Here is a 67,400-nt window from a genome sequence, read left to right on the forward strand (position 1 = left end):
TGGAGCCAACAAGGTATAAGGGTATTGTGTACACCCGGCGAGAGAAAGAGCCCTCATTCATTTCTTGCACGAGTACAGATCCATCTGGATCATCCGCTTCGCAAACGATGGATGTCAGAAGATCCTCACGGATTCGACATCCGCTTGACAGGTGGGTGAGTTATAAAAACTTTTCACTGGATTTTCAGTTGTTCTTGACATCCATAAGTAAAGAGGATGAGCCCCTCATGTTCTATCAAGCTGCGAGCTCTAGAAGATGGGTAGAAGCAATGAATGAATAAATGGAGGCCTTACATGAATGTGGGACATTGGAGATTGTACCTAGACCACTGAACAGAAATGTTGTTGGGTCAAAATGGGTGTACAAGATAAAGTATAAACCAGACGGGAGCATCAAAAGGTATAAGGCTAGACTTGTAGCCAAGGGATTCACCCAAGAGGAAGGCCAAGACTTTGATGAAACTTTCAGCCCTGTAGTTAAAATGGGGACCATTCGCATTGTGTTGAATCTAGCCATTAAACATGGATGGACATTGAGCCAGCTGGATGTAAAGAATGCGTTTCTGCACGGGGTTTTAAAAGAAGAGGTCTACATGGAACAACCCACTGGATATGCCGAACGAGACGCCAAAAAATATGTATGCAAGTTAAAGAGAGCCCTCTATGGTTTGAAACAAGCTTCTCGTTCCTGGTTCGACAGCTTTTCTTTAGAAATACAACGGCATGACTTCTCTCGGTCCCTTCTGGATCACTCATTATTTATTCACAATGAGCAAGGAGTCACTACTCTTCTATTAATATATATAGATGACATCATCATCACAGGAAACTGTAAAAGTTACATTGAGCAAGTAAATAAGTTATTAAATCAAAGATTTAAGATGAAAGATTTGGGAGAGCTGCGATATTTTCTTGGGGTAGAAGTTGATAAAAGAAATGATACACTCACCCTTACTCAACACAAATACACGTTGGACATTCTCAGCAGAGCAGGCATGACAGATTGCAAGCCGTTAACAACTCCAAGTGTCTTTCATCAGAAACTGAGTTCACAGGAAGGGGATATATATGGAGATCCCACTAAGTATCGCAGCTTAGTTGGCATGTTGCAATACCTGACTTTTACCAGACCTGACATAGTATATTCGGTTAATCAGGTATCCCAGTTTATGCATGAACCTCGTATGTCACATATGGAGGCAGTCAAACGTATACTTCGTTACCTGAAGGGCACAGTTGGTGATGGACTGGTATATAAGAAAAGTGACTTAGATCCAGGCAGGGACCGTGAGGGCCATGAGATCGTCACTTATGCTGATGCTGATTGGGCGAGTGATCCAGACGAACGACGATCAGTATTTGGTTATTGCAACTTCATTGGGCCAAACTTGGTATCTTGGAGCAGTAGAAAACAAAAGGCGGTTGCTAGATCAAGCACTGAGACTGAATACAGATCGATGGCCACTGCCACGACCGAAGCTACATGGATAAGACATCTCCTGACAGAAATGGGAGAACCGATTGCTCGATCACTGTTGCTGTGTGACAATCAAAGTGCCATCAACATGTCCTTCAATCCCATCCACCATAGTCGAGCAAAGCACATTGAAATAGATCAACATTTTATTAGAAAAAAGGTTGAAGACAAAGAGATTGAGCCCATGTATGTGCCAACTGAAGAACAAGTTGCTGACATCCTCACTAAAGGGTTGACAAAGGATAGATTTTGGTTTCTGAAAAACAAGTTGTTCATGGTTCAGCACCATGCACAACTTGAGGGAGGGTGAAAAGAAGTCGCTGTGTATATGGCTGACCCGATCCACTTATATAATGGATTGGGTCCAGATCCAATTAGTGTTTTAATGTAAATTAGCATATTGTTAAGGGGTATTTCTGTACCCTAGTTGTATTCACTTAACTTTAAATATAATGAAAGGTGCAGTCACGAGCGATGCACGACCTTTCTCTGAAACCCCTCTTTCCTCTCTCTCTCTCTCTCTCTCCCCTCTCTCTTTTTCGCTCGATGGCAGGAGAACGAGGGCTCCCCTTCTAACAGTATCTACATGGAGCCATTGATCTGCCATATGTTACATCAGAATATCAATTAGCGAACTTCTTCACGAAACCTCTCGCTGCTCCTAGATATCATTTCCTCTTAAACAAATTTTTGCTCATTGTACTGTAAGTTTGAGGGGGAGTGTTAAAAATATAAAAAGTGCAATATATATAATATATTAATAATATATTTATATTTATTCTTTTATTGCATTTTTGTTTAGTTCATTTTGAACTAGAATTTGTATCTAGTCAAGATCTAATTAGATCTTGACTAAAATTATAGTCGTTGGACCTAGTCCAACGGCTATAAATAGAGCCGTTAGACTAGGTCCTTCGACTCTTAAGAAGAGCTCTTCTCACTCTTCTCTTTTCTTGTATAAATAGGGAAAATCTCCTCTCCTTTGTAATTAAATGTTTTTTAAGTTTTTTTCATGAGAAATAAAAGTTTATTATTTTATCTTGTGTTCTTCCATTTATACCCTTTTGTGGGTTGTGCTTGTAGTGTCTCCAATAGACGCCTATAGTGAGCTTTTGTGCTTTTGCGGAAGATCACCATTTCATTACAAGAACTACCTCAAGAATACTTAGATCCAGAAGGTAGGGTTTGTCGACTTCACAAAGCATTATATGGATTAAAACAAGCTCTTTGGGCATGGTTTGAGAAATTTAGTTCAATGGTAAAATCATTTGGTTTTGAGCAACAATGCACTATGCCATATTCTCATCTTCTTCTGACACAAATCTATGGGCTTTTTGTGATGCTGATTTTGGAGGTTCTATCCGAGATAGGCTTTCCACTACAAGTTTTTGTGTTTTTCTAGAAAGTTCTTTAATCTCATGGAAAAGTAAGAAACAACAAAGGGTTGCTTTATCTACTGGAGAAACAGAATACAGAGCAATGTCTCAAGTCACAACTGAGATAGTTTGGATACGATGGCTATTGGTGCAAACAAAACTCAATTGTATTGTGACAACGTGTGCTATCCATATTGCAAGGAATCAATTATTTCATGAGCGGACCAAACACATTTAAATAGATTGTCATTTATATAAGAAGGGCTTATGGAGATGAAATCATTGCTTTGAATCATGTGAGCTCTAAGAGTCAGATTGTAGATGTATTCACGAAAAGCTTGGCTCCTGCGCATTCCAGTACTTTCCTTTCCAAACTTGGAATGATTTCATTACATCACTTCAAGTTTGAAGGAGAGTGTTGAAACATATATATAATTTAGTATTTACTTAGTCTTTATTTTTTTGTATATAGTCCCATAGGTAAGGGGTAAACTTATAAAATATCTCTTTATGTTACTTTTCCTTTGTAGCCCTTTAAAGAGGTCAACCCATAAAAGTGGGCATACTCTCATTCACGAAAATTAATGAAGTTTAGTTTTCTTCTCTCCCTTAGTGTGCTTTCTATTGAGAAAATACTATGGCAATGGCATGTATCTCTTCTAATAACTGCTAGGGAGTTTTTCTAGAGGGCATAGATATGGAAAGCGAGAGATATTAAAAGAAATGAAAAGGACAACAAACTAATATGCCATTATGCATTTCATTCTTGGGACAACCAACTTCTTTGGCTTCTCAGATGTTTGTTTATCCCAGTCTTGGATGAAGGTTGTTGATCAGTTTAGTCATGCTTGTTTGGTGACCGATACACTTGACAGAATCTAACATCTAAGCTATATGATTTTTGTTTATTCTCCAATCCCATTGATATATGTAAGTTTGTTGATTTTCTGTTTTTCTTCTCGTCATTGATCGACTCCAAAGTTTTGTTTCCAAGAGCTATTCTTTTCAAAAGGTGCAGGTTTTCTTGGATTTTGCTTGCTTGGTCAGAGGTTTGTCATTTTGAGATTGTGAAAATATTTACTACTACAATTTGATACGACCCACTGGTTCAGCAACCTCCATCTATGGATAATTAGAAGGGGCTACATAAGTCTAACCAAATGAATTTTTTGTAGTGAAGAAAACACAAATCATAGTGCATTCTTAGTGTATTTTAATGAGTAAAAAGGTTCTGTAATAATTTTATGATTCTGCAGTAACTTTATGAACAATCAGCTTAATGATTTAGCGCTTGTTTCAACAGTGTATCAGATAAAGGTTAGCAAAACACGATACACATGAAAGGCTGTTTGCTGGGTTTTGAAGTGCTAATTGCAACTTAAGTGGTACGTAAACAAAAACAGTCGAGAAATTGGGAAAGATTACTTGAGAATCATGAAAAGCTTGGAAAAAAAGTGGAATTGCCTTCTATGAAGCAAGTTGCATGTGGTTGTTTGAAATGTAAAAATGATTATAGATGTTTTAGTAGTTGTAAAAATCAATCTCTTGGCATTTACAGTAACAACATTAGCTTTTCCTTTCCCTCTTTGATAGGCAAGCTGTAGGATAGCCCACTGTGGGGCTTGAACCCAACACCCTTTGGTTGAGATGGTGTTACTTGCCAAACCAGATATCCAATTTGATTCATTGTCATATTCAGAGCTGTATGCACTCATGGTTTTTATCTTGGAAATACAACGTTATAGGTGAACTATGTAATGAAAAAAGGAAATGGAACCATTGTCGTTGGTTTTGGATTCTGCTGATCAAAGAGAACACTAATCCCCTTGTGAGATAACTTACAATTCTGCATGAAGAGATGCCAGCGGCATCGTGCATGGTATGCTGTACACCCAGTCTCGTTTATGCTGTCCTGTTCCATGAGCCATCAGATTCAGATGAACTGTTTTATCCATTCGTAAACATGAACATTTATTATTTGAATAGGTTCTAGAAAAGATTTAACCAAGAAATGACAAACATGAGTCTCTAATTGAAAATGGTGTGTTGTGTGTGCGTGTGCATCTGTATACAAGTATTCAAGAAGCCAAATAAATCTTTCGGGGGGCATGTTTGCAACACCTGTGATTTTGTAACTTTCACAGGTTTCTTGTGATTCTGAATCACATTTTAGAACATTCACAGGGCCATTGCAAACATGAAAAAATGCAACCCGTGAATGTGATTCCCATCTGTGAATGTTAAGCCTCAAAACTTGTGAAAGTTTTACACAAGTTTGACAGTGTATAAAACTTTCACAAGCATTAACGTTTAGCTGTGAATGTGTTAAGGTAATGACGTGACCTGACACATTCTTACATAGATTCACACAAGTCAAATTCACAACCTAAAAGCAAGCATGAGAAAGTTAATGCTTGAGAATGTAATCACATAAATCACTTTCACAGGGACAAAACTTTAACAAGCATGCCCAAAGATGCCCAAGCTAATCAACATTGCCACCGTTGTGATCAGATTATGCTTTTCTAGTACAATTTTGAAGTCATTTACTTTGAGACGTGCTGCTGAATCAAGAAACAGCAAAACAGGTATGGGATAAAAAGGCCATTGGACATTGTAGTAATTGAAGCCTAATCCTGAATGTGAAAAGTATAGTTCATGTTCTTGACTGGCATATGGTTTTTCATGAATAATCAATTGAAAGAAGTGTCGTCGAGATAATGAAAACTATTTAACTTTTAGACCATAGGAAAAAAGACACGTTAGTTTACCTGTGGTACTTGTAGAGACTGCAATGTGTTCATTCACTAATTACCTTTCATGCCTTCGCTGAAAGCATGACCTTGTACTTTTGGAATTGGAATTACAGGATTTTGACCCTCACATCCATTAATTGATCTTAATCTTTGATTTTGTTATATTTGGTGTGCCATAGCACACCAAATATAAAAAAAGAGGGGCTCAATGAAAGGCCAAACTGCAAGCACTTGGACATGCCTGTTACAGTCTTCAACTAGTTGACGAAAACTTGATGTGTAACTATGTCATAAATGTCGTGTATATTGCCAATATTTTGAGCTTATCGGAATGACATTGCCTTAACTTCATAGAACAATAAAATTCTGATAATTTGTAATTAGTTCAAGATATTGACTATTTTGAATGCGTCATGATTTTATCTCAAATTTAGAAGGTTTCTTTATTGTATTTATTTTATTCATTTTCCTTGCCTTTTATGGCTTTAACTATAATTTTTATATACTGAGATTTCTCCAATTTTCCCCAGAAAACAAATTTCTTAGTCGACCGCGAGAAGTAAAGCACACCATGTTACTTATGTCTCAACTTATATGATGAAATGAACTCTTGGCATTATGGACTTCACAACTGCAAGAACCATAAGGGAAGACCCCAAGGGTTTTCCTACATAGCCTCGGGCTCGTGGATAGGAAGATATCCCCCTACTCACCCCATTCCATAAGGTGAAGCAAGAGGCTCCCTAGAGGTCGTGGGGGTGCCACAGTTTTACATTGTCAGGACAACGACCATAGGTATGGCAGGCAAAGTCCAGCACTAACAGGTCTCAAATTCCGTTTCCCATGGGGAAAAGGTCAAGAACCATAGAGAAAAAAGCACCTCCATTAATGGCCATCTAATAAATAATATGCATTGATTTCATGATTTATTTGCAATTGTGGTTGGTAATTACAAAGTCAAGTGCTTATGAATAACTCGCTGCTTGTGACTTCTCTACGCTGTCTTGGGCATAATATTCTACACATGCTAGTGGTGTATGCTCTTTAATGATAATCTTGAGCATTTAACCCTTGAACAAATGGTCCACTCATGGTCAAGTATGGTGCCTATGCTTGCTTACACCAATTTTATTGGTTGATGGTAATAAACCCTTCTCTCTTTGAGCCCCATGACCCTTTTAGGATAAGTCTTGATGAAGCTATACTCAAGATGCCCTTCTGATTTTCCTCCCATGTTAATGATAGTTTGACCAACAAAAGCTGCCTTACTCACATGGTTTTCGGGTAACTTCTTTGGCCACTTCTATTTGCATGAAAAGAAGCTTAAGAGTGGAAAAGTACGTTGTTATGTATTTGCCTTTTTATGAAAGAATTGTCACATACACACACACACACACACACACATATATATATATATATATATATATATATATATATATATATATATATATATATATATATAGAGAGAGAGAGAGAGAGAGAGAGAGAGAGAGAGAGAGAGAGAGAGAGAGAGTAGCTGCCTACAACCTTAGGTGCTTATGACAGCCTACTGCGAGCTGGGGGGTGGTTTGAAAGTTGTTTTTTCCAAATTTAACCATGCAGATGGTTCAACATGGTCAATTTGCTAGTAAATGACACTTGGATAGTGTTTTTCGATAAAAACTATAATTTTTTAAGCTTTGAATACTTATGATATTTATAAAAATTGTACACCATCGATTTTCAAACTTTATAGAAATCTACCTGCGTGTAAGAATCAAATGATGCAAGATTCCATTCTTATAAAATCAAACGCGTGGAACACATTTGTACAGTCAAATTCGAGAAAACATAGAAAATAATCCTTCAAAATCCCTGTAGGCAGCATTAGACACTGATCGGTGCATCTCTCTCTCTCTCTCTCTCTCTCTCTCTATATATATATATATATATATATATATATATATATATATATATATATATGTGTGTGTGTGTGTGTGTGAGGGGGGGTGGGGGGGGGGGGGGGTGGGTCGGGGGCGGTGGGATGGACCATGCAACCATAAAAAAGGTTCAAAATCTACAACAACAATGATCAGGCCATGTTCCTTCTTCAACAATCAACTTTTTTGTTGATCGACTCTGCTTATTAGATTTTAGCATTTATATAATAAGCAACATGTTTTAGATTATGCTTCAATTACTACAATGTCCCGAACTCGTCTAGATGTAACATTTCATGTAAAACATATTTCTTACTAAATATATTATAATAAACAAATATATAAGGCACTAACAATGAAACATATTTGAGAAGGAGATCCATCCGATCATCATTAGTTATAGATTTTAAACTTTTCATAGAGAGAGAGAGATCCAACTACAAATTAGGTCCAAAATCTGTAGCCATGTTCGTTTTTTCCAAAATGCTGCAACCATCTTGCTTGACACCCTTTCTTTTCCATCTCCTTTGTTGTTAGTTGTAATAACCAACTGAAACCAGTTTTATATGGATACTTATCTAAACGGTCCATAGAAAGTTAAAGCTAGGGCACACCGATCATAACGGTAGATGTTGGTCCTTGTTTTGGTCGAATGGTCCCCCACGTCCCTTCCCTCTCTACCCTCCCCCAAAACAACTACAACCTTCTCTTTGTGATATATATTAGGGTGTAACCTCGAACGACAAATAGTTCGACGTTACACCAGACGTGCGCACAAGATTAGCAGTGCATACACGCTCTAAAGAAAAAAGGACCTTTAGTGGAGTGGCAGCGTAAAAGTTGTTTTACGCTATACTTGGTGTGCGCTGGGTGCATCTGAATTATGTCTGACTTTTGGGAGTTCGATGATACTTCCAACTATATATATATATATATATATATATATATAGTAATGGATAGGTGAGAAATGAAAGGTGCTATGCTAAATGAGTTTTTTAGGGTTTTTTCATCATATTTTTAAAATCTGACCGTACACGTGATCTATGTACTTGATTTTATAGGAATCAGCTCTTGAAGTGTTTGATTCACACACATGGGTGAGTTTTTATAAGGTTCAAAAAGTCAACTATCTAAAATCTTTGCAAATTTTTGAGGCTCCAAATATCATTTTTTTTCGTCCAAAACACATGATCCAGGTGTGGATTCCTTGTAAATAGACCATGCCCAACACATTTATGGGAGGCAAAAAAACCTATTTAGCACCAGTCAATTTTGCACCTACCTATTCTCTCTCTCTCTCTCTCTCTATCTATCTATATATATATATATATATATATATATATATATATATATATATATATATATGTGTGTGTGTTCCTTAAGCCCCCTTCAAAAATTGTAGTTTTAAGTATTTTTTTCTCATGTTTAACACTGTAGATGTGATTTATAGGTTTAGTTTAGTGAAAACCAGCTTTTGGATCGCCAGAATCTGACGGTTTTTCCAATGATACAAAATCAATGGCTATGAAGGCACCACTTTTTCTTGACTCATAAAATCTTGTTTTTTTGTCAAAAAAACATGACCCAAGAGTAGATTTTCACTAAATCAATCATGTTTAACACAGCTAACAGTTCAGATGTATCTTAAAACCTATGAGGCAGAACGAGAAATGGGGCTTAATATGTTCAGTTATAGCCCCATTTCTGGTTCTGCCCCATAGGTTTTAACTGTTTTATGCTGGACTGTTGGATGTGTTTAACATGCTTGAATCATGTATTTTTTTAACTATATATATATATATATATATATATATATATATGCGCCAAATATCATAATAATCCAATAAGGCTTAAGCTTGAATTGATCAAGAAGTTGGTACTTCAAATCTCACCTGACACAATTTGGTATCGTGTCATTTTCTGACAGCATAGGACCATTAGATCTGTGGTTGCTTTTTACAGATATGAGTGACTTTTTCCTTTCAAGCAACATAGGTGATTCTTTCAGTGAATGTAAATTATAACAAAGTCTTCAATAGGCACTTTCATAGGTAGGACTCGGGAGGATGGAACCAAAAGAAACACGGTTTGGGCTCATGAGTTGAGTAAAATGCCACTGAATTTGAATAAAAACTCAATACTCAAGCCATGAAGAGGTCGAGTACAAGATGTCTAGGAGTTAACCAAATATAGTCCTAATTACAACAACACGGTTCATTCATAGGGCATAGGTTACTTGAAACAAAAATGATATCTATGACTGGTAAATGAACTAGACATCCATTAACCCAACTTAGTTTGGTTTGGTAATGAACTCATTTGTGCTCATAAAAAAAGACTCATCAAGCTAAATATGAGCACAGCTCCAAGGGGTTTGATGCAGCGGAGGGGGCCTTGGCCATTAGGAGGGTGGTCAGAGTTTCATTCCCATGACCGTCGGCCGCTTGCATTAATGAGGACAAGGGATAAATCCCTGCTCAGCCAAAGTTTGACAACTCCTTGGGTGTAAGGGGTGCACCACGAGTTTACATTATTAGGACAGCGATCGTAAGTATGGCAGGCTTAGCTAATACGACTAGGTCTCCGATTCAAAGGATAGTTTCCCCATCCTTCATGAAAAGGAAAAGCTAAATATGAGCACATTTGGAGTTTTCTCATTGTTAATGAATCAAACTCCAACAAAGGCTGCTCTGCTCGATTTGAAATTGTGTTGTGCTGAATGTATAATGGGGCTTGTGTACAAAATGATCAAGTTTAATTACTGCTCGTTACTGGAATAAACACTTCCTAATTTAATTAAAACCTAATTGAGCTCCGTTTTACTCAACTTTTGTGGAGCTAGCATAAATTCAGCTGGCATTGAGCTAAAAATGAATAACAGCTTATTAATATCGTCTTGTTCACACCTCTTAAATTACATATCCAACATGCCTACATGGGCTCTACACAGTGATTTGGCTTATGGCATTAAGTCGAAGGATGTTAAGAGTTTGATACTGAGGGTTTTACTGAGTTACTGACAGCCAGAAAAGAACATGATAAACATGCACTTCAGAAGCCAGCAAACTCCCACAATGACCAAAAAAATCCGTGGATATATATATATATATATATATATATATATATATATATATATATATATATATATATATATATATATATATGTGTGTGTGTGTGTGTGTGATGGCTGCTGCCTACTACTTTTCTTCGCCTATTTTTGAATAGTTTTTTCATATTTTCCTTAATTAAATCTGTCCATACAAGTGTGTTCTATATGCTTCATTTTATAGGGATCATCTCTTGAATCATCAAACACACAAGTGGGTTTTTATAAGAATTAAAAATCAACAGTATAAAATTTTCATAGACATTCAAGTCCTAAAAAATCATATTTTTATTAAAAAACATGATCTAAGTATCGTTTCCTAGCAATTTGACCAGGCCAAACATACAAAAATGCCTATTTGCTAGTGGCAGGCGGGCGGTAGGCCAAAATTTCTCTCTCTCTCACTCTCTATGTATAATGGTTCCTAATTTATAGGTGATTTGCAAAAAAGATCCTAACCTTGTGTTTTTGCAAATTGGTCCCTACCATTTTTGTTTAGCTCAAAGCCTCAAACTAGTTCTTTTGTCAAGAGAGCGTGAGGTTAACCATGGTCAGACGTTGACCATGGTTAAGTGGTCATACAAAATGACTATTACACTCCTAACAAAAGCAACTGTGATTTTTGAGTTTTTTTTTCGCAAAATCATCCCTGCCTAATTAGTTTTTCTTAAAAGGTCCTTAAGTAAGGGCAGAACTATCATCTGTGACTCTTTCGCACAATAGTCCATGCTTTAATCATGTCTTGCAAGGGGTTCCTTCTGTAAGAGCAAAAACATTATTTTTCTACTCTTAAAGGTTTGGTCAAAGGCATCAAATGGATGGTACAGGGACTTTATTGCAAGAGTTAACCAAAAATGTAAGTACTAACCTGCAAAATCCCATAATGCAGGGAGGTTTCTGCAAATTTCCTGTAAAACATAGACCATTTTGCGAAAATCCAACATCTTGACCTGATTAGCCAAGCTTTTTCTTTCAAACAAAGAAATGCATCTGCCCCTACCAACTCTCCATTATTTTTTTCTCAAAAGAAGAGAAAAGAAAAGAAAATTCTCCGTTATTTTCATAATTCCTATTCCCGCTAAAGCTGAAATTTATGACGTGAGAAAAGGTCTGGTACTTGACTGTTTTTGTCAACCAGAAGGCCTAAGTTTTAATACAATAATTCAATTCAAGAGGGGAGACACAGAATAACACAAGATGCCACCTCAGTGATCATTGTGTTGGCTTTCACTAAAGCATGTTTTCGGTACTTTTAATGAAGCTAAGACACCAATGAGCGTACATCCTTGAAATGGATGGTGGAGATTGGGCTCTCTTTTGCATGCCCAACCCCACTTTGACCTATCATTGACAGTAAGCTCCACATGAAACCTTTCATGCAATGCAGAGGATATCATGAAATTCGACTCCATGCAAGTTAACCTAATTCCATTACCAAATAAGCCATTTCTGGTCACGATCTCGTTTGAAAGCTAAAAATGCGAAAAGTAAAAACAAAGCAAAGACCTAACTTCCTCTGGTAGTTGGTCGATTGAATCCTCCAATCCACTCAAACACCTATGAAAATATATATATAGAAATCACTTTCTTTTGAAAAAATTCTAATTTTTTGTATATCAAATGTTAGGGATGTGATTTACATGGTTTGTTTAGTAAGAAACTTGTTTTGAATCATGTGATTATGACAAGTAATTAGGTTTTTAAAAGGGTCAAAAAATCAGCGGCCCATAATATGCCAAAATTTCATAACTCAAAAGTTCACTTTTCTATATAAAAAGTTATGATCCAAGGAATGATCTTTAGCAAACAAACCATGCTGAATACTAGATTGAGTCTATACAACTTGCACAGCTCATTAGTTTTGTACCTTCATTAATAGCCAATATATATATATATATATATATATATATATATATATATATATATATATATATATATAGAGAGAGAGAGAGAGAGAGAGAGAGAGAGAGAGAGGACGAACTATAACCATCAACATTACGAAATAGGTTCAACCAACATTGAACCTGCCGAAAAGCCAAAAAAGGCTCAAGACATGCCAAGGAGCCCCTAAAAAAAAAGAAAAAAAAAACAAAATACAGATACAGTTAGACGACAAGCATCACCCTGGATCATAAGGGGGCCATGGAGGCAGATTGTGCTGAAGATCAGGGATGCTGATGCGCAGAATGGCATACACGTCCCCCAAAATAAGGTTCACTACTTTATTGAACACTACCAGAATATGTCGAAAAATAACGTTGTTGCGGGTCATCCATACGGCCCACCAGGATGAGAGAAGCCAAGTTTGCCAAATAATCTGCCATTTGTTGCAATGACGAACTGGCTGGGGACCCCACAACAAGTCACTGGCGAACGATTCCTGACACACGCTGACCCCCCGACTTATTCCAGGTCACCTTAAAGATGTTTTTAAAAATAGTGCATTCTAAAAAAAGGTGAAGCGCAGATTCTTCGGCCGCCTCACACAACACACATTTACTCGGTAGATGAAATCCGATTGATTTGAGAAAGTTGTCAGTATGCACCAGATCGTATAAGATTAGCCATGCCAGGAAATGTGATCGAGGAGTCAGTCTCTTGCCCCAGATGAGGCTCACCGGGAACCAGCCCACCCCCGAAGGAAGGAGAGCTAGGTAGCATTCTTTTGAGTGAAAAGATTCGTTCAGAGCAAAGTTGCATCCAAAGAACTGTGACTGCGAATCAACATTTATATTATTTGAAAGAACCGCGGACCATGCTTGGATCCATGATCGACGAAGCTTTGGCATTGTTCGCTGACGCACGCTTGTAGCCCCCACCAACAATTACACACCCCCGTATTTAGCTAGAAGAACGCTTGCATATGTGGACCCAGGTTGGTGTGCAAGCCAGCTCTGCTTCACGATGAGCATCATACTCCTCAGTCTGAGATCTTTGATTCCACCCCCCCCCCTATATAGAGAAAGTCAAAGGGTGTCCCACCCTATTAGGTGACACTTGTTGTTGGGGCCTCGCCCAGACCACAGGAAGTTCGTCACTACCCGAGCTAACTTCTTACTAACCCCCATAGGCATCAGGAACATAGACATAAAAAATTCTGGCATAGCATTTAGAATGTGCTTGATGAGAGTCAGTCTACCAGCGATGGAAAGGTAAGAAGCTTGTCAGCCCGATATTTTATTCTGAACCCTTTGAAGAGTAGTGCTCCAGGCTGTCATTATTATACGATTGATTTGAAGCGGCAGACCCAGATAAGAAAATGAGTTTTCTGATACCAAGCACCCGAATATCCGTTGGCCCATGGCCAACATTGACGGAGGGGCATTTACAATGAACAAACAACACTTATCATAGTTTATGGATAGACCTGACATTGATAGGAAAAAAAGGACAAGCTTGAATCTTAACATTTGTTGGATGATAGCCCTTCCAAAGATAATTATGTCATCGACGTAGGTCAGGATCTGAGTATGACATTCTTGTATACTGAGAGGCTCAATTAGACCATACTCCACTGCCCTCTTAACCAATGCCACAAGGCCTTCAGAGACGACGTTGAAGAGTAAAGAAGACAGGGGACATCCTTGTTAAGACCACGACCAAGTTTGAAATGTTTTCCCTTGACCCCATTGATCTGAATCTGTGACTGGGTATTGGTTACCAACTCATACACCCAGCTAGAGAAGCGCCTACCGAAGCCCAAGTTCACCAATATGTTGAAAAGGAATGACCAATGAACTAAGGCGTAGGCTTTATCAAAGTCAAGCTTAAGAGTGAAAAAAGGTCCTCCGCTGATCTTGAGAGAATGCAACACTTCAGTGGCCAAAATGAAGGAATGTTGAATCCTTCTATTAGGAATGAAGGTGAACTGAGCCTCCAAAAAAATCCTAGGAGCGACTGACCGCATCCTATTAGCCAAAACCTTGACGATAATGCGATATAAATCCCTTAACACTGATATATGGAAGAATTGCGAGATGTCCGATACGACTTCCTCCTTAGGAATAAGAGACATAATGGTTAGGTGAGAATGAACCGGCAATCGACCATTGTGATGAAACTGAGCGAAGACACTAATAATGTCATTCTTAACGCATTGCCAGAATATGCGAAAGAAATTCACCGGATACCTATCAAATCCTAGAGCCTTCCACCCTGATGAATCCCGCACCGCTGAGAAGATTTCTTCTTCTGTGAACAACACCTGAATCGACTTGGAGAGCGCCCAATCCATGGACAAAAATAATGGCGTACCCATATAGCCACCTGTAGCTTGACTGCAGGAATACAGGTTAGAGAAATAGTTGGTGACAACATGGAGTACCTGGTCGCCCAAGAAAGAGACATTGTTGATAGACGTAGAATGAATTGCATGTCTTCGATGCCTATGAGATGTAAAAGAATGAAAGAACCTTGTGTTTCTGTCACCCGCTTTAAGCTAAGTCACCATTGACCGCTGCTTCCAGTGAATCCCATTCTTTAGACGTCAAGATTGTAAAAGAAGAGTCAACTCCACCGATCTAGCATTTAGTCTTTCCTAGAGGTCATAGCCAAGAGAGACTGATTGATAGACGAGAGCTCACACTCCCAATCCTCCATATTTTGGAATTTGCTTATTTTATTGGAGATAAGCCAAGATTTGATGTCGCAGAATAAGCGAAAAAGCTTAACCATGTATCGTGTAGCTGTCTGGTCCACATAGCAAGGTCTACTCCAAGATTATTGGAATAACAACTCGAAACCTGCCTCCTTAAGCCACCATTGCTCAAATCTGAAGGATATGTTGCCGGTGAAGCCTTGGCCTCATCGAATAACAATCTGACTATGGTCTGAGATGGATGGTGGAAGTAGGCAGCCTGAAATGTCATTAATAGAGCTTAGCAGATCCGATGAAATGAGCACCATGTCTAGCAAACAGAAGCACGATCTAGATTGCCAATTGGTTCAAAAGAAAGCTTCACCTACATGGGGAACGGGGTATAACTAGTTCATCTGAATAAAGTTTTGGAAGCCCCTCATTGAAGCTGAGTAGAAAACCAAAATGCTGGAGTCGATAGGTGACAGAAGGCAGTTGTAATCTCCCATGATAATATATTGTTCCCCGAATGAAGTAATGACCCTATTCAAGTCTGACCAGAACTCTTCCCGACAACTTTGGCGGTGAGGACCATACACCATTGTAATCACAACTGATGTCGTCTTAGGCGGTAGGGGAAGAGCGATGGATATGGAAAACGCTCCTTCGTCCACCCATTGTAAGGCTAGAGGATGTTTTTCGAGGATGAAGAGGCCTCCCACATATTGAATCGCAGGTTTGAAGAAGAAATCTACACCACGCCAGATTTCGGAGATGACAAAACTCGAGATATCTGCCATCTTTGTTTCACAAAGTACAATCAGATTGGGCTTTTCTTGACGGATCCAACTCGTCAAGAAAAGACACTTGGAGGGGAAATTTAGTCTCTGAATATTCCAATACAAGATCTTCATAACTGAAAGTCCAAAAATCTCGAAGGAGTGCGGATCCTCACAGACTACCTAGGAGAGACCCCAGACTCGCCAGATGGAGAGAGCGAAGGCCGACGATGTCTCCTTATTGGGAGACCACCCCACCCAATTTGAGATAAACCCCCAACCGAAGGAGATTAGGGTCTGACATTAGTGATACGCCAATCATCCGTGGCCAAGGTCGGTAAAAGATCTTCGATCACGGCCAAGGACTCACGCATAACAGAATCAACGCTGAGTAACTGGGGTTGGGAAAGTGCCAGGTCGAGACACTGAGCAGCTTCATCCATAGACATACCTATAATTGATGAAAGATGACCACTCATAGAGGGCGAACCCGCACACGACGGATAGACTGAGTTTGGGGAACCCCCTGGCCATCGAAGTCGCCCTCCTTGATGAAAGAGGTGTTGTTCAATGCAGACGAAGCCCTGCAATACACGGCTAATAGCAGAGTGCTTACGAAACTGTTGGAGACCAAGTGAAGCGGACAGACGATGCTATTGTGTGTGATAGACGAAACCAAGGCTGAAAGGCCATCAACTAGCCTGCAAAAAAAATGTTGCCAGACTGAGACTCCAATAATAGGCGATATATTGGCCGGTGCAAGAAACGAAGCCTCTGAAAGATGAGACCTCTTTCGTGAGAAAGGCCAAATCTCAGACCCCCCCGATGATCATAGAAAATGAAATTGAAGATGTTGCAACTACAGAGAGGCCGAGAGAATCCTTTGGCACCATGGCGACCCCTGACAAACCTCGAAGCCCATCAACCTAGGTGTAGGGACCAACAAAATAGATCCGCGTCATCAAAACCCGAGATTTAGACTACCAGGATTCCCACGACTGCAAGCATCTTCCTGACCGAGGCAAAGATGCTGCGTCACACCCGCCAGTCCACCTGCTATCCCGCCCGACTTCTCGGGTAGAATATAGATTGAGAGAGAGGTTACCTAGAAATGCGCTTCCAAAGTCGCCACGTACAACAATCCCGATAATCAAAGAGGAAAAAGGCGGTCCCCCAAAAAGAAAAGTACCTCCGAACGACGAGCCCAAAAAGGATGAGACTGCAGATGATGATGACGGCAATCTCTCACTCCGAGACTGCCAAAACCCCCATGCCGACATAAAGGCACAGTCACCGCCAAGCTTCCGAGGTAGCTCGTACGCGAACGCCCCCATAGGAGAGCATAATGATGACTGCAGATGAAGAAAACCCCCGCTCGCCCACGTGGACCCCACATCATTGGTAAAGGGCCCCACCCTAGCCCTTGGATACCGTACGACTTGATAGCGAGTGGCCAACGTGGCCACCAAAACAATGAGAGGCGAGAACTCGTCATAGGAATCGAGGAAAGGCCACCTGCTTTACCTCTTGACTTAACATCTCATCGGCAATCAAAAAATGTGAAAGAAGAGAAATAGTACCTTCGTTGAATAGAAAAAGATGAATTAATCGCAGGCACCCCAGAGCACGCAGCCTGCAGCCCCGAGCTCCGCTGAATAAAAGAAGATGAATTAATCGCAGGTACCGCAGAGCACGCTGCCTGCACCCCCGAGCTGCAAATATCATCTGAAGAAGAGCCCTCATAGACGGCGACAAGACAAAAGATAGGTGGACCCGACAAAGCGGAGCAGAAACCGACTCGACCCATTAGGGAGAGCGAACCACCAAGATGGTCGCAACATAGATGGTTGAGTCTGAAACACTTCCCTGAGAACGACATCGGCGTGGCCGGTGACGGAAGCGTCAGCACCCAAAAGGACCCGATCTTAATCCCCATAAATGACAACGAAGGGTCTTTCAAATTGCCGATCTGGACCCAAGGCGCGAACGATGTTTTATGAGGCCGGTGCATAACTTGCAAATAGGCTCGTTCGAAGGAGGAAGTAAAGGCTATCGGCCATGAACACTTGAAAACTGGGTGCCACCATGACCTGAACAACGAGGCACAATGGAGGCAGGCACGACGTCTGCAAAAGTTGAGAGATAGGCAACCTGCGCACCACCAGTCACCCGACATTGCCCGTGGAAGACCAGAATGAGAAGGCTTTTTGGTGAAAGACCGTTGCCAGGTTGCTTTCACCTCCTGCCAACCCTAGTCGGCGACTGAACTGGGAGGCCTATAAAAGAAAAAAGGAGTCTGTAACATGGCGCCAACAGAGCAAGCTTGAAGGGATTCCACCCTGACGGCCCACAGGAATCGCTCGACGTCACAAGGTAGCAGTGATCCGACCGCGAGACAGGAGGCAAAGACATCCGACAAGAAGAAAAACACACAGAAAGATAGGCGGAAAGGGAGGGCATTAGAGGCACCCTGGTGACGTAGAGCGAAAGCGAGCCCCCAGTCGTTCAAAGCCTCTTGGATAGAAGATAGAGCAAACTGGTTGACACGAAGGGGGTTGGTGGCGCATAAGCCTCAAATGAAGAGGGATGAGGGAGGCATGGGTCACAGCCAAAGACAGAGAGAGATCTGGCGGTGTGGTGGTAGTGCTCTGACGATGTGGTGGTGGTGCTTGATGTCTTAGTAGAAGGACCTCCGAAGGCATGGTGGTGCTTGACATGGTTGGGATCCAGGGGACATCACAGAGTTGCTCATTGTCTCAAGCTCGAGAAGGAGAGGGAAGGAGAGAGAGAGTCACCGTTTCTGGGGTACCTGTGCTGAAGACGTCCCTAAATCGTAAGTCTGCCTCCCACCACAGAGCTGGAATGCGCTGGCCTACCCCAAACAGGAACTCACCAAAGACCATCGCCAGAGGGAGAGAGAGAGAGAGAGGCAGCAGGAGGCCATCCAGTGTTGGGGCAGGAGGATGTTCGGTAGGGCAGAGGAGCAATAGAAGGCTGTCCGGTGAGGCAGGGGAAGCATGAGGTTGTCCGATGAGGCAACGGGAGGTGGAGGGAGAAAAATGGGAGGTTGTTCAAACTAGCCAAGGGAGGGCAACAGGAGGCCGTTCAACAGCCAACAGGAGGTCATCCAGCAAGATGGCGGTTGGAGGCCAGAGATGGGCGAGTGGTGGACGATGAGAGGGGAAAAGAGGAAGGGAAAGAAGGAAAAAGATGGGTAGGTTAGGGTTACACACGAACCGATCAAATCAGTACATCAAGATGGCGGGTGGTGGCCAAAGATGGGCGATTGGTGGGAGAAGAGACCGGGGGGGGGGGGGGAGATGGGTAAGAGAGAGAGAGAGAAAGAGAGAGAGACTACCAATGGGCTTAATGGGGTTGGTAGGAACTGTCAGTGCACGTCTCCTTGTGTTGAGACGTTTCAGGTTCAAAACCCAATGGTACATTGAATAATAACTGGTGTGGGGTCTGACTAACCCCAAGCTTGCCTTTAGAAAAAAATGACATGATAAAACCTTTTAACATAGTACATAAACTATGCTAAACACATCTGTATGGTTTGATTCACCATTTCGTGGCCAGATCCATGCAAACAAGTGCCATGAGGTATTATGATATAGAACCTCCATATATTTTCCCGATATATATGGGTCACTAGAATATGCTAACTGGAAATATATGAACCGGACTGTGAACTAGGCAATTCTGACATTTTTTTTTTTGCAAATTCAACTCTGCAACTGTATTCGGGGTGGTCCATTTGCTAGGAATCAACTGTAGATAATGTATTTTTGATAAAAATGTGATTTTTTGGTGCTTAAATATTTACAAAAAATTCCAGTTGTTAATTTTTAAGCCTTAAAAAGATTCTTCTTATGCATCATAATTAGATGATCCAAGAGTCTCTTTCTATAAAACCAAGCAGATCACATCTCTGGGGAAATTTAAGAAAAAATAAAAAAAACTGTGAAAATCTTGATTTATATTCCAGTTCATATATATATATATAAGTGTGTTTGATAGATATTCAGGTATAAACGGATACAGGAATTTGAATTTCTTTTGAAAAATAGGATACGACATGAAACTTTTTTAACCTTTTAATAAATAATAAACTATAGTTGATATTTTAATATATATTTGTATTAAAAACATTAAAATAATGTTTGTTTTGTAATGTATCAGAATCGTCTCAATGTCTCATAATTAGCATGTCCAACTCGTGTGTGTGTGGAAATTTGAATCCTCTAGTTGAAATTCATAGAAGAAGGTGATTTTGATCACCATGGACGTGCTCAACATGGTTCAAATCAATGTCATCAAAATCGTACAGGCTATCAAATCGTTTGGACAACGATTCAGGTGAATTGAACAATACCAAATCTCAAGTGAACCGTTTTAAACAACAACAACAACAACTACGCCTTCATCCCAAAACAATTGGAGTGAACCGTTTTAAAAAATAATTAAAAAATATTTTGTATCAATCAAAACATGACACGTGTTCAAACCATTAAAATGATATCAAAATTTTAAATCTAAGCATTGTTTTACATTTATTAAAAAATAACCTATTCAGATTAGTACCCTATCCATTTTCTGCCGATACAAGGCCCATTTGCAACGATACTGACAACATTGGTTCAAATAGCAGTAATATTGATCCTTTGATTGTATTTTCTCGACATAAAGAAAAATGATTTTTTGAGGGTTGAAAATTTGGTACATTGTATGCCATTGAATTTTCAACCTGGATGTGCAACCAAAAAAACATGATCTAAGAGCGGGTTTCTCCTAAATCAACCATGTAGATTACATCTAGAGGGTTAGTCAGGCAAATCTTTAAAATAATAAAAGTGGTAACTGCCTACCATGACCTAACAGGCATTTTTGGGTTATTTTTAACAAATCTGGCCTTATATATATATATATATATATATATATATATATATATATATATATATATATATATATATATATATATATATATATATATATATATATAGAGAGAGAGAGAGAGAGAGAGAGAGAGAGAGAGAGAGAGAGAGAGAGAGATGCTGATGCGCCTTAGATTAGTTGAGATGTCAACCATCAACTTGGAAACTGAAACCGTGAATGTAATGCAGATTAGGGTAGGCCAACGGTCAGGCAGAGGCTGAAAACACCAAGTCGGGCGAGCCGGACCCCGGGTGCCACTGGCCGCACAGCCTAGTCCCCACCCCTAATGTCGCGGGCCCACTTTTGGTGATAAGACATGACTCCAAAATAAGTGTTAAAACCAAAACCATCCAATCTCTAAGACCAGGAGATCCACATTACATGCTGACTCAAAAGGTACATGGTCCTGCCCAATTCTTTGTATTCTTTTGAGAATAATCCATCCAATAGCTACAGTTAAAAAGAAGAGGTGCACTGCAAGGTAAACTTGAATTGAAAGCCACCATACGCCCAATAATTTCCCTGTTCACTGGCTTGAACATACCTCCCACAGTCATCATCAGCACCTATTTTCCGTTTCCATGTGAAAAATCACATCACCCTGCGGTCAAATACAAAAACAGGTATATCATGTGTCACCAAACCACCACCTTTAGCTCCTTTCTCAATTCTCCCCAACTTTCCAACCAAGCACTCCTGCAAAAGCCTCCCTCTTTCTATTATTCCGACGATTCCCTTCACAAAATTTCCTGTACAAATCACCTCCCAACATGCCCAGCCCAGGCTCTTTATTCCTCCCTTAGTTGCAGGCTGCATGGTACTCTCTCTCTCTCTCTCTCTCGTAAGATATAAAAACCAGGTAAGCTACTGAGCTTCTCTCTAGATTGACTGACTGCTTGTTTCGAGTTTTTTTTTTGTTTTCCCCAATTGGATGGCTTCTCCAGAGTACCAACAAATATGGATACCCCTTGAAAACACAACAGATTGCTCACAAGGCTTTTGTAGTATCTACTGCCCTCAATGGTGTTACATAATCCTCCCCCCACCTCCCCCTCTTGGTTTTAATGGCCAGGATTCAGGATCGAGTTTATCCCCTTTGGTGATTGCCATCATTGGGATCCTGGCTAGTGCTTTCCTTCTTGTCATCTATTACACTGTGGTAGCCAAGTACTGTGGCAATCGGGATTCGAGGAGGAGACCTTCCCAAGGGAACCCAAATGAGAATTTTGATGAAAATCACAATACTTCTCCAAGTGAACCGTGGCAAATCCCAACCTCTGGGTTGGATGAATCTTTGATCAAATCTATCACTGTTTGCAAGTATAAGAGAGGTGATGGGCTTATTGAGGTCCCTGATTGTTCTGTTTGCCTGAGTGAGTTCCAAGAAGATGAGAGCCTTAGACTCTTGCCCAAGTGTAGTCATGCTTTTCATCTCTCCTGTATTGATAGATGGTTGCAGGCACACTCAAATTGTCCTCTCTGTAGAGCAAGTGTACTATCTAGTCCTACTGCAACTCCACTTCAATTGCCGTCACCGGAGATTGCCATCGTGACCCCTCAAGAATCGGTTCCAGAACCAACAAACTTGCCAGAGAACGGGATTTATGTCGATATTCCGATAACCGAAGATGTGGGGAGCAGTACCATTGATGCAGAGGATTCAACTGCTTTAAGTGGGATTGATCGTGATGAAGAAAGATTAATGGGTATTGTTCCTAAGATTAGTATAAGAGCTCTAAGCGATTTGTGCAGGGAGGAAGATGGAATAATTGAGATAGGCGACGAAGAAATCCACGCGTTAAGGCGATCGATCTCAATGGATTCATCAAACAGGAATTGCATGTCTATTGCTATGTTGTCGACTGATCAGGATATGGAACAGGATGCTCGTGGTGAATCTGGGGCGCGGGATTGCCGGATTTCTGTGGATGTTGAATGCTCAAAGGTTGTTACAGGGGAGCAGAGCAAGTGCAGAAGTAGGTTGGATGCTTCAAGAAGTAGGATTTTGCACACAGTGAGAGCCCCATTGGTCATGAAAAGGTCGTTGTCAAGTGGGAAGTTCCTGTTCTCTAGACATGGCAGAGGAAGGAATTCAATTCTTCCACTGTGAAAAAGCAGTATGATTTAATTCATGTTGTAAAGATAATCTCCATTTGTTGGTTTAGTTCTCTTTCCTTTTCTCTAAGTTTATTGAGAACATTTTTATGATTCAACGATTCTAAACGTTTGTTAAATGGAATGATTTAGCGATTGTGAGCTCAAATCCAGGATAGACTTGACTGGTTGAAGCCTTGGTTTTTGTGATAATGAATTACTAGACATTGATTTGATATGTCTATGGAATCCAGTACGATATCTTTGTAGTCTGTAAATTCATATGCAAGAGTTCACCTGCTTGCTTGAATAATTGGTTTCTTTGCACTAGACATGGTTTGATGTTTTTCACCAGGATCTACACTACACTAAGATCTCTCTCTCTCTCTCTCTTATATATACTTGGAAACTGTGCAATTTTTGTTGGATTCTTTAGATTTATGCGAATGTGGTAAAAAAACATAATGCACGTTAGAAGCCCACTACAGCTTTTCTCACTTTACCATTCATGGGAATCCTTGCAACAGAATTTTGTCATCCTTCTCCACTTTCTAAAAAATTGAGGTAAAAATATCAAAGCAAAGTTAAAATTTTGAATAAATCGTTCACCACCAAATGAAAAAACATTTCTTTGTAACGGAGGCATAACTTTCACCAAGTTTGCCTTCTATGCGGCTTGCACCACTTACCCAAGTAGCACAGCAGCCTAACTCGCACACTAGGTAGCTCAGAGACGGTCCAAGGTAAATCCCAAGACTTAGAGGCACAAGGTACTCTTAAAACACACACCAACCCACAAAAACACTCAGAGTTCTCAAAGGGCTCTACTGGCCCGTTTTATTGTTGTACACTTAACTTTCCATACGCCCAACAGTTCATGGGAGCCCATATAAGAGCCCTCAGTATACATGTTCGTACTTCGTACAAGCAACACTATACACTTGCCACTTGGCCTTACATCAGGTGGTGAACCCAACCATCCACCAAGCTCATTCCCTTGCAGTAACCTATTACAACATACTAAAGGTCAGATCACCTTCCTTATAGCAACAAACCAGCTTCCTGCAAAGACTGCTCACCTCCAAGCAAGCTTGTGCATGCCCCTTCTTGCCTGTCTGCCTCTGACTTGGCCAGTGTGAACTCCTTCCGTGTGCCACACTCCAAGCTATGCTCAACCCAGCCTTTGAGTCGCTTCCCATTTAGCCTGTGCATGGTGCTTCCTTGTGTTGCACAAAAGAATGCCCCAAACCATCATAGCAATGCCTTAGTCTTGCTCTGTGCATTCACAAACCTTGTGCTGCATGTAAGCTTACCCTTCAAGGCACCTACAGTCTTCTCACTGCAGCCACCTCCAGCGGTCTCCAACACTGGCATTTACTGAACTGAGCCCACATCACCCCATGCTATGCAACTCAGCAACTGGAAGAGATTGCAGCTACTACCATCTGCCGCAACGCGTTGCCTGCTGTGGGTGCACGACTCCGCCAAACCGAAGGGACCACAACAGCAACTGCTGCACCACCGTGGACACGTGACACGCACTGCAACAGCTTCCTCACTGCTGCCCGGCCGCGTGCAGCTCGCCAATGTGTGCAGTTGTTACATAGCTGTAGTAATGACACCATATGAGTAATTTATTAGCTTCTGACTTTTATACCTATATCATGTTACTGTTTCACAATACAAGAGCTTGATGTCCAACCGAAATAATGTTGAGTTGTACCAATTTGGCTTCGCAAATGTTGGCTTAGTTGGTTACGTCAAGTCTCCTGAACGATAGTCAGGAACCCAAGCCATTAATTTTAAGCTTTTCTTATGTATCCTATTGTAAAGGATAATTAAATTAGAAGAATCTGGGTGGTTTATGATATATCAACTAACAAAGAACTTCAATTCAAGAGACACCACGCTTGAGAAGAATCTGTACTAACAACTTTTATTCAAGCATGTTCAAGGCAAGGACTATCCTGCCCGCAAGAGCTCTGCTCATTTGGTAGGGACTTGTATACATTATTATTATTATTAAGTTGACGGGATGTCATGAGTTCAAAACCCAAGGGAGCGTCCTTGCTGCAAGGTCGAAGTTGGTTGTATTCTCAGGTGGACAAGAGGGACCTCAAGGGTTGTTGATTGTAGAGGGGGTGTTCCCTTGGCCTAGCCGGAAAAAAAAAGAAAAAAAGGCCAACCACCCAGGGATGGTTTTACCAAATCTGTGATAATTCTCGTTTTTTCACAAAATAGTGTGCTTCAGATGTTAAAATATTCAGAGAGAAGGTACAAGCCTACTTAAAACTAAGAATAAATATTTTATTTTTTTCAAGAGTAAGTTGAAGTTAGGTGGCTATCCCACCAACCAAGCTTAGATTGCGATTGTTTACACCAAAAAAGAAAATTGCATGGATCTATTGGTAGACCGCTTTGACATTTGCATTACCATCCAATACTTGTAAGATTGCCTTTGTCAAAAAGTGTACTATATATCATGTGGATAACTCGTTAATGAATCTCACAGGATGCGGAACGCATGCCTGCATTATGAAATTACTTATAATTTTTAATTATTTTACCTAAACTTTTTGATGAGGTCGTGCGTGTTTAAAATTCTAGAATCGATATTGCAATATGACGTTCACCTATCATTGAAGATTTTTATAAACTTTAGATAGGTCAGTTCTAACTAATTGATTGAATATAACACCATCCTTCAAAAGCAACGCAGACCATTTAAAAGATCCACCTTATCAGTCTAAGGGACATCAAAATTTTTTTAAGACGAGGAACTCTTGCCAAATCAAAGAAAACCCTCGGTGGAGCCTCACAAGCACCTTGCTTTAGGTGGCCTCACCTTCCAAACAAGGATTAACTATAAGCACATGCAATAAAGTGATATGACTAACGTTTAGAGATCTCATAGTGTCAATATGGATCCAACTCTCCTGTATGATGAACAAATTTCATTCATGTTCAACCATATTCAATATAGTTTTACTGGATCCCATTAGGTCTATTAGAATTTAACCTATTTCAAGTATCATATCCAATAGTATCGAATCTAATCTAACTTGGTTCGGATCAATACAAGGCTATCTCAGATCTATATATTAATAAAATTTGAACATGAACAAAATATAAAGCATATAAAAAATAATATTCCATTATATAAAGCATTTCAAGATCTAATATAGATTTATGCATGTTTAAATTGCTTAAATAAAACTATAGGTTATATAGGATTTGATTATAGTCCAAATCCATTAGATCTGTGAATCTATTATATTCTATTATTTAGACTCATCAACTAAGAGTGGACATTAGATCCATAACATGAATCATCCACAAATCATATCCAACAAGATATTCTAGGATCTCATGATGTTGTTATTAATTAAAATAACAAAACCAAGATATTCAAAATAAACTCAATTGCAAACACAAAGTTTATGCAAATTTATTTTATGGGTCTATATCTTATTTGGATTTATGCATATTTTGGGGTTGAATTGATTATTTGTCAAGTTCATTCTCATGTTCAATTATGGGTTACTAGGATTTTACTATAGTCCAAAACCATGTTTTTAGGATCCAAAGTTAAATTCGATGTATAATTAAATCCAAATATATCAAGCATTATATTATCCGGATCCAGAATTAGACCAATACCAGGTCTATACCATAAAGGCATCAAATGAGAACTGACTTCAATACATATACATTGAAATGTTTATATTCTCATAATTTAAATAATCTTGGATTCACATAATGCTAGTTTGAACACTACAACAGAGCAGTAGATTAGCGACGACCACCTTTCGTCGCTAATCCGTCGCTAATCCGTCGCTAACCATGTTAGCGACGGATTAGCGACAACGCGGCGACAGTATGCTTACGTCGCGAATATTTCGACGCTAACTGGCGACGGAATAATTCCGTCGCCAAGTCCGTCGCTAATTGCGACGGAATAACGAGCGCTATATTCCGTCGCCAATCCGCCGGTACTAAACGGCGACCACGGCGTGGCGACGGATTTAATTCCGTCGCTAAGCCGTCGCTAGATTAATATGAATAGCGACGGAATCATCCGTCGCTAATCTGTCGCAAAAACGAAAAAAAATAAAAAAAAATTTATTTAAAAATTAATTACGGAGAACTGTACAATTTATATTTCCTGTACAATTTATATTTCCTGTAAATAAAAAACAAACCACACAAAAAAATTCATATAACAAGTATCTATAATAATTAATCGTTCCACCTTAAAACTAAAAAGTTTAATTATTTACAATTCAACAATTACAATTAGGAAAAATAAAAAAAATAGAACTTCTTCAACACAGTCCTCTAATCATCGCCAAGATTTTGTGCGTCTTCTTGTTCATTGTCTTTATCTGTCCCTTCAGCTCCACTACCCTGATTATCGCTAGCAGCCTACACAAGAAAAGAATAGTCAGTATTGATAAACAAAATATAATGAAATAAATTACACACTATATGTGATTCTATCATGTGCTCATGTGTGATCTAAGGCAATAAAAAAACTCTATATGTGATTCTATCATGCTCATATGTGTGCTAAGGCAGTCAAAAAATTGAATATGTGATTATAGCATGTTCATATGTGTTCTAAGGCATATAAAAAAACTCTATATGTGATTCTACCATGCTCAGATGTGCTTTAAGGCAAGCAAAAAACTATATATGTGATTCGATCATGCTCGTATGTGTGCTAAGGCAGTAAAAAAATTGAATATGTGAATATAGCATGCTCATATGTGCTCTAAGGCAGGCAAAGCCAAAAATTTTATATGTGATTCTATCATAAATGATATATAACATGTTCATATGTGTTCTAAGGCAGTTAAAAAACTCTATATGTTATTATAGCATGTTCATATGTGTGCTAAGGCAGTCAAAAAACAGAATATGTGATTATAATATGCTCATATGTGTTCTTAGGCAGTAAAAAAACTGAATATGTGATTATAGCATGCTTATGTGTTCTAATGCAATCAAAAAAACTTTATATGTGATTCTATCATGCTCATATGTGCTCTAAGACAGACAAAAAGTTAAATATATATATATGTGATTCTATCATGCTCATATGTGTGCTAAGGCAGTAAAAAAATTGAATATGTGATTATAGCATGTTCATATGTGTTCTAAGGCATCTAGAAAAACTCTATATGTGATTCTACCATGCTCAGATGTGCTTTAAGATAGTCAAAAAAACTATATATGTGATTATACCTGAGAGGGACCTGGAATCGAAGATCCCCTATCCTGAACAGCGGCCTTGATCTCATTTCGGAGAAAGGGGGCGACGGTGTATTGGAAGTAGTTATTCAGTGATTCATTAATGATCTCGCGTACATCATCACCGGAAAGAATAGTCGGCTGCTTGGAGCTTATGTCGGCGCAAGAAGTTGGTGAGCCGTAACTGGAAGAACCAATAACTGGTGAAGTGTTCATATTACTCCCAAACCCGAACACGCGACCTTTTTTGGGTTCACCTGCTGCAGTCACCCATGCTGTAGGATCAAATGATGGATGCTGAGTAGCGTCTTCACCATATCGCTCTACCATTTGTTGCTCATATGCCTCCTACAAAATAATGTTTAAAGTATTCATTAATAATTAATGATAACATTATGATGACTTGCATATATATTGCAATGATTATTAATAGAATTAATACATACCGTTGTCGTTCTCGCCTTCTCTGATACGAAGACTCCCGTGGTCTTCCGTTTATGTGTTTCTACAAACACATCCTTATATGGTACACTGCCTCCTTTTTCTGCTTCCTGCGAAGTTAAATGACAAAAGATTTAGTACACAAATTTGCAACTATACTTATAAAATTAATATTATATATTGATGAGTTACCATTTTCTTTAGGTGGCTCCCAAATGTCTTAGATCCACCTGTGTGTAGATGGGCTTCGGGCATCTTCGATCGATTTTGTGAAGCCTTCGCAGAGCGATTTTTAAATGCATCTCCCGCCCACATATCGCACATTTCATCCCAGTAATCTCTCCTGATAGTAATAGGACCATGGCCCTTCCACAGTAATGGATCATCTACTACGCCAGATGCTTTTTTTGCTGCAGTCTTCATAGTGTGCAGCATGTCTGCAAATCGATTGGCAGCCACCTTCTGCCACACCTTCCTTGCATCATTTTCTTCCACCGTAGTTGCAAAGCGATTCGAAGCCTACAAATATTTTCAGAAAGTTAGTAGACATTGCTTAAATAAATTAAATATGAAACACATTAACTATGAGGAACAACTGTATACCATGAATGAGGACCACAATCTGTCTAATACCTCCTTTGGGTACTCTTTCCATTGAGCAACTGGTCCTGGTAGATGTTGAAGAAGTGAATTCCTAATCTCCCGTACTACTTCTTGTGGCTCAAACCTCGTGCTGCACATGAATTGTTACACAGTAAATATCAATATAAAATATTTAAAAGATATGCAATAATTGAAAACAAAATACTTACGGTCGATTATCGATATACACTATTCGAATGAGTCTTCTTGTGCCAGCCTGTGAAGACCCTGTTTCCTGTGTTGGCTGTTGACTTGTGCGATCAACTGGTGTAGGTGGGTCGTATACAGGCGCAACATCATCTGTAAAAAAATACACACCAAGTTCTCAGAATGTGCATTTGAACTAATCAAGCATCTAATTAGTTATATGATATACCTATCACAGGAGCCCGTGAAGATGAAGGTTGAGCCTGGCTACTACTGGATGAGCGACCACTATAACCTCCACGAACCATATTCTAACAAATAACATATGTCATACAATACATTCAAATAATTCACATCAAGTATTACAATGCATTCAAGTCATTCACATCAAGCATTGCAATGCATTCAAATAATTCAAATCATTGACATCAAGTATTGCACTAATTCAAATCATTCGTTAATTGCATAAATTATAATACATTCAGATAAATTACAATGCATTCGAATCATTCGTATCAAGTATTACAATACATTGAAATAAAATTTTTAATCATTCACACCAAGTATTGCAATACAACTCACATCAAGTATTACAATGCATTTAAATAGAGGTTTGTAGTATAAGATTTTTTTCACTAGCTTGAGAATTCTTCCTCGTCACTAGTTTGACTTTCTTCTTCTTCTTCTTCTTCTTCTTCTTCTTCTTCTTCTTCTTCTTCTTCTTCTTCATTGTTTGCCCATCCACTTGGTACATCATTTGGATCACATTCCTCTATGAATGTTTCATCAGCCAATGGAGATATGACATGCATATCATGCGCAACATCGTGACCATAAGCGAAGTCACAGACATCATCTGATTGATAGTAATCACTGTCTTCAGCTAACTCATCTTCTTGTAACTGATCATACTCGGGGTATAGTTTGGATTTCACCTTGCAAACTGCCCACCATTCATTTCTATCTGACTTTTTTATACTCGGATATGAAGTATAATAAACTTGTTGAGCTTGCGAGGCTAATATGAATGGTTCATATGTTCCAAACCTGGATTTATGATTCACCTCCACAATGCTTGAAGCTTTGTCGAGTCTTGTTGCAGTTGGATCAAACCAATGACACTTGAATACCGTAACCCTGTTATTCATGCCTAAGTAAGTCAACTCCATTATTTCCTCTATAACACCGTAGTAATCATGTTCATTTTCACCGTAGCTGCTACCCTTGACACACACGCCACTATTTATCGTTGATTTGTTTATACCGTAGTCTTTTGTATGGAATCGATAACCATTTACGATATACCCGTTGTAGCATTGCACAACTTTGGTCGGACCATTTTCTAAATCACATATTCCTTGATCTTTAACATCACCATGGCGAACCTACGCACAGACATAAACAATTATTGTGATCACGATCAATTAAGTAACTTAGTGTTGTTTATAAGTACAAAATTTATGTTAGCTTCTTTACCAACTGTTTCAACCACTCCACAAACTTAGTTTCACGTTCTTTTTGTACTTCTGCATTAGTGAGATGTGAAACTTTGCTTTGCAACTCCAGATCAAATCGTCTGCAAACCACAAATACTTATATTACCGAGCCATGTATCCACATATAGAACATAAAAGGATTTATAATTGAGTTGCATATACATATACTTACTCGATGTATGGGTCGATCGCTGAACAATTAAAAAGAATATAGATGTGTGCTGCATCTTGCTCTCGATCTGTCAATAGCCTTGATCGGCAACTACCAAATGCATGCCCAAGTCGTTGAAATATCGACAGCTTGTCAGCTACAGTTACTTGTTCTCCATCATCGTTACGGGGCGGGCATGTGTAACGTGTTGAAATATGAGGTTCGAAGTACATAGATGAGAAATTTGAAATCTCTTCTAAAGTGTACGCCTCACAAATAGAGCCTTCTACTCTTGCTTTATTACGAACCTTTTTTTTTAGGTCGAACATGCATCTGACAAGAATATACATTTCAAATTTTAAATATCTGTCATTAAAGAGACAAATATAAAAAAACATATACCTTTCAAATGGGTACATCCATCGATATTGCACAGGGCCACCAACCCTTAGTTCATATGGCAGATGTATGATCAAATGTTCCATAACATCGAAAAATGCTGGCGTAAATATCTTTTCTAACAGACAAACAGTGGTGATGACAGAGTCCTCGAGATTCTTTACATCTGATACAATGACCTCCGATGCGCACAATGTTCTGAAAAATCCGCTCAACTCAGACAATACCCCCCATATAGGTTTGTCTAACATATCATGGAATGCTAGGGGTATCAATCGTTGCATAAAGATATGACAATCATGGCTCTTCAACCCATATAACTGTCCATCGTCAATCTTCACAGCCCGAGCAATGTTAGAGACATATCCATCTGGAAATCTCAGTTGTCTCAACCATTGACATACATGTTTTATTTGATCAGGTCCGAGCACGTACTTCGCCTTTGGTTTCAGTACTTTGCCATTATACTCTTTGAGTTCCAATTCTGGTCTTTTACATATTAATTTTAAATCCATACGGGCCTTCGGATTATCCTTCGTTTTTCCTTTAATATTCATTACTGTATTGAACACATTATCAAACACATTTTTCTCTACATGCATCACATCCAAATTATGTCGTATCAATAGGGTCGGCCAATACGGTAGTTCCCAAAAAATAGATTTTTTCGTCCAATTGTGTTCCTTCCCAAATCCACGGAAGGGTGTAGGACTGCGGGCATCTGTTAATACATCTGGAAAGTATCGCAATCTTCTTAAAATCTCTATGCCAGACAATCTTGCGGATGGACCTTCCATTTCAGTTGTGCCTGCTGTAAATGCATTCTTTTGACGTCGGAACGGATGATCGCTGGGTAGAAATCGACGATGGCAATCAAACCAGCAAGGCTTCCTTCCATGCCTCAATCTAAAAGCTTTGGAATCCTCCATGCAGTACGGACAAGCCAACCTCCCATGTGTGCTCCAACCAGATAACATACCATATGCAGGGAAGTCACTGATTGTCCATAGAACAACGGCCTTCATGTTGAAATTTTGTTTTTTGTGGGCATCATACGTGGTAACACCGTCATCCCACAGTACTTTTAATTCATCAATCAATGGCCTTAGATATACATCAAGATTTTGGCCAGGTGAGGTCGGACCAGGGATCAACAGAGACAAGAAAAGATTTGGACGTTTCATACACAAGCTTGGTGGAAGGTTGTATGGAGTTACAAATACTGGCCAGCATGAGTATGGAGTTGATCTACCCCCAAATGGATTAAATCCATCTGTACATAGACCGAGTCTAACATTTCGCACTTCCATTGCGAAGTTCTGATGAGTACGATCAAAGTGCTTCCAAGCTTCAGCGTCAACAGGATGCGTGATCTTGTTTTCATCGTGTCGAACTTTATTTGCATGCCATCTCATGTGTTTAGCTGTCTTTGAAGACATATACAATCGCTGCAATCTAGGAGTGATAGGAAAGTAGCGGAGCGACTTGTATGAAACTTCCTTTGATCTCGTGCTACCATTGCCTCTTGTCTTTGGCTTGAACCGAGGATGCCCACATGACGGGCATGATATGTCGTTTTCCTGCTCCTTGAAATACAACATGCAGTGATTTGGACAAGCATCAATCTTTTTGTAACCCATACCTAGAGCGTTGACCATAACTTTCGCACGATAGAAATTTTGTGGCAATTTCTCATCTTTAGGCAACATACTCTTCACAATCATGCACAAACGGTCAAAACATGATTGACTCAAATTATACTCGGACTTCAAATTCATTAGTTGAAGAACTGCAGACAAGATAGTGTGACTCTCACAACCGTTCCAAAGTGGCTCATCAGCATCTCTAAGTAAATCATAAAATCTACTAGCTGCATCGTTTGGTGATTCTTCATCTACGACAGTTCTTACATCACTAGAACTCATAGCAGAACCCAGTTCTGTTCCTGCAGCATCAAATATCAAATTCGTATATGGATTATCGTGCACCACATTCACCCGTGCATCAAAATCGTTTCTAAATTCTTCTCCATGAAACGTCCAGTTCTGATAATCACTCACAAAACCCTTCCTGTATAGGTGATGTCTAACGCCATGAGGTTCTACAAATCGATTATTCTTACAAATCTTGCAGGGACACCTAATCCGACCTGTGGGATCTACCGTACTGACACTTGCCGTTGCAAATTCAATAAAACTGTCGACACCATCCATATATTCATGCGATAACTCATTGTCTACTATCCTACGGTACATCCATTCACGGTTTGCAGTCATTCTGTCGTATGATGTTACGAATAGTATCCTAACCAGTTAAAAGAGAACCATCAGAATACTATGATGAAGAAAATATCAAATTTATCATGCAATATATGATGTCATACAATCACAAGAATTATGATGCATGCATTGATAACTTAATATTTTCATGTGCAAACTATTCATGACACGATACATTCATTTGAAGCATGCTTTCAGTATACAATTTCACATGGAAGACATAATCAAATTGAAAGTAACTACATGTAAGCATGGATACAATCACATCAAACATTGCAATACATCGAAATAATTCATATCAAACAAATATCAAACATGTACCTGCAGCAAACACACTTCAATATCCCACTAACTACTACCATGCATAGCATGGACTCCGTACTCCAAAAATAAGAACACTTCCATATTCATACATTAAAATCATGCTCAGCATGATCTCCGAACTCCAACAAAGTAGTCATAGATATCAACAACTAAGTGAGTGTGTGAACAATAAAGTGTTATATTCAATAAATTAAATAACATGTGATGCGCTTGCATCACTTACTCACCACGGGTATTTACCCGATTTGCATTGTTTTTGTCACTTACTTACCACGGGTGGCGGGGCACAAGCAAGTTCTGTTGAGAAATCTGCAAAAAAAAATGATGTTTTAAAATGAAGTCACCATGAAATTATTCGACCATATTAAATCATAAAACCTTAAAATACAAGAAAATAAATTATAAATAAACCAAAACATCATAAACTATAAGAAAAATAAACCATAAAATTAAATAAAAAAGCCACAATTTAAACCTTAATCAAACAAGGAAAAAACCTGCCAAAATCAAATACAAAAAAATCCTTCATCAAATTAACTAAAAAGTATTAATTAAAAAAATGTGATTTAAATCCCTAATTATAGAAAATAAAAATAAAAACTCTAAATAAATAAAAAAAACCTAATCAAATTAACTATAAAAGCCTTAATTAAAAAATTTTGATTTAAAGTCCTAACCAAATTAACTAAAAATCCTTAATTAAAAAAATTATGATTCAAATCCCTAATCATAGAAAATAAAAATAAAAGCTCTAATCAAATCCAAGAAAACCCTAATCAAATTAACTATAAAATGCCCTAATTTTTAAATTTTGATTCAAAGCCCTAATAAAACAAAATCAAATAAAAAACCCTAATTAAATTAACTACAAATAGCCTTAATTTAAGAAATTTGATTCAATTGCTTAATAAATGAAAATCAAAATAAAAAATCCTAATCAATGAAAATCAAAGAAAACTAAACAATAAAAATAAAATAAAAACCCTAATTTCTGAAAAAAGAAAAAAAAGAGCAAGAAACCAGGGGGTCGACCCCCGGCCGGACACGGCAGGGGGTCGACCCCCGGCCGGACATCAAAAGGGGTTGACCCCCTGCCGGACAAGGCAGGGGGTTGACCCCTGGCCGGAGACGGCAAGGGGGTCGACCCCGGCCGGACAAGGCAGGGGGTTGACCCCCTGCCGGACATCAAAAGGGGTTGACCCCCTGCCGGGGTTGACCCCCTGCCGGACACGGCGGGGGGTCGACCCCCGGCCGGACATGGCGGGGGGTCGACCCCCCCCCCGGCCGGACACGGCAGGGGGTCGACCCCCTACCAGGGTTGACCCCCGGCCGGACACGGCAGAGGGTCGACCACCTACCGGGGTCGACCGCCTGGCAGAGTCGACCCCCTGCCGGAAAACGCAGGGGGTCGACCGCCTGGCAGAGTCGACCCCCTGCCGGAAAAAGCAGGGGGTCGACCTCCAATCCATTTACGTACCTGCGGTTGCTCCGGGCAGCGACGGCGGCAGCGGAAGGTTGACGGAAGGAAGAGGGCGGCAGGAGGGAGAGGGCGGCGGGCGGGAGCAGCGAAAGGAGAAAGGAAAAAGAGGGCTGGGATTAGGGGTAATGCGACATATAGCGACGGCTTAGCGACGGATTAATTCCGTCGCTAAGCCATCGTAATTCAAAAAACAAAAAAGGCGACAGAAAATATTTCGTCGCCTAGGCCGTCGCTATGTTGCGACGGAATCTTAGCCGTCGCAATTCCGTCGCTAACTGTCGTATTTATTGCGACAAAACATTCTCTCGCAAAATCCGTCGCTACTTAGCGACGGATTTTGCGAGGGAATGTTTTCTGTCGCTAGTTTCGTAAAATTCTACAAATATAGCGATGGATTCATTTCTCTCGTTAATCTGTCGCTAAGTAGCGACGATATAACTCCGTCGCTAAATTCCGTCGCTAATCAACTATTTTTTTGTAGTGGAATCCAAATTCACCCATAACAAGTACAATCTAATTAAATTATAACTTATTGAGTCCCAAAATGACAAAACACCTAAGAGGGGGGTGAATTTGGTGTTTAAAATCTTTCATGATACACAACCATAATGCTAGAGAAGGAGGGAGAAGAAATGAATAATACACAAAAATTTGTAGAGGTTTGGCCCAACCTGACCTACGTCCTCTTGATTTTTTGTCAAATTCACTAGATCCACTAGATTAACGGTTCAAGTAACTAATTATTAGCTTCAATGTGCTAGCAACCAATACCTTCACAATGCTAGTAACCAAACCATTAGCTTCATGGTGCTAGCAACCACTTGTTTCACACCCCTTGTGAAACTCACAACGTGAACCTCTTTGGTTTACTCAAACTCAACCTTAGAGCTTTTACAAATAAGTTAACAATAAGAAGATTCACTCTTTTCTATACAAGTTTTTCTCAAAGCAATTCCTAAGAGTGAAATCCAATGACCCAAAAAAAGAATAATACAAATAATCCAATAAGAATGGGTAAAACAAATGAAGTTGCATGTTGGAGATTGTTGAAACTCTTGGATGTTTGAATGCTCTTGTCTTTGAAGCTTTTCTTGATAGATCTTTTGTATGTTCTTGTTCATCAATTATCTAAGTTGTTTTTCACCTTCTTCTTATAGTTCTTCTTTGAAAATAGACATTGGAGAGCCATTAGATTTGAAAATATGACTGTTGGCAAAGGCTAGAAGTTCAATAGAAACTTTCAGTTACCGCAGGAGTCAACACCTGAATCTTGAGTGTCGGCACCTATGTCTCTTGTTGAGAACTTTCTTTAAAACTTTTACATTCAAGAATCAACACTTTTAAGTCTCAGAGATTTAAGCTTTTACATTAAGGAGTTGACACTTTGTGTCTCTAATATTTAAGTTGCATTTGGTTTGTCTGAGAGTCAACACTGCCTTTTTAGGAATCGACTCTTTTGTACTTCCCTCAGGAGTCAACACCTTGTCAAAGGAGTTGATACTTGATTTTCTTCTTTGAACTTGAAACATAGTTTGAAATTCTTCAGGAGTCAACAATAGCTTCTCAAGAGTCGACTCTTTTTCATTTTAATTGTTAATTTTTTATGAAACTGCCTCACTGATTTTGGCAATCTTTTTGGCACTTCTTGGGAGGAATTTCTTCACTTAAATTTACTTTCTCAAGGTATAAAGATGAGTCTAAAATGCCTGCACATTTGAGATTTAAACATTACTCCTTGGATAGTTTTGTATTCATAAAATCATACTTAGGAGATCAAGAATATCCCCCCTTTTTTATGATAACAAAACTCTCCATTGTGACTTTGAGAATAAAAGAATATGCACTTATAAGTACAGATAAACTTAGTTATAAGCACTTGATGTGGAGAAATTCAAATCTTTTCATATACACATTTTCTTCAAGTTTTATCATAATCATTGGATTAGATTCAATCTTTTCAGCATGCATTTGATTGTGAAAGTTATTTTCAATACGCACTTGATTTCCACATTTCATAGAGTGAGTTCACATTTTTCATAATTTGATTTTTATACATCATTAATACTTTTGAAGGATTTGCACATATGATTCATAAATTTCAAATGTAGATTTCATCAAATAATGCATACTCATAATTCATCAAGAAATGTACGTTTGATTTGATCCTTATCATATTTTTAGTTTTCAAATGAGCACATATGATTTTCAATCATTTATATCATCAAAATAATGTATTTGATTTTCATGAGCACAAAATGAATCATTCAATTAATTCAATCATTTTTTAAAGAACACATATGATTCCCAATCATATTCATTTGATTCAATTGATTTTCAATAAACACATATGAATCATTAATCATTCATCAAAAAGACATTATCTTTCACCATATTGATCAAAAGCATATTACATATTTCAATATATCAAAAATGATTGTATTTAACACATTCACGTACAATCAAGTTTTACCATTTCTCTCCCTTTTTCATTTCAATACATGCTTTTTCATTTGATTCATATAATCATACAAAAGGCATTGTATTTTACCATTCATATACATGCTTTCTTCATTTGATTCATATAAAAAATTGCATTTTACCATTCATAACACTATTATCTAAAATGATTATAAACACAAATCTAAAATGATCATTAATTATATACAAATCATTCAAAATCATTCATTTTCTCTCCCTTTTTTATATCATCATAAAATATATCAAATAAGCACACTCATAAAGAAAAGCATAATAAGCACAATAACATAAAAAATTCATATAAAAAATACATTTGAAAGGCAAAATGATGTCATTTGATTAGTCAACAGAATATGTATGTCACTGAATGTACAAAGAATGAGTAAGCCAAAATGTAACTTTACACTATATCCAAACAAAGTATAATCCATATGATAACATCCATGATCAGCCTAGGAGGGTGGAAAACGTCGCTTTAATGCATCAATCTTGGCTTCCATATCAAAGAGATGGTCACACTGCCCAACCAATAGCTGCCTCATATCTACATAGTCAGTCTTGATGGATCATATCTCCTCAAGGATCTGTTGAAGAATCTAATTATGCTCTCCCTAAGGTTGTGCTTAATGTAATGATGACAATCCAAACCCTGATGCAGATGCAGCTTCCTCTGGCTCTGAAGAAGCATCCTCAGCCTCAACACATGCCTGCTTCCTTAGAACGCATTGATGATCCACATAGGTATAGCCCATCCTATGCAGGGTTGCCTGATCAAAGACATTTGTCTTTTCTAACTCCTTGCCTATCTCTCCTAGTAATAAAACTTCATAGAATTTTAGAATCCTAGTGATCACTAAACCATATGGCAAATGCCCCTTATGCCTATATGCATTCTTCATGTGTTGAATAATGAATTCAATAAGATTTATCGGTTGACCCCTGAGGACGCAATACATAAACTTCAATTGAATGCTTGAAACACCTCCTATCTTGCCACAAATGAGGAGAATAGTGACAACAATGTAGTAGACTAAATGATATTCCAATTTAAACTTTGTAGCCACAAGTGTTTCATTTTCTATAGCATTCAGGTTTTCAGTAATGAACCTTACAAATTTATCTTGTATTTTGATAGAAATTCTCCATATTGTCAATTCTTTTGTTGAAAATATGAAGAATGGTACTCAAAATTTTTTTATTCACCAAAAACTTTTTTCCTTTCATGAATGTGGAGAATCCATCGCTTGATTCTTTCATGTTGGCATACAAATGCTTGGTTAATGTAGGATAAGTCAATTCATTGATTAATAATAGCTTAATCTGTAACACCCCAAAATATTTACTAGAAAATTTCTATTTTGTTTAAATCATAGTAGTAACTTTATACTAGAAATGAAACATCATTCTAAATTATTACAACTCAAAGAATAATCATCAAGTCTTACAGTTTTTAAAAGACATAAATATCCAGAGTTTAAACAGGACATCTCCAAGAAATTTAGGTTCCATGGTGCCACTCGCAGTGATGCCTGCAATCGCTCCATAACCATCATTTGCTTCCTGAAAATTGGTAATATAGAGAGGGTCAGACTACTCCCAGTCTGAGTAGGAAACACGACATCAATATGAATGTGCACAGTGTCACGTAAGCCAATATAAGTGCATCACATCTGACTATCATTTCTGAAATCAAAGGTTCATTCGAATTACATATACATTCATTGTTGCAAAATATTGTATGGCATAAAAGATCAATGCTAAAATAACAACTTCAAATGAAATCACAACATAGTTCAAAGTAACTACAATACTAATCAAAACAAATATCTCAAACTACAAAGATAAATTTAAGTTTCTCTTTTTAATTGGCTTTGTGGGTACACACATGCTTAGACATCGTAATAGACTGAGACCACACAGGGGTTTGTTACTGATATCCCGTATGACTATCCATATGGGTACCCAAAGGGGATGGTCTGCAACTGAGAGAGTACTCCCCAATGGCATAAACTAGAAATAGGATGCATCATAAAAACTTTTGCAAAAAACATGGATCTATCACCTAAGACACATTGGTAGTCCTGCCCCTAACTCCGAGGACTGGGGACCTGGTGAGATGCCTCGCTCTCACAAGAACAAAAATGTCCCACGGAGTTTGTACCATCTACCCTCTCTAACGTAGATTATAGGCCGATAACATACACTATCTTTCAGGTGTACCCAGAACCCCGAGAAACTAGTAACATATGTTGTCTTTCAGGTATGTTAAGAATCCCACAATTAGGGTAGTCCAGTAACATATATCATCTTTGAGGTATACCCAACACCCTGCATCTTAGGTTATATGTGCAATTATTAATTTGTTTCTTAGTATGATTCATAGCACCTCGAGGGTTAAATTAAAAAAAACCCAACCCGCATGTGAGTGATCCAGTGATGTGCACAACCTCAAACTGATGCGCATAAAGCACCAACACAGTTTTCTCTCAAAACCAAAGGCTTGCACATGAGCCAAGCATATGTGCAAAAGAATTAGATTTTATAATTTTGTGTATACATATCATAACCTATTGCTACTCTTTAGCAACCGCATACCCAATCTAGGGTACTACACAAATATATGTTTGACGATCTAGTTGTGACATATCATAAAATAATTTTGTTTGTCAATGATTATATAGCACCACACTGGATCTGCGAAACCGTGTGTTTGGTTCTCTTTACACAACACTAGCCCTGCACAATATATAGTGGTTCATGCTTTGAACCATATTTGGGTCATGTACATTCATCAACCAAACCATAACCGAGACAAGGTACCATACACACAAAATTTTCTAGATTCACCAGGCATATACAACACATGCACAAGCACTGTTCTTTCACTAACATTATTTGTAATTTAATTGTTTTTCGAAAATGATATAAAATAACTGAAAACTTGCAATGACTGTACCTATATATATGCACAACACACATGTTCTAGTGAGATGGTGCAAATGCATATTAGAAATTCAGTCCAGCCATATATAGTCTTTCTACTTTTTGTGTAAGGTAAACTAGTTTTGGCAGACCCTTATGAGTTAAGTAGTTTGGCCATTTGGCCTTGAAATTGCAATGTCCCAATATGAGGTGACATGCATCTGCTGCACCCTCCAGCAAGTGGAACTTGTTGTACAACCACAAATATGGCAGGGATATTGTCCCATAGGGAGTTGGCCAACAGGTGGCCTGCAGTCCTGTATTAAGACAATGCCCAACAAGGGCTGCACTACCTGCCATGACCAAAATCCCAAATATCTAATCCACTGTTGTTAATGCAAGAGCATACACTCATTTACATATTCATAAACATGCGATTGCATTCGCTGATTTCATAAGCACCCACTCCTTTGCAGGTTCATTAACACACACTCGCAGATTCATAAACACACACTTGTGTGCATTTGCAGATTCACATATTCATTTGTATGGCATTCACGAATTCATAAGCACACACTTGTGTGCATTTGCAAATTCACATACTCACTCGCATAACATTCACAAATTCATAAACACACACTGATGTGCATTTGCAGATTCATACTCACTTGTACAACATTCACGAATTCATAAGTACACATTTGTGTGCATTTTCATATTCATATACTGGCCTGTATAACATTCACATATTTATAAGCACACACTTGTGTGCATTTGCATATTCACATGCTCATCTGTATGTCGTGAACATATTTATTAGCACACACTTGTGTGCATTTATAAATTCACATACTTGAAATTCCACTAGAGGGGGGGTGAATAGTGAAATAAAATGTAGATCGATAATATAAAAAATAAATGCAATAAGGCACAACACATAAAACACATGATTTATACTGGTTCAGTCAAGTCACTGACCTACATCCAGTCCCCAAGCAAAACACTTGAGCTTTTTCACTATAACATCCAAATTACCGGATAAATAGTACAACACCCTCTTCCTTAGAGGTCTTCTTCTCTCAACAGAGAAGGGGGACACCCTCTTCCACAGAGGTCTTCTTCTCTCAACAGAGAAGGGGAACACCCTCTTCCACAGAGGTCTTCTTCTCTCAACAGAAAAGGACAACACCCTCTTTCACAGAGGTCTACTTCTTTCTACAAAGAAGGAAAACAGTGAATAACAGAAAGTTACAATACTTCCTATAGAACCTTCAGAATGATATAAATGCACAATTGAAGGATTCTCAGAATGTTCTGTTCTTTTCACTCAGATGATTCTCTTTGTCAAAGAGCTATTCTTGACTTTTTCTCTTTCTTTTCTTTTTCTTTTTCTTTTTCTAGGCTCTTTTTTTCGAATATCAAATAGGAATTTTTCTCGTTGTAAGCTCATATGTCCTTGCTGAATAAATTGTTTTGATTGTGTTTATATAGCCTTAGAAAAATAGTCGTTGCCTTTTTGAAATGATGGTCTTTTTGGGATGTGAGATGTCAAGTCATTTAAAAAACACTATGGTTTTTCGAAAAAGTCTTCTTTCTATAAGTGTAGTATTTGGGGTACACTATTCGTTGTAGTATTTTAGGTATGATATATTTTATGTAAAAAGTCTATTTCTCATAATAGTACATTGAACGTTGGATTGTAAGTCATCATGTAGTTTTGTCTTTATTCAATTTAATGATTTGTAGTACTTTAGTATTTTATTTAGAAATCGTCACTTCTTGACTTAAATGTGTGTAAGTACAATAAATACTTTTGAATTCTTTATTTTGTAAATGGTCAAATCTCAAAATACTTTATGATGAGTTATTTAATGTCTACAAAGAGAATGAAGACTTTAAGTAAGTCGACATTCTTGAGTGGGATTAAGATAGTCATTTATAAAAAAGTTTTTGAGGAGGTATTTAATGTTTTACAGAAAGAATGATGACTTTAAGTAAGTCGACATTCTTGAGTTGTAAAAAGTGACTAAAGTCTTTTCTAAACATATAATAATATTTGTTTTTCTTTGTTTAGTTCAACTAGCCGATTTCTATATTTGTCTTTTTCTTACATACTTGAAATCATTACTTTTTTTTATTTCTTTTCAAGTTGTCTTATATATGATAGAAGGTACAATTAATGCTTTTAAAATCATGAGCTAAAATACCTTTCTCATAAAAGTTTGTAAGAAGGTACAATGATTGGTTTTCAAAAAAGGTGTTTTTTGAAAATATCGTATACTTTTATGAATGAGTGACTTGTATGATAAAGTATGTAATATGCAATATGCATGCTTCTGAAGGTTCTGTTACATATGACTCTAAAGAAGAAAAAATCTTCATCTTGAAGTAGCCGATCCCTTTAGATGATCTTTAAGAATGAATGGCCCATCAAGCTTTTTCTTCAAGGAGTATGATTGCACCAAGGTTGTACTTGAACAGGAGGTCTCCATCCTTTTGGGTGAGATATCCTTGCATCAAATACTCGTTAGATACATGAAAAAGCATATCCAGTCATAATATAACATTTTTCATAAAGACATATTATCATATCATATTAAATCAAATATGACAGTGTATAATATTGTGTGTCATCAAAATATAGTTTCTTAACATTCTCCCCCTTTTTGATGATGACAAAATATGCTCCCCCTGTCAAAAAGCCATTATGCATAGTAATAATATTATCATAAAGATGCATAAAAATATAGAGAAATGTTAGAGTGTTTTTCTCCAATATTGGAGACAAGTTTTTCTCCCCCTTTGTCATGGACAAAAAGAAGGGGATCAGAGTATAAAAGTTATTACAAACCAACAAATAAAATAGTTCATTCTGATCCGGATGAGGGGTGAAACTTCCGAAGCAATGCATCTTGACCGATTTTCAGAGATTCGAAGGCTTGATGCAAAGATGCTTGACTTTTTAGAAGAAGATCCTGGGTGTTCTGTACATCGACAATTGCTGAGAAGATGTCGAGTTTAGAAGTTGCTGCTGGATTTGCTTCTTGAAGGCCTTCGTCGTCAGAGTTGAGTTGAGGGGACTCTTCCTCAGGGAGGGAGGAGTCATCAAACGTGCGGTTGGAGTAGTAGACGACATCGGTTTTAAGAGGTATTTTGAAGTATTTAAGGATAAAGGTGATGAGGTATCCGAAAGGAAGAAAGCAAAAAAATCGAAAGTTAATCATGTTATTAAAGATTACACTGGACCAATTTATTGGAAAGGCACATAAGATTGCATAGAGAAGGAGTGAGATTTCATTGACAATAAATTCCTTAGAAGGCGACTTAGGGACTATATTTGAGGAAAGGATCTGTGACAACAATAGAGCATGAGGCTTTAAGTTACTTATGTGCCACGGAAAATGGGTTGAGCGAGTGGAGAGGAGGATTTTCTTAAACACAGTTCGGTCGATAGGAACTATGTTGGGGAGCTCAATGCCGTAGGACGAAATATTTAGAATGCAGCCTAACTGAAAAATGTTGAAGGAGATGACTTTTCTATGAACCATGGAAGTGATAGTGGAGTTGTCGTGGTCGACTGAAAGATTCGTGTAGAAAACTTTGATGAGATGTGGATAAATGGTCATTGATTGGGGAGAGGCTAGGACATGGATAAATTCGGATAATGAAGTTTATAGATCAAATGATGGAAAAGCTTCTAGATGAACTAGCTTGCCGGTTTGGATGGGCATGGAGCTAATGGAATGATATGTGTGAATGAGATTTGGAAATCTCAGATCCGAAGCTTCAATCGTGTTGATGTCGGCTGATCTTGAAGAGGAGGCCATTTTCAAAGGGTTTGAGAGAATGAAAGCTTTTGAAAGGAAATAATGACTTGCAGAGGGTGATAACTTGTATGAAGATAGAGAAATTCGAGTGAATTGGTGAGAGATGAATCAATCTATTAAATAGAAAGAAGAAAATAATTATGATAAGAAGTGAGTGACATTTGAATTGAATGAATTTTAGATTTTAGTTGAATGGATAAATTCATGAGTTGTAACTTAAGGGGCTTCTGAATGATAGATCAAATCAATTTTTGGAAGATAGTGTATTTATTAGGAAGAGTGCCAAGAAGAACATAGTTTCACAAATAATTTTTCTATATAGGGAAATATTACTATGGGAGAGTTTATCGAATTGTGAGATATGTCATGCTTTGAGTATGGAGTGCCCATTAGAATTGATGTGTGATGGATGAATAAAGTAGGATAAAGTCACAGAGGTGTATGATCTATGGATTTTAAAGTTTTTCATGTGAGGATTGTTATAAAGTGAGATAAATAATGGCCTAATAAAAACAAACTTTTTATACAATGTTTTTACTTTATGTGAATCCATTCTAAATACGTAAAGAATGAATTTGGAAGAAGACAAAAGAAATATAATGATTTCTTTAATAGGAAGTATTTTTATGGATATGCGTGGAAGGAGTGAGAGTAGACATAAAGTGAAGGTGGTGTCATATACAGATTTTTGAGTAGGATATAAAAGAACAATAATCAATGAATGACATAAAGTAATGATTGACAAGATTTAATGGTTTTAATGAAACTCGATTAGAGGGAGTGCATAGTTTTTGAAAAAGATCAATTAATTTAAAATATGTAAAGGAGTCAATGTCACGGATGGAGGCTCAAATCGGATGAGATAGAGAGAGAGAAAAAGATGGTACTAATAGTACTCATATGAAGGACAAGTTGTCGAGAATGAGTTCTTATAATAATTTTTCATAAAAAGTGTGAAAGATGATAGGAAAAAAGTAGATTGTACTTGAGATATGATATAAAAGATGACATAAAGCATTAAATAGTAAAATTGTACGTGAAATATTAAAGAACTTAACTTTGAAAAAGGTGGTGAATGAAATGATGACAAAATAAAAAATAGTAAGAAATATAAACACTCGATTATGACTTAAGTTTGAAAAACAAGATTTCTCATAAAGTGGTTTTATCGGTTTTACTTGTTATTCTTTGGTTAAGATAAATTTTGTCAAGTGCAGATTATATTTTGTGAAGGTGAACTCGAGTAGATTAATCTTTATAAATTTTAATTAATCATATGAATTGATTTTATAAATCACTTAATTTACATATCCCTAATTCTTATAAAGTCTTCATTTTTTAAAGGTTTAGTGAAAATGTCTGCTAATTGTTTATTAGTGGGTATAAATTTCAGTTTGATTATCTTGTTTAGGACTTGTTCTCTTAAAAAGTGGTGTCTAATCTGAATGCGTTTAGTTCGAGAGTGTAAAATAGGATTTTTAGACGAATTCATAGCATTGGTGTTATCACATAAAATAGTTGTATTTTTGAATTTTAAACCAAAATCTTTCAAAGTTTGTTTCATCCAGATGACCTGTGTACATGCTAGGCTAGCAGCTATGTATTCAGCTTCAGTAGTTGATAATGATAACCATGAAACTAGTGAGTGCCCTAGCATATGACATGTTCCACTTGTGCTTTTTCTGTCAGATTTACTTCCAGCAAAGTCAGCATCACTGTATGAGATTAAATCAAATGTAAATGATTTTGAATAAAATAATCCAAAAATAATTGTGCCTTTTAGATATCTCATTATTCTTTTTACAGCTTTAAGATGTGATTCTTTTGGATTTAACTGAAATTTAGCACACAAGCAAACACTGAACATGATATCTGGACGGCTAGCAGTTAAATAGAGTAGTGATCCTATCATACCTCGGTATACCTTTGTATCCACAGTCTTACCATCTTCATCTTTGTCCAAAACAGTAGTTGTGCTCATATGAGTATTCTTTGAAGCAGTTGAGTTCATGTTGAACCTTTTCAAAAGTTCATGAGCATACTTAGATTGATTGATTAAGACTCCATCCTTGGTTTGCTTAATATGCAGTCCAAGAAAGTAGGTGAGTTCTCCCATCATACTCATTTCAAATTCTTTCTGCATGGACTTAGAAAAATCTTCACAGAGAGTGTTGTTAGTAGATCCAAAGATGATATCGTCCACATAAATTTGAACGATTAGGGTATGATTATTCATTATTTTCACAAATACAGTAGAGTTTGCTTTGCCTACAGAAAAACCAGTTTTTAATAAAAAGGTTTTGAGTTTGTCATACCAAGCACGAGGTGCTTATTTTAATCCATATAAGGCACATTTTAGTTTGAAAACATGATCTGGAAATTGTTCATTTTCAAAACCTAGAGGTTGTTTTACATATACTTCTTCATTTATAAAACCATTTAGAAATGCACTTTTAACATCCATTTGATATAGTTTGAAATCCATATAGCTTGCATATGCTAAAAACATTCTAATAGATTCAAGTCTAGCAACAGGAGCAAATGTTTCATCAAAATCAATACCTTCTTCCTGGTTGTATCCTTGAGCTACTAGTCTTGTCTTGTTTCTTACAACATTACATGTTTCATCTAGCTTGTTTCTGAAGATCCATCTTGTCCCAATGATCTGATGATCTTTTGGTCTTGGTACAAGATCCCAAACATCATTTCTTTGGAATTGATTTAGTTCTTCAGTCATGGCCAGCATCCAGAACTCATCGATGATGGCTTCATCAATCTTCTTTGGTTCAAGTTGAGAAATGAATGTCATGTTTGCAATCCATTCCAGCTGAGCTCTAGTTTAAACCCCTTTGGTTAGGTCTCCCAAAATCTGCTTTTGAGGATGATCTTGATTTCGGCAAATGTTCTTTGAAGATCATCTTCATTGAGTTTAGCTGTGTTGTCTAAGAATAAATCTGTACTTTCAACATCATCATCGTTAGTCTGCTTAAGAACAAATTGATCAATAGATTCACAAAAACTGACATGCATAGATTCTTCAATAGTATTTGAACTCTTATTAAATACTCTGTATGTTTTACTATGACTTGAATATCCTAAGAATATACCTTCAACAGATTTAGCATCAAATTTATCAAGGCTATCTTTTGTGTTAAGGATAAAGCATTTACACCCAAAGACTTTAAAGTAGTCTATCCTTGAAGTTTTGTCATAGAACAATTCATAAGGTGTTTTATTTAATAAGGGCCTAATAAGAACTCTGTTTGATATATAGCATGCAGTATTAACAGCTTCTGCCCAAAAATATTTAGCAAGTTTATTATGTTCGAGCATAGTTCTAGCAGATTTCTGAAGGGTTCTATTCTTTCTTTCTACTACACCATTCTGAGGTGCAGCTCTAGGAAAGGCAAAGTTATGAGAAATACCATGCAAGTTACAAAAAATTTACAAAAAAATCATTATCAAATTCTCCTCCATGCTCACTACGAATTTTTATAATAGAACAAGATTTTTCATTTTGTAACTTTTTACATAAAATTTCAAATTCACAAAACGTATCACTTTTGTTTTTCAAAAATATTACCCAAGTAAATCTTGAGTAATCATCTATAATGACAAAAGCATATTTATTATGATTAAGACTAGCTACTCTAGAAGGACCAAAAAGATCCAGGTGGAGAAGCTTTAAAGGTCTTTTACTTGAAACAATATTTTTTGATTTGAAAGATGATTTAGACAATTTTCCTGGTTGACATGCATCACAAAAATAGTCCTTTTTAAATGTCATTTTAGGTAATTCACGTACTAAATTATTTTTAGCTAATTTAGACATGTATTTTGAGTTGACATGACCCATTCTCATGTGTCATAAATGTTGAGTGTCATTATTAGCCATAAGGAAATGTTCAGTAATATTTTCTAGGTATAATTCATATATATTATTTTTTCTTATACCTTTTAAAATGATATTTTAGTTGGTGTCTGCTATAAGGCATGCATCATGTTTAAAGCTAACATTATAACCTGTGTCACACATTTGACTTATACTTAAGAGGTTATGTTTTAAGCCTTTAACAAGGAGAACATCTTTGATAAGAGGTTTATCGATATTACCAATATTACCAATACCAATTATCAAACCTTTGTTGTTATCTCCAAAGGTGACAATTCCTCCTTCTTTATGATGAAGAACAACAAAAAGATTTGGATGTCCTGTCATATGTTTTGAACATCCACTGTCTAGTATCCATCTGTTCTTCTTCTTTGGAGCCTGCAAAATACTAAGTAAAAATTCTTTGTGGTACCCAATCGGGTCCCTTTTGTTAGACTTAGGAACTCGTATCCATTTTGATTTGGGTTTGTCTATAACTTTAGAGGAGTATAAAGTATGAAAGTTGTAATGCTCTTGCTTAGGTTCAGCAGAATCTTTGATGAAAACAATCTTTTTATTTACACAAGAAGGTTTATTCATGTGAGAATAACCAATACCATTCTTGTAAAAAGAGAATTTTTGAGAGGATAGGAGTTTATTCAGGTTCTCTTTCCCTTTGGTAAACTTGAAAACCGTTTTCATAAGGTTTTCAGTTTTACTTTTTAGTTCTGAAATTTCTACTTGAAGATTTATAGTTTTGGAGCTAGTAGAAGAGATTTCAGAAGTAATCATACAATTTTTCTTTTTCAACTCAGAATTTTCAATACTAAGTTGTTCATTTTTCTGCATAAGCTCTAGATTTTCAAGTTTCAAATTTTTTATTTACACAAGAAGGTTTATTCATGTGAGAATAACCAATACCATTCTTGTAAAAAGAGAATTTTTGAGAGGATAGGAGTTTATTCAGGTTCTCTTTCCCTTTGGTAAACTTGAAAACCGTTTTCATAAGGTTTTCAGTTTTACTTTTTAGTTCTGAAATTTCTACTTGAAGATTTATAGTTTTGGAGCTAGTAGAAGAGATTTCAGAAGTAATCATACAATTTTTATTTTCCAACTCAGAATTTTCAATACTAAGTTGTTCATTTTTCTGCATAAGCTCTAGATTTTCAAGTTTCAAATTTTTATTTTTGAGAATTATTTTTCTTGATTCTTCAAAAAGTTCTTGAAAAGCATTCTGAAGTTCTTCAAAAGAAAAATCAAGGGATTCACTTACAAAGTTTTCTTCCATGAAGCAAATGTTGGCGGTTTCAGCTTCATCATCACTTGACTTTTCACTTGTGGATGGTTCTGAATCATCCCATTGAGCATGCAGAGCCTTTTTCTTGAAGAACCTTTTCTTCGGTTCCTCGGTTTTGGATTTTCTTTTTAGAAGAGGACAGTCACATCTCATGTGACCTGGCTTATTACACTGATAACACATGGAATCTTCCTTAGAGTCTTTTCTTTCCTTGTGCTTATTTGGAAGCCGGTTCTTTCTCATGAAGCGCTGGAATTTTCTGGTAAGTAGCGCAATTTCAGATTCTTTTTCTAAGTCCTCATTCTCAGAAAGAGCTGGGAAGGCTAGAGTTTTTTTTGTAGGTTGTTCCTCTTCCCTTCTTTCCTTCATATGGACTTCATAGGTCATAAGATTGCCTATTAAGTCATCCAGGGTAAGCTTGGATAAATCTTGAGCTTCTTCAATTGCTGTAGTCTTTTTCTCCCAATCAGTTTTGAGAGATCTCAAGATTTTCTTCACCTTATCTGTCTGATAATAGGTTTCTCGCAGAGATTTCAGGTCGTTGGTAATGTTGGTGAATCTTGTAAACATCTCTGTGATGGGTTCATCTTTGTTCATTTTGAACAACTCATATTTTCGGACTAGATATGAGATTTTGGCTTTTTTCACTTTGTTGGTCCCTTCATGAATGACCTCCAGAGAATGCCAAATATCATATGCAGATTCACAGATAGATATTCTATTGAATTCATTTTGATCAATGGCACAATACAAGGCATTCATAGCCTTTGCATTTAGATTGGTCATCCTCTTTTCTTCATCAGACCATAAGCTATAGTCTCAGGATGGAGATGTGTATGGATGTTCAACAATTTTCCATACAGCAAAATCTATGGATTTGAGAAATAGTCATTCTGCATTTCTAGTATCCATAATTGGAGCCGTTAAAGAAAGGAGGACGAGATGCGTGTTGACCTTCAATATCACGAGCATAAGAGGTTGATGCCATAAGTGCTGGAAGACTTGTTATGTCGAAACCAACAAACCTGCTCTGATACCAAATGAAATTCCACTAGAGTGGGGGGTGAATAGTGAAATAAAATGTAGATCAATAATATAAAAAATAAATGCAATAAGGCACAATACATAAAACACAAGATTTATACTGGTTCAGTCAAGTCACTGACCTACATCCAGTCCCCAAGCAAAATACTTGAGCTTTTCCACTATAACATCCGAGTTACTGGATAAATAGTACAACACCCTCTTCCTCATAGGTCTTCTTCTCTCAACAGAGAAGGGGAACACCCTCTTCCACAGAGGCCTTCTTCTCTCAACAGAGAAGGACAATACCCTCTTTCACAGAGGTCTACTTCTTTCAACAAAGAAGGAAAAGTGAATAACAGAAAGTTACAATACTTCCTATAGAACCTTCAGAATGATATGAATGCACGAATGAAGGATTCTCAGAATGTTCTGTTCTTTTCACTCAGATGATTCTTTTTGTCAAATAGCTATTCTTGATTTTTTCTCTTTTTTTTCTTTTTCTTTTTCTAGGCTCTCTTTTTCAAATATCAAATAGAAAATTTTCTCGTTGTAAGCTCATATGTCCTTGCTGAATAAATTGTTTTGATTGTGTTTATATAGCCTTAGAAAAATAATCGTTGCCTTTTTTAAATGATGGTCTTTTTGAGATGTGAGATGTCAAGTCATTTCAAAAACACTTTATGGTTTTTCGAAAAAGTCTTCTTTCTATAAGTGCAGTATTTGGGGTACACTATTCGTTGTAGTATTTTAGGTATGATATATTTTATGTAAAAAGTCTATTTCTCATAATAGTACATTGAACGTTGGATTGTAAGTCATCATGTAGTTTTGTCTTTATTCAATTTAATGATTTGTAGTACTTTAGTATTTTATTTAAAAATTGCCACTTCTTGACTTAAATGTGTGTAAGTACAATAAATACTTTTGAATTCTTTATTTTTTAAATGGTCAAATCTCAAAATACTTTATGATGAGTTATTTAATGTCTACAAAGAGAATGAAGACTTTAAGTAAGTTGACATTTTTGAGTGGGATTAAGATAGTCATTTATAAAAAAGTTTTTGAGGTATTTAATGTTTTACAGAAAGAATGATGACTTTAAGTGAGTCGACATTCTTGAGTTGTAAAAAGTGACTAAAGTCTTTTCTAAACATATAATAATATTTGTTTTTCTTTGTTTAGTTCAACTAGCCGATTTCTATGTTTGTCTTTTTCTTACATACTTGAAATCATTACTTTTTTTATTTCTTTTCAAGTTGTCTTATACATGATAGAAGGTACAATTAATTCTTTTGAAATCATGAGCTAAAATACCTTTCTCATAAAAGTTTGTAAGAAGGTACAATGATTGGTTTTCAAAAAAAGTCTTTTTGAAAATATCATATACTTTTATGAATGAGTGACTTGTATGATAAAGTATGTAATATGCAATATGCATGCTTCTGAAGGTTCTGTTACACATGACTCTAAAGAAGAAAAAATCTCCATCTTGAAGTAGCCGATCCCTTTAGATGATCTTTAAGAATGAATGGCCCATCAAGCTTTTTCTTCAAGGAGTATGATTGCACCAAGGTTGTACTTGAACATGAGGTGTCCATCCTTTTGGGTGAGATATCCTTGCATCAAATACTCGTTAGATACATGACAAAGCATATTCAGTCATAATATAACATTTTTCATAAAGACATATTATCACATCATATTAAATCAAATATGACAGTGTATCATATTGTGTGTCATCAAAATATAGTTTCTCAACAATACTCACGTGTATGTCGTGGACAAATTTATTAGCACACATATTTGTGTGCATTTTCATATTCACATACTCACTTGTATGTCATGAACATATTCATCAGCACACATACTTGTGTGCATGTGCAGATTCATAAGCATACTATGGTATGCCTTTGCAGATCCACATGCACCACTGTGTGTATATGTAGAGTGTCTAAGCACACACTCGTGTCATTGTTATCATTGCAAAATTTTTCCCTCCCTCTGCGAGGGAGAGAAACGATTCTGCGAGTCAAACTCGACCAAAGTTTTGAAAATTACTCGCCTTCGCTTTTGAAATTTGCAGGAAAATTCCGTAGAATGAGACTCGTCTGTCGGTACGAGGTTCAACCATTCCTGGTGCGTTTACCAGGGGTAATTGAACCAAGGATCAAAAGTGTGTTTAGCTAGGCTCTAATATCTAAATCATCTTCTATTTTCTAAATGCAGAGATAATCATGCATGTGCTATGAAATCTTTGAAAAATGCATATTTTAAAAAGATGATGTTTGCTTCTGATATTTAGAAAATGCTTGGAAAATGAATTCCTTGAAAATCATGAATTACATTGGAAAGCTCTTTCTAACTGGAAAATTGATTCTCAGGATAATCAAAATTTTGAGAAAATCGATTTCTGAAATAATTTAAACATCTTTTTTGAGAAAATCGATTTTTTCACTGAAATGAATCAGTAAAAAGCATATGGTTCTTTGAAATGTTTTCATGGTGCAAATTGAATGAAATGAATGAATGAATGTAACTTCAAAGAATATTTTCTGAGAATTTTGAAGAAATCTTTTGAGAAATGCAGTGAATTTTTGAAGTTAGCCTAAGAGTGTAAGTTGAATGTGGCTAATACGAAGATGACAAATCTGGGTCTCGTTCGTATTCTGACTATGACCATAAATACAAATTCCATCAAGTTTGTCAACTCCCTAAAATCTTGCGCATGTGACACTTATGTCAACCATAGTGGGTTTCAGAAATGCATGAATCATCATTCATCAAACATTGAAATTTATGAAAACAAACTATATGCAATGCATCATATTCTATGCAGGAAATATAACTCTTATTCCAATATTATATTTGATATTACATTGAATAAGAAAAAGAAAAGGAATAAATAAGCAAAATCTTTCACTTGAGTATCCCTGCAAAACTAGAAAATGAGTTAGCTCAAATATGTAGGCTTTTCTGGATTTATTCGACAATATTAAGAAATTATCGGATTTTATCCAGATATAAACCCTAATTCATACCTCCCTGATGTAAACATGAGAAATAAAAGATGAAAATGTATTGAAAATACAAAAATGGAGTTTGAAAATTCGAAATTGAGGTTAAAATGACCAAAATGCCTCAGATAGCAAGACCATGGCCTTGAAATCAGGGTTTTCAATAATAATTTTTGTAAAAATGAGAGTTTTGAAATTCAAATGAATGCAAATGAAAATAAAATCAAACATAAGATGATATGATATGATTATATGCATGCTAAAACTTTAAAAATGCAAAAATATCACAAAAACACTAGATTTCGCCTGAATTTTGTCTTGCTTCTGACAATTTAACTAACACACATGGCAATTGAACTCAGAATCAAACCAAATTTGGCATGGACACCTATTTTAATCTTAGAAATGGAATGAAACACGAAAATCAATTTTTTTGGTATTATTCAATGTGGAAATTAACTCCGCCTGTGTATAACTGTTTAGTTATACACTGCCGGTCCCAAGCCCGGATAAAGGAGGAGGGTTGTGGTAGGCCTGTGACAGCCAACATAAAAACTTAGTCTTACCCTATGAATATGAACCAATATGAGAATTTTGTTGGGGCGTTCCCTACTGAGCGACGCGCTGTACTCTATAGGCCCGGAGGCAGTGATAAATGGGCAAGGGTTGCTAGGTCGTCGCCCGGAAGCGACGCGTCACACCGGCGGCCGAGTGTGGTGTCAAATAGACAAGGGTTCCCTCACTTTGTTGGACGGGTGGGGGTAAAGAAGTTAGTCCAAGACCATAAAATTAGGTTAGCCACTTGGAACATAGGGTCTTTAAATGGTAAGTTGGTAGAGTTAGTAGATGTTATGTGTAGGAGAAAGATTGATATTTTATGTCTACAAGAGACCAAATGGGTAGGTGAGAAAGCAAAAGTGATAGAACCTTGGGGATATAAGATTTGGTATAGAGGAATAAATAGGAATAGGAATAGGAATGGAGTAGGGATTGTTATGAGTCGTGAGTTTATAGATAATGTAGTTGAGGTCCGTATGAAGGGTGATAGGATTTTACTTATTAAATTAGTATTAGGTACATATATTATTAATATTATTAGTGTTTATGCACCTCAAGTAGGTTTAGATGATTCCACTAAGCGTCAATTTTGGGAAGATTTAGATGGAGTAGTACAAGGGATATCTTATAGAGAAAGGCTTTTCATCGGCGGTGACCTTAATGGGCATGTAGGCATTAGTAGGGATGGATTTGAGAGTATCCATGGAGGCTATGGTATAGGAGAAAGAAACGATAGTGAAGAAAGGATTTTAGATTTTGGTTTGTCCTATGATATGATCTTAGCAAACACTTGGTTTAGGAAGAGGGAGTCTCACCTAGTAACATTTAAAAGTGGGGTTAATACGAGTCAGATAGATTTTTTCCTACTTAGAACGAGAGATAGGGGTTGTTGCATTGATTGTAAGGTTATACCGGGAGAAAGTGTAGCTACACAACATAGAGTCTTAATTTTAGATCTTAGAATTAGACAATGCCGCAAAAGGGATATACATAGGATAAATCCTAGAATTAAGTGGTGGGCACTGAAAGGAGCTAAACAAGGAATGTTTGTAGAGCGGGTAGTTAAGGAAGTTGATTGGTGTCTCGAGGAGGATTCAGAATCTATGTGGAATAAGATAGCGAGTGGCATGAGAAAGGTGGCTAAGGAGGTATTGGGTGAGTCTAAAGGCGGTGCACCGCTAGGTAAGGATACATCGTGGTGGAGCGAGGATGTCAAATTAACTATTAAGGTTAAAAAAGAGTGTTATAGAAATCTAAGTAAAAGTCGTGATAATGAGAATTTGGAGAAATATATGATAGCAAAGAAGGAAGCTAAAAAAGTAGTTCGGAACGCGAGGGATAAGGTATATAAGGAGGTTTATAACAAGTTGGATACCAAAGAGGGTGAGAATGATATTTATAGGATTGCAAAAATGAGAGATAGGAAATCGAGGGATCTGGGTATGGTTAGATGTATCAAAGATGAAACACAAAGGGTTTTAGTCAAAGATGAGGAGATTAAGGAGAGATGGAAAGATTATTTTGATAAGTTATTTAATGAAAGTCATGCTCAGGATCTTGGAGACTTTTCCATTCCTTTTCATGAGATGAAGTGTGACTTCATGCGCAAGATTCAAAAGAAAGAAATTGTAGAGGCTTTAAAGAAAATGAAATCAAGAAGGGCAGTTGGCCCAGATGGTATACCTATCGAGGCTTGGAAATGCTTGGGAGAGAAAGGTTTAGAATGGTTGACAAATCTTTTTAACAAGATTTGGCGGACAAATAAGATGCCTAATGAGTGGAGGAAGAGTACTTTGGTGCCTCTATATAAGAATAAGGGTGATATACAAGATTGCACAAACTATCGTGGTATAAAACTCATGAGTCATACTATGAAACTTTGGGAGAGGGTGATTGAGTTTAGGTTGAAGAAGATTGTCATAATATCGGAGAATCAATTTGGTTTTATGCCTGGAAGATCTACTATGGAAGCTATACATCTTCTTAGACAACTTATTGAGAGAAATAGAGAGAGGAACAAAGATTTGCATATGGTTTTTATTGATTTGGAGAAGGCTTACGATAGAGTACCTAGGGACGTTCTCTGGTGGACAATGATGAATAAAGGTGTTTCTCTCAAGTACATTAGTATAATTAAAGATATTTATGAAGGAGTAGTAACCGATGTCCGCACTTGTGGAGGGGTGACAACCAATTTTCCTATAACGGTTGGGTTACATCAAGGATCTGCTTTAATCCCTTTCCTATTTGCTATAGTGATGGATGAGCTTACGAGATCAATTCAAGAAAATGTGTCGTGGTGTATGTTGTTTGCTGATGATATTGTTTTGATTGATGAGTCTAGAGCTGGGGTTAATGCTAAGTTAGAATTATGGAGACAGACATTGTAAGCAAGAGGTTTTAAGTTGAGTAAGAGTAAGACAGAATACATGGAATGTCGATTTAGTAAGCAACGAAATAAAGATGGGAGTGTAGTGAAGCTTAGTGAGCAAGAAATACCGGTGGATGATTCTTTCAAATATTTGGGATCTATCATTCAAAAGTATGGAGAAATTGATGGAGATGTAAATCATAGGATAAAGGTTGGGTGGATGAAATGGAAGAGTGCAACTGGAGTGTTGTGCGATCATAGAATGCCATTGCGGTTGAAGGGAAAGTTTTATAGGACGACTATTAGGCCCGCTTTACTATATGGTACAGAATGTTGGGCTGCCAAGAGACATCATATTCAAAAAATGAGTGTAGCTGAGATGCGTATGCTGAGATGGATGTGTGGAAATACAATAAAAGATAAGATTCGGAACGAGGAGATACGTAAGAAGGTAGGTGTTGCACCCATTGAAAATAAGATGAGAGAGAATCGTTTACAGTGGTTTGGAAATATTCAACGAAGGCCTAATGATGCTCCAGTTAGAAGGATGGAGAAATGGGAAAATATATTAGTTAAAAGAGGTCGGGGTAGGCCTAGGAAGACATGGATGGAGGTGATAGGAAAGGATATGAATGCTTTGAACCTCACCGAGGACATGGCATTGGATAGAAATGAATGAAAGAGAAGGATTCATGTGGAAGACCCAGAATGATTTTCTTTGTTGGTTCATATCGCCGACCCCAATTGTTTTGGGATGAAGGTGTAGTTGTTGTTGTTTGTTGTTGTTGTTAATCAATATGGAAATTCAATAAAAAACTCTAAAATACAAGATTTTTGCCTTTTAGCTTACACCTATTCTAATGACAAGCTGGTTTTGAGTACTAAATTACCATAAAAATTCACAAAATTTTTTAGGGTGATAGAGGACAGTTAGGTAATGGTTTTTTCCTTTTACAGATTTGGGATTCGACCTATGGATGGAGAGCTACAACTCCAGCAATCTAGGTCAGAATCCGGTGACCTTGAGATTGCAGGCAAACTAATAGGTTTTGGTAACAATTAAAGAAAAAATACTAATCCATGGCCAAAAATTCTAAAATTTTAGGAGGATGTTTTCAACAAACAGAGGAACAAATCCTCTTTTTACAGTTTTGGCATTGAATCTATGGTTAAAGAGGGCACACTAGATTATCAGACACCTAGTTCTAATGAAAGTGAAATAACAGAAAATTGATAGGTGATCTTTTAAAATCTAGAAAAAAATAGAAATCTAAGTCCTGAAATTCTGAAAAATGATAGAGAATACCATGAGGAACAACTCTTCTATTGACAGTCAGAGCATCCGACTTACAGATTAAAAAGCCACAAGCATTTTAGATCGATCTAGGGCTCGAGCAACTTGTAACATGTGTTTCACAGTGGTCTGTGAAAATCAATTTTTGACAAATAGCACACTTTTTTAGAAAAATGCCATAAAATTTAGTAAAATACTAGATCTTGCCATGAATCTGGTGTATTTTACAGATTGTGAATCAGATCTTCCATGAGGGAGATATAAGATCAACAAGTCTGCTACAAGGGGATCCAGTATTTCCACATGGTTAAAAACCCGGTCCGGTGTTTGATTTTTTAAAAGGGGTTATAGAACACAAATCAATCTGGGTTTTTGGAAGGAAATCAAGAATAAACATGTGCACCTACCACAAAAAATTAGGATTTATCAACGAAAATTCCTACTTGAAATATTGCCTGGACTCTGCATAAAATCAAAACCTAAAAATTTTAGATAAAACTAGTAAAACCTATACTATATGAATAGAATAAGTTACTTAAATCATGAAATGAGCCTAAATGTAATGCTAAAATGTGAAACCTACATGAAACTAATAAAATAAAATACTCAAGGAGGTATGGTTTACATTTGATATGGTCCATTGAAATGAGAGGGATCTGATCCATTCATCGGACGGATCCCTTATTTGCATAGCCCCTAACATGAATGAACATGATTTCATATCATTCAAAATCAAAGTTTGAAAATCGTGAATCCAGTTTTGAACCGGATTCACTTTAGATCCATGTGAACAACACATGAAAATCTTTATCTACTCTGCAACAAAGGAGTTTTACCTTAGAGGAAGAAGGTGTTGCTTGAACCGATTGAAGGTGGCTGGAACGACTGCAATGGAGGAAGCTTGAGGATGCTACTGGAGATGGAAGGTACCAAGAGAGGTTGCAATTACTGAAGAAGGTTGTCACCAACTGCTGGAAGTGGTGGTTGAAGCCAAGGTTGAGGAGGTTTCAGCTGCTGTGGCTGGAATGGCTGCAGTGGTGATGGAGGCCTGCTATGGTGAAGGAGAGAGGAAGAAGCCCCAAGCTGGACATGAATGAGAGGGAGAGAAAAAAGAGTTGGAGAGAGAATAGGTTATTGGAAGAGAGAGAGAGAGCTGGGCCTCCAAGAGAGGGGAATAGCCAGCTGTATGATGTTGGGTTGATGAGGCTGCTAGGGTTGAGAAGGTATGAGAGAGTTAGGAGGAGAGAGAGTTAGAAAACCAAAAAAAAAAACTCCAGCCGTGTATTGCTTTTTTCCTCTTTTTTTATGTTCATTAGGGATTTAGAAAGGAGAGAATGAGAGAGGAGATGTGAAACAGAGAGAGATAGTGTGAATGAGAGGGAGATAGGAGGCTCCAATGCTCAGCCGTGTAATGTCTTGGAGATTTGGAAAGAGGGGAAGGCAATAAGAAAGAAAGAAGAAAGGGAGGGAAAGAAAGAAGGAAAGAGAGGAAGGAAGGGAAAGAAGAAGAAGGAAAGAAGAGGAGGAAGAAGAAAGGAAAGAAAGAAAGGGAAGAGGAAGGGAAGAAAAGAAGAAAAAGGGAGAGGGGGCTGGCGGCAAGGAGGAAGAGGGAAAAGAGGAAGGAAGAAAGAAAGGAAAAAAGGAAGAAAGAAGAAGGAAAGAAGAAAGGGAAGAAGGAAAGAAAAGAGAAAGAGAAAGAGAAAGAGAAAGAGAAAAAGAAAAAGGAAAAACATAGGAAAAAGGAAAAAGAAAAAAAAAAGGGGGAGAGGGGGTCGACCCCCTTGTGGGGTCCACTCCTCCTCTAGGTAGAATAATAAAAATAAAAATAAAATAAAATGGAAAAAGAAGGGAAAAAATGGGGAAAGAAGATATATATATATATATATATATATATATATATATATATATATATATATATATATATATATATATATATATATATATATATTGAAAATTTTGAGTGTGGCGCCACCTTGGAATGGGCCCGCTCATTATTTTGAAAATAATAAAATAAATGGGAATATGTGGTGCCACCTTGGGGTGGGTCCCACACAGTTTTTCAGAAAAAGCTTTTGCATTTTTGAAATAAAATTCAAAATTTGAAGTTTCATCCCTCTTTGCAGAATAAGTCTAGCTTGAGAATTTGAAAAATTGAGCTTGAAAGAAATCCATATCATTTTCTCAAGAAAACATTTCTAAATTTAGAGTCCTGGAGGTAAAAATGTCAATTTTGAAAATCCAGGGTTTGAAATTAATTTTTGAAAAGCTTTGAAATTCGAATCTGGATTGGAATTTTCAAAATTGGAGTTCTGGATCTCGAAAATGAGATGAAATGTAATGAAATGTTATGAAATGATGGAAAATGGTAAGAAATGATGAGAAATGATATGGAATGTCATGCGAAATGTAGACCCTAGATGAAGAATTTTGGATATTGGACCCCGATTGACAATTGTACCAGTTTAAAAAGTGATAAATTTGACAAAATTGAACAAAATGGTTCAAGAAATGGTTTTTGGCCCTGTCGGGCCAAGAGTGACACTGAAAATTAGGGTTTTAACTGGTTTAAACTATGAACTGGGTTCTAAGGTTTTAGAACTCAAATGAACTAACAAGACACTGGCTCAACTGAACTCCTAGACTGAATGGTTGAGAAATGGTGTCATTTTTAGAGAAATGATGAGAAATGATCACTGAAGTGAAGTGAATTACAAACAAGAACTGGGTTTGAGCTGAAATAAAGATCAGTAATACTGAGATGAACTAAAATCAAAGCTCAAACACTAGCTCAACTGACTGGACTTAGCTCAATTTTAGCTGAAATGAACTTAAATGGGCTAAAATGAACTCCCAGACACTGGGAAATGGGTTTGAACTGAAACTGAAGCACTTGAACTCCTGGTGAGCTCAAGCTAGACTCAAAAAAATAGGGTTGACTAGGAATGACTGACTCAGAGACAATTGGCTTGAATCTGATTTATAAATGAGCTCATTTATGAGGAAATAAACCCATTTTGGCAGGAATGATCAGAAATGAACATGACCCACTCATCATGAGCTCAGGTGAGCTAGAGATGACTGACATTCTAACTGTTCTGAACTTAAGAATGAGCTTGGTCGACTCTGACTGACAAGGATCTAGGATAACCTAGGGGTAAAATGATAATTTTCCTAATAAAGGGGTTAAAATGGCACCTGAACTGAGACAGACTTGGGGTTGGACTCTGGTATTGACCTACCAGGGTTGGCATATGCAAGAGCGGGGTGTCTGAGAATGGATGAGGAAAATTTGGGGTGTTTACAATTATAAGTTCAATTCTACATGAGTATGTGTTTTTGCTTACTCTTAAAATTATGCGTAGATGCTACATATATCAATTATATTTTACAGGCTTAATAACACACATGTATACTGGATGAGCAACCCTATGTGCCATATGATTAGGTATGCATACTTTCTTAAGAATTTGTATTATATTACATAATCAAAAGTCGTGTATATAGATTTAAGTGTTTCACTGAATGCTTGATGACTATTATACCTCCATATGACCAGAACTAAATGTTGGAATATAATTTTCCATGCTATATGTCGTCTATGCATGTTGTGCGATCATATTTATGCATTCAAATAATTTTTTATTCTATACAATACATAAACAAACTGATCTACATGCTGGAATATGTTTGGACATGCTATATGTCATCTATGCATATTGTGTGATCAGATCTATGCATTCAATTAATTTTCCATGCTATGCAATACATAAACAAACGAATCTACATGTTGGAATTTATTTTTACATGCTATATGTCATCTATGCATGTCGTGTGATCATTTTATGCATTCAAAAAAAAATTTATGCTATATAATACTCAAACAAACTGATCTATATGCTGAAATATATTTTTTTCATGATATATGTCATCTATGTATATCATGTGATCAAATATATACATTCAATTAATTTTTCATGCTATACAGTACATAAACAAACTGATCTACATTCTAGAATGTATTTTTACATGTTGTATGTCATCTATGCATTTAATTATTTTTTCATGCTATACAACATATAAACAAACTGATCTACATGCCGAAATGTATTTTTACATATTGTATGTCAGCCATGGATGTCATGTGATCAGATCTATGCATTCAATTAATTTTTCATGGTATACAACATATAAATAAACTGATCTACATGCCAGAATGTATTTTTACATGTTATATGTCATCGATTCATGTCGTGTGATAAGATCTATGCATTCAATTAATTTTTCATGTTATACAACATGGAAACAAACTGATCTACATGTTGAAATGTATTTTTACATGTTGTATGTCATCTATGCATGCTGTGTGATTAGATCTATACATTCAATTATATTTTCATGCTATATGGACTGATCTATATGCTTAACCTCACACGGGGATGCATAGCAACTAAATATTGCAACTATAGGTTGTTTCAATTCTTATCAAGGCGGATAGCAGCCACAACATAATGTTTTTTAAGCATCTAACAAGTTAATCTACACCTACACGTGCCCCCATTTCACTATGAACATGCATAGAGAAATTGTGCACCCTACCTCTTTGATGATTTAATCCTGGATGTCCTATCTCACTTCCTTTGCTCCTCTTAGGACTGATAGTCAATCTTCACCTTTTCTTTTGCATAGCCCACAGTGTGGCTTTTCCAAGGTGTAAGGGAGAGAAGGAGAGAATAAAAGGGGTTCACGTGAGAGAGAGAGAGAGAGAGCTGGGAGTCTATGTATGAGAAGATAGGATAGTAAAGAAAAATGGTAAGCGCTTTACCATTTAAAATCATTCCCAATGGTGAGGGCGTCAACTTAGGGTTTGCATTGAAATATTTTTCACAAAATCGCCAATTCATTTTTTTTCTAAATTTATCTCTAAAAGACGTGTGAGATTTTTCTCAAACTTTTTTTTTATTTCTCATAAATAACATTATCTAATGCTAATTTATACTATGCTAATTTGCTTTTATAAAAAGATGGAAATAGGGAGGTCAACACTCCCTTTTCATTCTTTTGTGAAGGAAGTTTTAAAACTCAAATTTCTTTATAACTCTCTTTGCTTTCTTTCATTTTTCATTAGGTTGACTATTCCTATACGTTTTTCTCTTTTTCTTTGGTCTTCATCTCAAAAGTTGTATGGAATAAATCCACTTACTAAAACAATTTTTTTCTTTCTAATTCTCCATGTCATCAAGGAGAATTCAAATTTTGTTGTTGCTAAGTGGGTCCCACCAGGGGGACGACCCACTAACCTTAGGTTTATGCTAACACTTAAAGTGAGTTGGATTATATCTTAATTTGGATCAATCCCAAGATCCAATAGGATTCTAAAATTTTGGATTTTCCTCGAATCCAAAGTCTAATTCCAGATCCAATGGATTTGGATCAAATTTAATTTAATTGAGTTGGATTAATTACAATTGGATAGGATCCAAAGTATAATTTATTTTATTTACAAAATTTATTGGAATGCCATAAGTAAAAATGATTTTACTTAAGTTCTCTTTTCAAAATTCCTATTCAAACCCTAATTCAACTTGAATTACAACTCCTTTAAAATTCAAGTTATTTTTGCACTGTATGTTTATTTTGTTACTTACCATAATTTAATTGTAGATCAAACTACTTAAACTTTATGTGTACAGGGTGGATTATGAACCAAAATTCAGTCCATTATGGATCTTGGAAATAAAGAGTCAATCCCAACTTCCAAACTATTGACTCAGACAATAAATTCATCTAAATATTTATAATAATTCAATGAAAAAATTACTAAAATTTCCCAGATGTTACATCCTTCCCCCTTTTAAAAGAATTTTGTCCCTGAAATTCGTTACACAAGTTGTTCAAATAAATGGGGATATTTGTCTCACATTGCCACCTCTGGTTTCCAAGTACATTCTTCAATACCGTGATGTTGCCATCACACCTTAACTAGTGGAAGGATTTTGTTTCTCAATATTTGTTCCTTAAGATCCATAGTTTTCACAGGTTTTTATTTCACGAATAAGTCTTCTTGGATATCTACATCCTTAAATTGAATCACATGAGATGGGTCATGTATGTATTTTCTCAATATCAATACATGAAAGATATTATAAATCTGTGGAAACTGGGGAGGAAACTCCACTCGGTATGTTGTTTCACCGATTCGCTCCAAGATTACAAAGGGACCAATGCATTTGAGGCTTAATTTACCCTTTTTGTTGAATCTGAACACATTTTTGGTTGGCGACACCTTTACAAAGACTGAATCTCCCACCTCAAAGGTGAGTTCTCTGCATCGTTGATCAGAATAACTCTTTTGTCAACTCTAAGCACTACATAATCGGTCTTGTATCATTTGTATCTGCTGAGTACCATTGGTGATTCCACAATTCGCTCTCCAACCTCATCTGAATATATTGGTGATTTGCATGGTCATCTATATACGGCTTTGAAAGAAGTCATTCTAATGCTTGCGTGGTAGCTATTATTATATGCAAACTCAGCTAGTACCACGTGAGTATCCCACTCACCCTTCCGGTCTAGCATGCAAGAGCGCAACATATCCTCCAAGGTTTGTATCATTCTTTCTGACTGATTGTCAGTTTGAAGATAAAAAGTCATGCTAAACTTTAGTTTGGAGCCCAAAGCCTTTTGCAACTGACCCCAAAATCGAGATACAAATCATGGGTCTTAGTCAGATATAATAGAGATAGTAACTCCATGTATTCACACTATCTCTTTTATGTATAAATTTGCCAAACTTTCAAGGGACTGTCCATTTCAAATAGGCAAAAAGTGAGCTGATTTAGTAAGCCGGTCTACCACAACCTAGATGACATCATGGTTTTTACGGGTTTGTGGTAAACCCATCACGAAATCCATTGTAATATCTTTCCATTTCCACTAAGAAATCGCCATCAACAACATTGTTTCCTCAAGCCTCTGATGCTAGATCTTGACTTGTTGATAGGTCAAATATTTTGAGACATATCTAGTGACATCCTGCTTCATGCCATTCCACCAGTATTCTCGTTGTAAGTCCTTAAACATTTTTGTACTAGGTGGATGGTATACTTACTCTTATGTGCCTCTCTCAACAACTCATCTCTCAAATTTGGGTTATTTGGCACCCAAAGTCGCCCTTGCATCCATATACTTTTGTCCTCTTTGAGCCGAAAATAGGTATTCTCCTGTTGGGTGAGTGCCTTCATCTTTCCATACTGAGGGTCTTCCAACTCTCCTGTAATTATTCTGCCTTGAAGTTTTGGTTGAGCTGCCATATTTGATAGCCTCATCGTACCTTGGTTGCTTGAAAATGACTTCCATTCAACCAAATCGGCTAACAATTTTCACTCTATATTCACCAAACTAGCTAAAGTACCTCTAGCCTTACAGCTAAGGGCATCGACTACTATGTTTGCCTTCTCTATATGATAAGAAATAGTGAATTCATAGTCCTTTAAGAATTCCAACCTTCTTCTTTATCGTATATTCAGTTCTTTCTGCGAGAACATGTACTTTAAACTTTTATTGTCCAAGAATACTTCAAATTGTTCACCGTAAGTAGTGTCTCCATATCTTTAGGGCAAAGACAATTGCTACTAATTCCTGGTCATGAGTCAGATAATTTCTTTCATGCACCTTTAATTGTCGCGACACATAGGTGATGACCTTTCCATGTTGCATTAAAACACCGCCTAGTCCAGTACCAGATGGATCAATATACACTACAAATCCACCACTACTTGATGGTATTGCCAGTACTGGCACCGTTGTAAGCTTTGCCTTTAGTTGTTGGAAACTCTTTATATTTCTTATTTCATTCGAATTTTACTCTTTTTCGTAGGAGTTTAGTCATGAACATAGCAATCTGAGAGAAATCTTGTACAAATCGCCTATAATAACCTGCCAAGCTGAGAAAGCTCCTAATCTCACTTATATCTTTGGTTGTACGCAATTCATTATCGCTTCAACCTATTAGATTATTCACAAATTATCTATCAGGATTTTATTACGATGATGAAATCGAAAAGAAACTTTTAGTAAGGATAGTCTTTCACCTTTGTTGGGTCCACTGAGATTATATTCTTCGAGATAATATGTCCTAAGAACATGACTTCATCGAGCCAAAATTCACATTTTGAGAATTTAGTGTACAACTGATGTGCTTGAAGGGTTTCTAGAACAATCCTCAGATGTTCTCGATGATGTTCAACATTCTAGGAGTATACCATGATGTCATTGATGAAAATGATTACAAAGGTATCCAAATAGGGCCTAAATACCTAATTCATCAATTCCATGAACACAGAAGGGGCGTTTGTGAGTCCAAACGGTATTACCACAAACTCGTAATACCTTATCTCGTCTGAAACACCATCTTCAGAATGTCTTTATCCTTAATTCTTAGCTGATGGTAGTCTTCTGCAGTTGATCAAATAAATCTTCTATGCGGTGCAAAGGGTACTTGTTGTTAATAGTGGTTTGGTTAAGCATTCTATAGTCGATACATAACCTCATGGATCCATCCTTATTTTGATGAATAGGATTGGTGCTCCTCAAGGTGATATACTGGGTCACAAATTCTCGTTCCATCAACTCCTGCAACTGCTTACCATACAATAAGGTATCTTCAAAATCAGATTCATTCTTGGTACTAACTCGATCTTGAATTCTACTTCATGATGTGATGGAAGTCCTAAAAGTTTCTTTGGAAATACAACTGGAAAATCACGAATGATGTCCAAATCCTCGATCAGTATTACTTTGGTTTTCATTCCCATGACATTGACTAGGAATGCAATATCTCCTCTATGCAAATACTTTTGAGCTTTAAGGGTAGAGATTACCCTATTCTTGAGAACCGATCTCGAAAGTCTGAATTTGACCTCCGGCATATCTGGTCAAGATAGGATGACCTTTCCTTCTCTATAAAGGATCCTGGCATAATGTTCGAATAGCCAATCTATAACCAATCGTCCTCCAATAGGGTTGCAACCTGCTCAAAATTAACAAGGATTTTGATTATTAAGTTGATAATTCTTAAGATTATTCTAGGGTTTAACCAACTTAATTTTAT

General features: G+C 37.1%; 1 protein-coding gene and 1 pseudogene across 2 annotated transcripts; one reads left to right on the forward strand and one right to left on the reverse strand.

Moving 5' to 3' along the window:
* The first annotated feature begins 21,739 nt into the window (after positions 1-21,739).
* LOC149822110 (RING-H2 finger protein ATL52 pseudogene) lies at positions 21,740-23,034 on the forward strand (annotated as a pseudogene). The gene has a single exon (XR_016425776.1). The product of XR_016425776.1 is annotated as an RING-H2 finger protein ATL52 pseudogene (transcript).
* Positions 23,035-27,191: 4,157 nt separating this feature from the next.
* On the reverse strand, positions 27,192-28,496 carry LOC149822111 (uncharacterized). The gene is made up of 2 exons (XM_089980944.1): positions 28,266-28,496; positions 27,192-27,443 (listed from the first exon to the last, which is right to left on the reverse strand). The coding sequence occupies exons 1-2, from the start codon at positions 28,485-28,487 to the stop codon at positions 27,357-27,359; spliced, it is 309 nt and encodes a 102-aa protein (XP_089837070.1). The 5' UTR covers positions 28,488-28,496; the 3' UTR covers positions 27,192-27,356.
* Positions 28,497-67,400: the final 38,904 nt, after the last annotated feature.

This window comes from Nuphar pumila, chromosome 11 (assembly GCF_984573655.1).
Source record: "Nuphar pumila chromosome 11, dmNupPumi1.hap1.1, whole genome shotgun sequence".
In the NCBI taxonomy this organism is placed as follows: Eukaryota; Viridiplantae; Streptophyta; class Magnoliopsida; order Nymphaeales; family Nymphaeaceae; genus Nuphar; species Nuphar pumila.

Bases quoted from the DNA above. Each gene is read 5' to 3' on its own strand.
- LOC149822111 (XM_089980944.1), bottom strand. From the start codon at position 28,487: ATGAACACTTCACCAGTTATTGGTTCTTCCAGTTACGGCTCACCAACT. The intron at 27,444-28,265 runs GTATAATCACAT...TTTCTTGTGTAG, and splicing joins CGATTCCAGGTCCCTCTCAG to GCTGCTAGCGATAATCAGGG.